The sequence below is a fragment of the Panthera pardus genome, unplaced genomic scaffold (genome assembly GCF_024362965.1).
Source record: "Panthera pardus isolate Hobbes unplaced genomic scaffold, ASM2436296v1 HiC_scaffold_17, whole genome shotgun sequence".
NCBI lineage: Eukaryota > Metazoa > Chordata > Mammalia > Carnivora > Felidae > Panthera > Panthera pardus.
Window position 1 is genome coordinate 103540493 of NW_026526732.1, and position 72089 is coordinate 103612581.

The window sequence follows — 72089 nt, forward strand, 5'->3', positions numbered from 1 at the left end:
AGTGACCTGAGTATTATGTGTACTACCCTTCTAAATGTAAGCGAAACTGATTTTGTGAGTACTGAATGTGATACTTTGTAGGAGAGCTACTTCTTAGTAACATTTTTTAATCTAAGAGATATACCTCCAAATTGGTTGTGTTATCAGACATGCCTCTCCTGAACTGTTTAAGTACTGTACATAAATAAAAGTGTTTAAGTAATTTTTTACTTGAATTTTTTATTGTGATTCATGATTTATACTTCTTAATATGTGCCCTAATATACCACCACTTCCTTGAAAATTCTCTGGTATATGTTCAATAAATAGCTGTTAAATGAGTATTTCCGGAGAAGCACTGATTTTTCTGTCAAATGATCCTGAATTCTGTCTTTTTTTTTTTTTTTTACCAGTAACAATATGTAACTGATTCAAGTTCCTTAGGTAAGTTTTCTCATCATGTTGAATCTCATTTTCCTAACCTGTAGTGGGGAGGGTTTCCTCTCTAAGCATCCTCTTATGTTCACCTATTTATGATTCTGTGATTTGTTTTTAATGTTATCCTTAATTGTGTCCATAGTTTTGTCTTTTTCAGATTTGTGATTCCATTTAAAAAATCACTTCTAAGGAAACAACTACACTTTTTTTTCTAAATTATGTAGTTCAGATAGAAAACCTAGAAATGGACACACAACTATATGGCCAACTACTCTTTGACCAAGCAGGAAAGAATATCCATTGGATATTCAACAAATAGTGATGGGAAAACTGGACACTGACATGCAGAAGAATGAAACTGGACCACTTTCTTACATTTTTATACACAAAAATATATTCAAAATGGATGAAATACCTAGAAGTGAGACAGGAAACTATCAAAATCCTAGAGGAACAGTGGCAGTAACCTCCTTGACCTCGGTCATAGTGACTTCTTACTAGACACTTTATCAGAGGCAAGGGAAACAAAAGCAAACATGAATTATTGAGACCTCATCAAGATAAAAGCTTCTGCACAGCAAAAGAAACAACCAATAAAACTAAAAGGCAACTGACAGAATGGGAGAAAATATTTGCAAATGACATGTCTGATAAAGGGTTAGGTCCCAAAATCTATAAAGAAATTATGAAACTCAACACCGCACCCCCCCCAAAAAAAAAAAAACAAAACAAATAATCTAGTTAAGAAATGGGCAGAAGACATGAATAAACATTTTTCCAAAGAAGGCATCCAGATGTCTCACAGACACATGTAAAGATGCTCAACATCACTCATCCTCAGGGAAATGCAAATCAAAACCATGATGAAATATCACATCACACTTGTCAGAATGGCTAAAATTAACAACAGAGGAAACAACAGGTATTGGTGAGGATGCAGAGAAAGAGGAGCCCTCTTGCACTTTTGGCGGAGATGCAAACTGGTGCAGCTACTCTGGAAAACAGTATGGAGATTCCTCAAAAAGTTAAAACCAGAACTACCCTATGATCCAGCAACTACACTAGTAGGTGTTGATCCAAAGGATACAAAAATACTGATTTGAAGTGACACATGCACACTGATATTTATAGTAGTGTTAACAATAGTCAAATTATGGGAAGATCCCAAATGTCTATTGACTGGTGGATGGAAAAACTGTGGTACATATACACAATGGAATATTACCTAGCCATCAAAAAGAATGAAATCTTGACATTTGCAACAACGTGAATGGAGCTAAAGTGTATTATGCTGAGTGCAATAAGCCAGTCAGAGAAAGACAAATACCATATGTGGAATTTAAGAAATGAAACAGATAAACAGAGGGCAAAAAAAAGAGAGAGAGAGAGAGAGAGAGAGAGAGAGAGGCAAACCATAAAACGGACAACTAAAGCGAAAAAACTGAGGGTTGCTGGAGGGAGGTGGGTGGGGGATGAGTTAATTGGGTGATGGGCATTAAGGAGGGCACTTGTGATAAACACTGGGTGTTATATGTAAGTGATGAATCACTAAATTCTACACCAGAAACTAGTGACACTATGTGTTAACTAACTAGAATTTAAATAAAAACTTGAAACTGAAATGAATAAATAAATATAAATTATATAGTTCAGGATTTGGGAGTCTAATCTAAATCTAAGCTAATCTAAAAAGAGTAGCTATGTAACGAAAAGGAGGGATTCAGTGCTCTAAAGGATGCAGCACCAACAACTGTGGGTCTTATATACATACACATATATATACACACACATATAAGAATGGTATAGGGTGATAAAAAAAAAACATATGCTTTGATTCTCTACCCTCACACACACATACACAGATGTAAATACACAAGCCTGCCTAGATTCAGGTCACATTTTGGCAACTATGAATTTTTTTTTAATGTTGTATAAGAAAACCAGTATCTCTTTCTTCCTGATAGCAATTCAGTGGGCATGACTCTCAAAAACTCTATATTTTCATTTCCTCTACTTGCTGATTTTTCCAAATAATGGCCTAGAGAGACTGCACGGTGATCAAAAGTCCTTCACTGCCACAGAAAGCAAAGCATTTTAGTAACTCTCTACCTTTGGCTGCCAGGCTGGGGCTGGTGTCATGCAGGGTGCTTTCACAGAGATCTTCAAAACCAACCATTATACCTTGCACAGTTTCACCATGGTTCTCTTTGAACTTCTGCTTTACCGCAAAGTATTTCTTCACTGCCGTAATGTATATATCAGCCTTAGGATACTCACTGGCAATTTGAGCCTAAATTATTTATTATGAGATGCCAATGTTGTAACATATAATAAGAAATTATATTCTTGGGCATATTAATCATTTTTCTTGGCCTGACAAGTTCTCATTTACATGGGAAGCCAAGCTGTAAGGAATTTTCCTTTGATAAGAAAAGTCCAAAGTTAGACCCCTTTTCTTATCTTTTTCGGGAACGTTTCATGTAAAGGTCCTGGCTTTTAAATAGATCGCCTTTCCACATTCATGCTTGAGACTTCACATCATTGGGCAAAACAATACTTCGAATATTAAAAAAGAAAAAAACCCTCAGAGATTTCTGGTTCTGGTACAAGGGCAGCCAGAGAGGGAATTCAGAACCCTTACTGAATAGCCATAAGTTTTAGACAAAGTGCAATTTTAAAATTGTTATTACTTGTGTTCATCAGAATGAGCTAACTCGATATACCAGACAAAAGAGGAAACCAAAAGCTAAAGCGACAAAGGCCAGAGGTGAGGCAGCCCAATGTAGGGTGGAGGCAGGGAAAGTCCAAGGAACCCAGCAAAGGTCTTGCTCTTCTACAACTAGGTTATGAGAGACATGGTCACAGTTCTATGCAAGGCAGAGAATTGGAAAAAAAACACTGTTTATGATAGTGACATGAAATGTTATAGTTGTCACACTGAGGATGTGTAGGAAATGAAGAATGTATAGATACCCCATTTGGGGAATTTGAAAAATGAGTCATTAAGCTGGTCAGGAGAAGAAGAGCCTAGACTTTAGCCGGAGCAGCAGTGGTAGCAATAGAAGCAGTGGGGACAGGTGATCCCCTGATCTGAGAAGATGACAGGTACAAAATCACTGAAACAGCAATGACTGTCAGGGCCATGAACACACAGCAGAGTAGTAAGTCAACTCACAACGTGGTGAAGATTGATGAGCCACTTCAAAGGAGAACATAATTGGACATCAAACAGAATGCAAAAGCCACAGAAGGACCCTGTGGAGGACAGAGGAGACCTGGGGGCTGATGTCCCAAAGTAGAATGTCTATGACTCAGAGACAGGTTATCCAACAAATATCACCCACGTAGTTCCAATTTCCACAAGTAACTATGCTAGCTGGGAAGATAGTTTAAAAAACAAGGGAAATTAAGTTTTTTCAATGAAAACTGGAGATTCAGAGATCAAACACTTAAAACCACTACCCAGCAGACTTCCAGGGAATCAATAACAAACTTAACATCCTTGAAAACCACTAAGCTTTGGATGACACAATGAAGGTTCTCTTTAGTTTTTCTGAAGTATGTTGGGGGAGTTTTCCAGCTGTCGTCCTCCTTGGTAAGCCACAGATTTGATAATCTTCTAAGATTCAGTAAACGAAACTGTGAGCCACATGGATGAACTATAAATATGGATATGTCTCTTTTCCCAAACTCTAGAGAGCTTCATATATATATATATATATATATATATATATATATATATATATATATATAAAATTTTATTATATATATATAATTATATATATATATAATAAAAAATATATATATATATATAATCTCATTGTTTCTTGCTTTAAGAAACCACACCTTCCATGGGAATTTATTTCTAACATTTTCTTCTTTTTGGCACATATTTCTGCATATAAAAATAACAACCAAAAAAAGGGCGTTCTTGAAGTTCTATCCAGGTGACTATATATGAACCGAGTAATAGGGCTGATAAAGAATCCAGGATTAATTCAGAAGGACAGGGCTAAATTTGTGACTGAGAACATTAGGATTGAAAGAGTTGGGAGCTAGCTCTAAGATTATTGTCAAACAGTAATCCTTTAACTTTTAATATCTTTAACCTTCACCTGATATAGAAACTTAAATTTAAATGACTATTTTATTTTCACTGGTAATATCTCTCCTCCACTACCAACTCTTGTTAAAGGTTTTCCTTTGCATATTATAAGAAAAAAATCTGAAGAAATCTGTACCCTTCTCTAATTGATTTTTTTTCCCCGCTCTGAACTGCTACTCACCTCACTGACTGGAGGGGAGAGAGTAACTGGAGAATTTCATTTTCCTAAAAACTGTGTAACCAAAGCCCATGTTTATATTTCTGCACCTGTTTCAACTTCCACTACAATAAAACATACACTGATGATGGATGAAACAATTGTCATTGCACCAGTGTACCTCTGCTCTCCCATTATCACTGCACCCTGCGGAGCTCTCTTCACAGGACACCTGTGTGAGAGAGGACCTGAAGCACAATCCTGCTGAGTGAGTGCCTGCTTAGACATGTGCACAAGGGCCTCCTTACTCAGGGTGCTCCACAGACCAAGGGCATTTATAGCATGAGAGAGCTTGTAAGTAATGGAACATCTCTGCCCTGTCCCATATCTGCTGACATAGAACCTACTTTCCCATGAGAACCCAGGGTATTCACATGCACATTTGAGTTCAAGAGACACAATCCTAACAGCACGCTAGAATTGCATCCATCTACCAGTTAAGCTCTATGTTATTCCTCCCCCTCTCTTCCTCCTTTTTCTTCTCCCTCCCTTGCCCCTGAAGCATTTATTCTCATCTCTCAACTAACCTGCAATTTCTCTGTGGTGGAATCTTTGTTTTTTTGGTTTGTTTTTTTTTTTCCAGCGTGTTAGATGGCAACATTGTTGGAGGATATCCGTGTCCCCTCAAGTGTACAGGTATCATGAGATAAAAGGAACACTTTCTGCTCTAAACTCCCACATGGCTCTGTATAACATGTGGTCGGATTGTTCCTTAAGGAAGCACAGGGAGTTCAACCCAAGGCAACCAGAAGCGAGGAGGAGAGGACAGACATTTACCAATGATCAGTGATCTGGCAAGAGGTTAAAATGCCAGGCACAGGCTCTCCTTATCTGTGGTCAGATCTTAGAGGTAGGAGTTTCAGCAGGTTCCCAGAGAGGATAACTGAGTAAAACCGTGGGAGGAGTAAAGTGCAGGGAGAACAGTGGACAGGCAGCTGATGAGACCTTCATCTAAGCCACCATCTTTTCCCTCACAGACCACTGAAGTAGTCTCCAAACTTACTTCCCTCCCTACCCTCACTCCTGCTCCCTTCCAAACAGTTCTATGAGCCAAAGTGAACTCATAAACTCTTAAATGGCTTCCATCAAACATATAATAAAATCCACCATTTCACTGTGGCCTAAAAAAGCCGGATGAGACTGATCGCCTCCCACTCCCTGACCTCCCCTGCTACTGGTCACGCCATCCCTCACCAAGCGCTAGGTCATTGGCCTGCATTTTGTTCCTTACCCACCTTATGCTGTCAGGAATATCTAACTTCGTGTCTCTGCAAGGGACCCCCTTTGTAGGCCACCCTCTTTTCAGGGCAGTAGAATTCATCGTTGACCATTTATTACAGTGTCTCTCTTGATAGTCTCTCTCTCTTAACACTCTTAAATTTGAGAAGAGCAATTCAATCTGAAAATTAAGTCCCAGGTATGGCTGTGACCAGGCTTATCTTGCCTAGTGATTTCTTTGAGTCTTGAGTTGTACCAATGAATAGTAAAAACTCAGTAACTTTTTTTTTAATATACCTTATTGTCAAATTGGCTAACATACAGGGTTTAAAGTGTGTTCTTGGTTTTTGGAGTAGATTCATCACTTACATACAATACCCATCCCAACAAAAGCCCTCCTCAGTGCCCAGTGTTCATCCCAACAAGTGCCCTTCTCAATGCCCACCACCCATTTTCCCCCCTCCCTTGCCCTTTCTCCCATCAACCCTCAGTTTATTCTCTGTATTTAAGAGTCTCTTACAGTTTGCCTTCCTCCCTCTCTGTTTGTAACTATTTTTCCCCTTTCCTTCCCCCACAGTCTTCTGTTAAGTTTCTCCAGATCCACATATGAGTGAAAACATATGATATCTGTCCTTCTCTGACTTATTTCACTCAGGATAATACCTTCCAGTTCCATCCACATTGCTGCAAATGGCATGATTTCATTCTTTCTCATTGCCAAGTAGTATTCCATTGTACATATAAACCACATCTTTATCCATTCATCAGTTGGTAGACATTTAGGCTCTTTCCATAATTTGGCTATTGTTGAAAGTATTGTTATAAACATTGGAGTACACGTGCCCCTATGCATCAGCATTCTTGTATCCCTTGGATAAATTCCTAGTAGTGCTATTGCTGGGTCATAGGGTAGTTCTATTTTTAATTTTTTGAGGGACCTTCACACTATTTTCCAGAGTGGCTGCACCAGTTTGCAGTCCCACCAACAGTGCGAGAGGGTTCCCATTTCCTCACATCCTTGCCAGCATTTGTAGTTTCCTGAGTTGTTAATTTTAGCCACTCTGACCAGTGTGAAGTGGTTTTGATTTGTATTTCCCTGATTATGAGAACTTTGTAACTTTTAAAGTTATTAATAAGTATCTTCTTTGTCAGGTTTGTGCATTATGTCATTTAACATGCAGTAGAAGTCAATAAGTTTGACTTATACTTGATATTAAAACACCATCTTATAGATAAGGAAACTGGATCTCAAAAAAGATCACTTAATAAAAGCATGCTTGAGGTTCAACTCCAGGTTTTGCTAATGTCAGAGAATAGGATCGTTCTACTCTGAAGATCAGTCAGTCTAGTCCAGGGGTCCTGATGGAGGTGATTTGTCAGGGGTATGGATGACCAGAAGTAGAGAACTGTATACCAGAGAAATACTTTATAAATCTTATTTCTTAATTTCTGAGAGTCTGTGGACCACTTTCCAAGGGATGTGAGCATATGGATGACAGCTTTCTATATTCTTCAGTTTGGTTTCAGCTCCTAAAATGCATTCTTGCTGTGTGACCTCATATTAGTTTGCTGTGGAGCACAGTAAAACATAGAGGGTCAGAGAGCAAAGGGAAGAGGCATTAATTTAGGTCAGATCAAGTACTCATATTTGTCATTTATCCTCACTTTACCTATACAGGTGACTATTTTTATTCCAATACCCCTAATAAAGTTGGACTCAGAATGGAAACACCCCTTTGCACAAGGGCCGCATGGCCAGAAAGTAGTAAAGTGTCATCCTCACTGAGGTCTGTCCACAGTATTACGCAGCCTCAACAGAGGGTTTGGACATGCCCACTGAAGGGTCTTCATGTTTTCCTGGGCTTGGTGGGGAGAGAACCATGCTTCATTCTGCATTCCAGAAAGGACGTAAGTAGAGCGAAGGCCATGATGAGACTGATTGTACAAAGGGAAGAGATGATATAGATGAGTTTACTGTGACAAGAGGTGAGTGTGGCAAAATCAGGGGTATGATGGGGCACCTACGTGGCTCAGTTGGTTAAGCGTCCAACTCTTAGTTTTGGCTCAGGTCAGGATTTCACGTTTTCATGAGTTCAAGCCCCACATTAGGATCTGCACTGGCAGCACAGAGCTGCTTGATATTTTCTCTCTCCCTTGTTCTCTGCCCTTCCTCCAGTTGCACTAAACTTAAAAAAATTTTAAGAAATAATAAATCGGTAGCATCAGACCTGCCTAAGCATAGGAAAGGTTTGAGGGGATTCATTTAAAAGTACAAATTTCTGAACTATACCCCTGAATAACAGAATGAGACTATTCAGGAGTGGTGCCCAAGAATGTGTGTTTTTTTTGTTGTTGTTGTTTGTTTTGCTTTGTTTTGTTTTTTGTTTTGTTTTAAATAAGGAGGCCTTGGAGCACCTGGGTGGCTCTGTCGGGTAAGTGTCCGACTTCAGCTCAGGTCATGATCTCACGGTCCCTGAGTTCGAGCCCCGCGTTGGGCTCTGTGCGGACAGCTCAGAGCCTGGAGCCTGCTTTGGATTCTGTGCCTCCCTCTCTCTCTGACCCTCCCCTGTTCATGCTATGTCTCTCTCTGTCTCAAAAATAAATAAACCTTAAAAATTAAAAAAAATAAATAAATAAGGAGGCCTTTATATATATATATATATATATATATATATATATATATATATATATAATTTATTTATCTAATGTTTTATTTATTTAATTTTGACAGAGAGAGAGAGAGATGGGTAAGGGACAGAGAGAGAGGGGGACAGAGGATTGGAAGCGGGCTCTGTGCTGACAGCAGCGAGACTGATGTGGGTCTCACGAACTGTGAGATCATGACTTGAGCCAAAGTTGGATGCTTAACCAACTGAGCCACCCAGGTGCCCCTTTTCTTTCTTTCCTGTTATTATTGCAATGATTCTAAAAATTATGATGTTCAGAGAACCACTGATTCAGCTAATTCTTCTGCTCTTCCTGGTCATGAATTCACCATTTATTTTTAGTCAGTCAACTACCATTTACTAAAGGTTAATAGCTTTAGTTCCATGCTATAAAAGGAGACATAAAGAAATTAAAGAAACTCAGTATTGCCTTTTCAGAGATTTGTTCATTCACAAATTCATTGATTCTAGTGTAGCAGGTAAGAAGACCTTGGGTTCAAGAATCAGACTGCTTTAGAGTCTAATGTCACCAATGGTTAATTATTAGCGCAGGGACTTTAACAGGATACTAAATGAATGCCTCTGAGCCTCGTTTGCCTCATTGTGCAATGATGATAACACAACTACTTCATAAGGTTGTTGTTGTGTTTAACTGAGATAATAAATGTAAAACATTCAGGTATTATATTTAGCAAGTGTTCAACACATATTCACTATTACTTATTGGGCATCTATTAAGAAAGAAACCTTTTGTTAAATGTAAATCATAGAATAGAAAGTGGAGTTGTAAAGGATACCCTTTGTGTATAGTCTACCATTTTTTCCAGAAAATCTCTCTCATGGCTCTCCTTTATACAAGCTGTATGTGGAAGGGTAAATCACAATTAATTTTTCAAGCTTAGGAAGACAGAACATTAGTTTATTTTCCCCTCATCATCTTCCATACCCACAAAAAGGGAAAGAGATGGATAAAAACTCTGTGAATTGGTTTCTCATCTCTTAGGATTAGAAACTGAACTGTGAGGGTGCCTGGATGGCTCAGTCAGCTAAACATCCGACTTCGGATTAGGTCATGATCTCACAGTTTGTGGGTTCGAGCCCCGCATCGGACTCTGGGCTGACAGCTCAGAGCCTGGAGCCTGCTTCAGATTCTGTGCCTCCTTCTCTCTGCCCCTCCCCTGCTCATACACTCTCTCTCTCTCTCTCAAAAATAAACATTAAAAACAATTTTTTAAAAGAAACTGAACTGTGTATTCTGACATTAACTTTCTCAGAAGTGCCATTTTCTAATTTTTTTTAGATAAATGATAGACATTGCAATAGCTACTATAATTGTATCTCAATCTCCATTCAGCCAGTATGTATTAAATGACTCTTCTATCCTAAACTTCACTGTATAGCTGTCAAAATCCCTACGCTCATGAAATTTACATTCCAGTGTGAAGTAGCAGTTAATAATAATAAGAGCAGTAATAGTAATAATACTCATACCATACTATAGGAGTAAATAATTAGAAAAGCCATTAATGAACCAAGCTAATTTCAAATAAAGGCAAATGAGGAACACCAAAAAAATTTGGAATAAAGTAAGGGTCACTATTATTAGATTAGACACCAAAAAAGCTTTCAAAATCTCTGATAAGATGACATGAGCAGCAGAGACAAGAATAAGACAAATCAACTGTGATTCTGGGTAAAAGGGCGAAGGACTTGAAAGATGTGATGGAAATGCTTGATAATGAGTCCTGAATATCACATATCAATACATAAAATACACAAACACGCACACACACACACACACACACACACACACACACACACACATCAAAAATCCTTCTGAAGAAAGAATAGTACAGTTGAGTGAGTTTAAAGTAACATGTATTCAGTGAGGAGATAAGTCTTCATCTGAGTAAAATTAGAATTGACACAGAGAAGTGGATCATATGCAAAACATGTGAAATGAATATTAATGACTCTTGAATTTATAACCCATAACTTAAAATTCACTCAGATGTAAGAAGATGAGGCAAATAATAACATGTATCACAGTAGATAATCAATACTCTATTTTCAAAATTAAAATGTAAAACTTTGATCACTACACTAATTTCCTTGTAGCAGGATTCTCTCACAGAGAGTCATGACACTGAGGCTTTTCTTTCCAGGAAGCAACTTTATTCCTGCTGGCACTGCTCAGTTGGATTCGCACCCAAAAAACAGAGCTGAATGCCACGTGGTGTAGTTTTTATATGTATTTTCTACTTCTTTGTCTCTCATATATGGTAACACACACAAACATGTAGTCTGATTAAGTGGTCTCATGTTATAAGCTCATGAAGGATGTTGTCATGTATGTGCATAGCCAGGTTATCTTGAGGTTTTTTTTTTTTTCTTTTTTTTTTTTCTTTTTTTTCCCCTGGGGTGGAGACCCTACCACATCCTTAGTGTGAGATAGCTCACTGATATATAATACCAGAAAGTAATAAGCACATTCTGACAGTTACAGAATGCCGTTGGTCTATAACCATTAAATTCAGTGATGGTCTAATAAACACATATTAAGAGGAGGCATCACTAACAATAAGAAATATATTTTCATTAAGCAAGTATTGCTTAAACACCTTAAGCATTGTTTAAGCAATGGTTACTGGAAACAGTTTCAGGTTAATATTTCTAAATCATATATGTGGTCATTTTTTTGAAAGATGATTCTTGAGTAATGGGTTAGTACAAAAAATGTTTGGTAAACTATAAATTTGTCCTCCAGATCAAGACAGAGCATACAAGCCAACAGATACTGGATAGCATTATCTCATGGGACCATATATTCTAATAGTTATCTTTAAGGTTGACTGAAAATTTAAAGTTTAAGACTCTTAACAATAGAGAACAAACTGATGGTTACCAGAGGAGGGGGGGATGGCTATATAGGCAATGGGGATTAAGGAGTGCACTGGTTGTGATGAACACTAGGTGATATATGCAAGTAATGAATCACTACATTGTACACCTGAAACTATTATTGCACTGTATGTTAACTAACTGGAATTTGAATAAAAACGTAAAAATGAATAAATAAATAAAATTTATACCGTTGCCTTTCACAGCCATTTATGGCTTACTATAGAACAATAGCTGCAAGTTGCACCAGAGTTCTGCATGAGAACTTGTTTTTGACTCATCCTCGGTGAGAATTCATAACAGGCCATGGTCTCCTCTACTCCTTAAAATGTCAAGGGAGACTCGGATTTGGTTGGAAAGATAGTTGCTGGGATGAAAGGAAAGACCAGTTTCTGCTATTCTCCAACGTTTCTCTAGATTCTCCTAAAAATAATCTCCCATGAGTGTTTTCTCTACAAAGTTCCTGCATAATAATAATGGTTTAGAGTGTGGGCTCTAAAAGTAGACCATTTTCAATTTCATTCTGACAACTTTACTAGTTAGTGGTTGACTTTGGATAAGTTCCTTAAGTCTCTATGTGCCAGTTTCCTTGTATCTGAAAATGGGGCTAAAGATTATTCCTACTTTCTAGGGCTTTCATGATATTTAAACACACTCTGCTTATCAATTACACAGAAAAGTGCCTTGCACATAATAAGCATTTAATAGATGTTTTCAAAGTGCAGCAGGATCAGACAGGACAGAGAGGCTAAGCTTCTGGGACTCATGGCTTCTCAATGTATGAACCATCAGTAATTAATACAGCTGGCATAAGAGCTTTTTATAGTGGAAAGATGTAGAAAATGTAGCAGAAGATCCAGCCACTGACTAAGCAATCTTTTGGTTTTTAGTAATTTAATTCTCCTTGTCCTCATCTGTAAAGAGGTTTTATGATTCTTACCAATTTGAAAATTTCCAAAAGTGCCAATCAATCTGCCCACTAGTGTATAAAATTAAGCTTTGAAGCCATCAGTGAAATGAAATATAGAATTTTGGGGGTTGGTGGCAAAATAATTCATGGTGTCTGGTAGTGAAGAACCAAGAATGGAAATGGCATCATAGTTTTCCAATGAAAGAGACCTTAGTGCTGTTGTAGGCTCTTATTTCCTGGAATGTGAAAGCTAAGCCTCAGTGCCAGAGCAACAAATCAAGGCTTTATGCAGAGTGGTATAAAGTGCCAAGTTTTTATGGCAAACTCCTGTAGGAAAATAGCATTTCATTTTTATTTTCTCTTGACCTGCTCTCTTCTTAACATCATACACTTTTCTAGCATTCTCAACACATAGGCCTTGGCCTGGAAATGCTCCTTTGGTGAGCGCATATCAACATCAAATCCCTAAAGCCTAGCCACATGCTTTTCACCAAGAACCTACAACTTCAAGGGTCCTGATCTGTGGCTTTGAAACATATAATTATTAGCTTTAATCATCTAACCTTGTAAAAAAAAAAAAAAAAAAAGTAAAGACATTTTCTCATCTAAGAATCCAAAATTCTTACTTAAGAGAAAGTATGTTGGAGTTACTCATCTTACCGTTTGGTTCATATACCTCAGGTCAATTCTCTCCCCCTTAAAAAAATAAAATAAAATAAAAATAATAAAATAAAAAAATCATAACCCGTCTGTTATCTTCTCTTTTTCTTAATCACTACTTGCAATCCCATTTTTGTCTTTTTCTCCATACTTTGTCTCTGTCTTTCTCCCTAAAAACAATTTTTTTTTATTAGTAGAAATCTAGAATCTGGATCTGTCTCAAATAAAGACCTACAACATTTATTTTAAGCAATAAATCAATATGTTCTCTCCTATGCATCTAGTTTGGTTCTACTTCTATTACTTCCTTGCTAGAATTGAGACAAGAATCATTCAGATTCTTGTCTTTGTTTTGTGTGATTCACATGTCATTAGGTACAATGGCACATTTCAACAAAGAGAGAAAAGAAGACTATCCAATCTATAAGAGTTTGGCTGATGTCCAGCCTGATAGGAGTGGCTTACTTTAGACGGATGGAATGGACACAGCTATAATGTATGAGCTAGGTCATCTTCTTATTCATGCCATCACTATGCTAATGTGTTTTCATATTTCATTATTTTTTTATTCTATTTTTCACATCTGTTAGTTAGTTCTGCTTATATACAATAGGTCCTAGTAAATCTCCGGCAGTTTAAAGTGTCCTTTTTTGAGAAGGAAATCTTGCCATTTGCAACTACATGGATGGAACTGGAGGGTTTTAGGCTAAGTGAAATTAGTCAGAGAAAGACAAATATCATATGACTTCACTCATATGATTACTTTAATAAAAACAGATGAACATAAGGGAAGGGAAGCAAAAATAATACAAAAACAGGGAGGGGGACAAAATATGAGACTCTTAATTATGTAGAACAAACAGTGTTGCTGGAGGAGTTATGGGAGGGGGGATGGGCTAAATGGGTAAGGGGCATTAAGGAATCTGCTCCTGAAATCATTGTTACACTATTGTTGTACTAACTTGGATGTAAATTAAAAAAATAAATGAATTATTAAAAAATAGAAAAACACTAATTGAAGAAAAATAAATAAATAAATAAGTAAATAAATAAATAAATAAATAAATAAATAAGGTGTCTTTTTTGGTGTGTTTAGTAAGAAGATATTAAGAAAATAGATTTTCCATGATGTATCCGTAAATATATAAGCACCTTTTGGTAAGAAATGAAGCAGAGAATTAACAAACTAGATTACTTTTAAAACCCAGATTATAGACTATCCTTATAATTTGTTTTTCCCCAATGACAGAGAGAGTTAGAACATAAATCATTAAGTTGTAAGGATATATCTTTTTGGATTTTCACATCCAGCCAAAGTATTTATATGTATATGTAACTTATCTTATAAAGGTCATATTTAATTCTTACCTTAAACCTCTAAATATAACTGGTTTTACCAATCCAGGCTTCAAAGAGAGAATCTTGGGGTTCAGTTAGTGAATATTGGTCTCAAATCTATAGCTAGTAAACAGAAGAGCCAGGAGCCAGGATTATTTCTGTCTCTAAATCCAGGGCTCTTTCAACTTTTAGCACACTGCTTTCCCCTATGAATGACGAAGCCCTATGAATAAGTTACCACATGTAAGGAATTATTATTCTTATAGAATCACTATGGTAATTTTTAATGTAATAGTGCTAAAACTATGTTATAGAACTATCTTCTTTTTATAGAAAAATTGCATCCCAGAAACTGTCTGGGGTAGGCCATGTATACAGAGAATAACTTCACATGATAAACACCCTTTTACTTACTCAGTTATGAGAGTGGAAAAAGTGAGTATAGACGCTGGCATCACATTAGCTTGGAGTCCACCTGTGCTTTACCAGCCACTACGTGTCTGATTTGAAGCACTTACATAACCCCTTTGTGCCTTAACTGGAAAACAAGAAGTTCCTGTGTCATAGAATTTGTCATGAAGATTAAGCTACTTACTTAATCTATATAAAATGCTAGAACACTGTATGCCTGGCACATAATAGACACTCAAAAAAGCATGGGACTGAAAATATAGGTAAGGTTGATTATATACTTTCAAATAAAAAATTTAGGGGCACCTCGGTGACTCAGTCAGTTAAGTAGCCAACTCTTGATTTCAGTTCAGGTCATGATCTCACGGTTGTGAGATTGAGCTCCATGTCAGGCTTTGCACTGACAGCACAAAGCCTGCTTGGGATTTTCTCCCTTCCTGTCTCTCTGCCCCTCCCCTGCTCTCTCTGTGTCTCTCAAAATAAAAAAAAATAAACATTTAAAAAAATTAAAATGACTTTCACCCTACTATTTCTTGTATAACTGAAAATGAGTTCACATTTGGCTCGTTGAGGTCATAACAGATCTAAGTCCACTATTCTGTTTGTTGCTATTACACAATACATGAATATGTGCTCAATCTTGAAAGGCAGCATTAATCAGAATGGTAATCACTCTGAGAAGGCTATAAAAACAAGAGTTCATCTATCTTTTATCAAAGAATAGCACAACCCTCAGACATTTTGACGTCTACCTCAACTTCACCGAAGTAACAATCAACAATGAAGATACTTTGTATTTTCCTGACCTTTGTCTTCACTGTGTCCTGTGGTCCATCAGGTAATATTTGCTAATAGGGAAAAGGAGGGAAGAACAAAATGCTTTTTTATAAATGCTTTACTCTGGCAAGAAAAGAAAAAAAAAACAAGTAAATTGTTAGGAGATTCTACATGAACTTAAAATGCAATTGACTCTCTTTTGCATGAAAGAAGAAATGAGTGGAACTGACAGTTGAGAGGATAAAGGCAAAAAAAAAAAAAAAAAGAAAGAAAAGAAAGAAAAGAAAAGAAAAGAAAAAGAAAAAAGAAAAAAGAAAAATTCCCAAGATGTAGAATTAAGAATTAAATGTTTGTTATTTTGTTTGATGAGACTATGACTTCTTACACACTTCCTACTGCCTTCTCTTTTTAAATGTAATTTAATGAACTAATACTATAGCTGTTGTCAAATTAAGCTTTCTACAACTGGTCCAGTAACTTGTGGGAGAGAGGGGATGTTGGAGGTGGATGGCTATTTAGAACACAAAACAGGTAGACTATTTTTTCCACATCCTTTTCACTTTACTCTTGAGGAAGCATGCGCAGATTAGATATTTAATGATATTCTATTTTTTTAAAAGCTAGGCAAAAGAAATATTGTTGGATAAATATTCATATTGTAAAAATGTGTAGGGGATAAAATCTATCTTTTTAATACAGTTGTCTGGACATGATTTTAGAAACAAGATGGTTTCATTCTATACTTGAAACAGCTTTATTTATCTATCCAGCTATCTATGCAAGGGGATTAAATTTGTATTTATGATCATAGATACTTTTTCTTAGTTTCACAGAAAAAAACAGAAGAAGATGTAGACAGAAAAAGAGAATGTTACCTTGTCCGTGGTGCCTGCAAGACTTCATGCAACAGTTGGGAATACATATATAATTACTGCAATACTGAGCCCTGCTGTGTTGTACGGGACTACCAAAAGCCAGTCACTAAACACATCACTACTAGTTCATACAGAGTAAATGATAAGTCCACTATACCACACAAAATTAAATTGTAACACCACTATTAATAAAAATGAACTTTCTTACTTTTTTGAATCTATTTTCACGTGAGTGTCTTTTGGCTTTCTGGATTACACAACTATATCATGGCAGCTAGTAAGTTCAATGTTAGGTTAGTACAAGAGGAATAAAGAGGGTTAGCCTGTTTTTTAAAACTGGCTGAAGTTCTTCTCTATCCACATGACAAATGCCTTGCATCTTTCATACTTCTATTTATCTCTGGCGTGTTTATTTACCCTGTGCAGTAGCCTAGTTATTTCCCATGATCTTTTAGGTGTCAGTCATCAGTCATGATTTATGCTACTTTTTCATAATTGCAGCAAAAATGTGCTTGAGTCTCTAGACACAAAGTCATAAATACCTTAACACATAAAAAGGAAGTATTAGTAGTATAATTATGAGTAAGAACAATCAAACAAAACTCAATAGGGAGTAAAATGTGATGAGAATAAAAGGAAGTTAAAAACATTGTTTAAAGCATTTTTTTTTCTTACCATAAAGTGTTAAAAAAAATTTGGAAGAATACAAAAATGTCTGAAGAAAACAAAGAAAAACCGTTTATAATTCTAGAGCTAACCTTGTATCATAATTAATTCTGAACATAGGCAGCCATTTCAAGGTCTTCTCTTCTGGTTCTTAAGAATTTTCTCTAACTTCTGCATCTTATAATTCAGTATTTAATACTTCTATCCTGTCCCCATCTTCAGTGAACTCATTGTATTTCTGGTTTTCCACTTCCCACATTAATTCTACCATAATATTGAATTAATGTTGACATGACTTTCTTATGAATTGTAAAGATTTCCATCAACAAATACTTGATGTGTAGAATTTAAAGTCTCCACTGAGTGTATTTTTTTATCCATAGCTATAGCACATACCTGGAAAAATATAAAAATTTAGGTGAGAATTCTGATTTAAAGAAAATGAAAGAAGTCCAATGAACTTGGGGATTAAGACGAGAGGATAATTCCGAGTTTTCTTACTTGGAGAAACTGCCGAACAATGTGATCATTCATTAGGAAACAGAGCTAAAGACATAGATTTGGAAAGGAACATTTATGACATGTTGAGCTTAGACTTTTTGGCCATATACAGGTGTGAAGTTTGGGAAAGAAAAATGTGCTTCAAATATAGATTTCAGGAGCCATTAACTGAAGCAATGAGATAAAATCACCCAAAAGACGATTACAGATTGATAAGAAGAAAAAAAGCCAAAATCCTAAAGAATAGCATTTAAAGGAATTGCATAAAATCCAATAAACATTAAATTGGATTGGATGGAGTTGGATTCCATAAGAGAGTAAGAAGGAGAAGCTAGCCAATGAGAACTCACTCCCAGCCTTCATATCTTCCCAGATGAGGTCTCAGATAGAGAAGAAAAGAGGTCACACATACCTACTATGCTCTGTGTTAACTTTTGATCCACAGAATCAATGAACATAATAAAATGGTTTCTGTTTTAAACCACAAAGTTTCAGGGTAGCACAGTAATACTAACTAAAAGTGTGTATAACTTCTAAACTATAAACGTTTTTAAAAAAGAAAAAAGAAAAAATACATAATGAAGCATAGACAAGATTTCTGAAATGATGAGATAAAAAGATTCAGAATTCTTTCCCTTCATAAAGCAGCAAAACAGTGACAAGAAATCAATTTTTCGAGAGCTATCCAAATTAACCACAGATTTGCAAAAATCCAAGAAGCATTTATTTATTTAAAAAAACAAAAACCAAACCAAACCAAACCAAAACAAAAACCACCACAGGGGCACCTGGGTGGCTCAGTTGGCTAAGCAGCCAACTTCGGCTCAGGTCATGATCTTGCAGTTCTTGGGTTCGAGCCCTGTGTTGGGCTCTGTGCTGACAGCTCAGAGCCTGGAGCCTGCTTCAGATTCTGTGTCTCCTTCTCTCTCTACTCTTCCCCCGCTCATGCTCTGTAACTTTCTGTCTCTTAAACATCAATAAACGTTAAAAAACTTAAAAAGAAACCAACCCAAACCAAACCAAACCAAACCAAAACAAAACAAAACAAAACATTCTGAATCTCAATAAAAACAGCTAACTTTGTGGCAGTTAAACTGTCCCATTCATTACTTTCCAACTTTCCTCAGCTCCACAAGTAGCCTTGACAATCTGCAGCCTTCTTATCAAACGTAGCTGTGAATATATAGAGTATCTACAACTCAATAATAAAAACACTCTAATCCAATTATAAAATGGACAGCGGAGTTGAATAGACATTTCTCCAAAGTATATCCAAAGAGGATATACAAATGTTCAACAGGCATATGGAAAGGTGTTTAACCTTAATAGCCATCAAGGAAATGGAAATCAGCACCACAATGAGTTACCACTTCCCACCGGTTAAAAGAGGTATAAGGAACATAAAACACATAAACAAATGTTGGGTATGATATGAAGAAATTGGAACTCTCATACACTGCTAGTGCGGATGTAAATTGGCACAAACAGTTGGGAAAATATTCCGCCAGTTCCTGAAACAGTTAAGGCTGGAGTTTACATTTGATTCTGCAATCCTACTCTCAGATATATATGCAAGAGAAATTAAAAATGTCAATAGAAAAACTTGCACACAAATGTTCATGGCAGCATTATTCATAACAGCCAAAGGTGAAAACAACCCAAATATTTATAAACTGATAGATAGATAAACTTGTGTAGAAAACCCATACAATGGAATATTATTTTGGCAAAAAATGGAATGAAGTATGAAGTCGTGCTATAACATGATAAAGGTCAGAAGACCTTTCCTGAGAAATATACAACATTCTTTCAGTAACAGTAGTGTATGCAAGACAGAAATTTGGATCTACAAAAAGGAATAAACTGACCATGGAATTTGTACATTTGTGGGTAAATGTAAAATATTCTTTCCCTCAGTATTTAATCTCTATTAAAGATAATTTACTGCTTAAAAGAAAAGTAATAATATATTGTGCAGTTGATTGCATTGCACAAAGAATGAGAATAGCCCACATTATGAATTATGGGAAAGAGGAAATATTAGTATAGAATTGTAAGACTTACATTATAATGAAAGTTAGAAAGCTATATTATAAACTTTGAAGAAGAACAAAAATATATGTAACCAATGGGGTAGATAAAATGTAATCATAAAAAATATACAGATAAAGAAAGGGAAAGGGAACAAAGTCAGGGAGAAAAAACAGAAAACAAATAACAAGGTGGCAGTTTTTTGTTTGTTTGCCTTAAAATTTATTTTTGAGAGGGAAGAGAAGGGAAGAGAGAGAAGGGGAGAAAGAAAATCCCTGGCAGTCTCTGTGCTTAGAGTAGGGTTGTTTGAGCAGTGTTCATACTCATGAAATGTGAGATCATGACCTGAGCTGAAATCAAGAGCTGGACACTCAAGTGACTGAGTCACCCAGGTGCCCCAACAATGTGGCAATTTTAAACAAAACCATATTATAATTTCAATAAGTGTGCACATTAAATGTAAACATGACAATTAAAGGACAGAGAATATAAGACAGGATATTACATTGATTTTTTTCTGCATAACAAATTACTGCAAGAGGTAAAACCTTAAAACCTTTATTATCTCATAGACTCTATGAGTAGGATTCCAGAAACAGCTTAGCATGGTGCTGCTGTCCCAAGATCTTTGTTGAGATTGCACTGAAGCAGATAACTATAGCTATAGACATCTCAATACTTCGTGGGGGTCAAAGGATCTGCTTTGTGAAATCATTATTTCACAAGATGCAAACAAATAAATGTCATAACCATTTATGATAAAAAGTCTTGGCAACCATAAATAGAAGGGAACAGTCCCAACCTGAAAAAGACATCTATGAAACACCTACAGCTATCATCATTCTTATGGTCAAAGATGGGATTGAATGCATTTCCTCTAAAATCAAGGACAAGGTAAGAATAATCACTTTCACCACCTGAATTCCAAGTTGTAAGAGAATCTTAGAAAGTACAACAGGAAAAATAAACAAAGGCATGTAGATTATAAATTAAAAACAAACAAACTTATTTTCACTTGACATGATTCTATACAGTAAATGTCTATACAGTAAATCTAAGGAATCTAAAAATGAAGGTAAACTAATAAGTAATACCTTTGATACAGAAAAATATAAAAATTACATTGCTGTAAACTAGAAATACATACGTGACCTAAAGACACCTGCAGATTGAAAGTAAGGAGATGCAGAACCATTTATCATGCTAATGGATGTCAAAAGAAAGCTGGAGTAGCCATATCTATGTCTACATTTTAAAACAAAGACTGTAACAAAAGAGGAAGAAGGGCATTATATCATAATTAAGGAATCAATCCACCAAGAAGATCTAATCACTGTAAATATTTATTCCTTCAATTTGGAGCACCCAAATATATAAATCAATTACTCACAAACATAAAGAAACTCATTAATAATAATACCGTAATAGTAGGGGACTTTAACACCCCACTTATAACAATGGGACAGATCCTCTAAACAGAAAATCAACAAGGAAACAAAGGCTTTAAATAACACACTGGACAGGATGAACTTAACAGATATATTCAGAATACTTCATCTTCAAGCAGAAGAATACACATTCTTCTCAAGTGCACATGAAACAATCTCCAGAATAGATCACATCCTGGGTCACAAGTCAGCCCTAAACAAGTACAAAAAGATTGATATTTTCATACCATGCATATTTTCAGACCACAACACTATGAAACTTGAAACAAACCACAAGAAAAGTTTGGAAAAACCATATGTATTTGTAGATTAAAGACATCCTACTAAAAAATGAATGGGTTTTGAACTTGCTTGCACTGTGCAAACACCCAAAGCTCTGCTTCTGTGGATCCATCCCTCTGACGGGTCTGCCTCCCTCCTGGTGCTTCAGGGCCCCTCCCACAGGGGATCACGATAGCAAAGAGAGCTAAGCCTACCCCTCCTGCCCCTGTGCACCTTGCGGATCCACCCCGTCTAATACATACATGGCCAGATCCCATCAAAGCAGCACCACAAGCCTGGCAGTGTGCAAGCAGCTCAGACAGGGGCCACACCACTCCACAGTGAGTCCTGCCCCTGGGAGAGGGGAAGATAAGGTACACACCAGTCTGACTGTCGCCCCAGTGGTGGGCTGGGGGCAGACATCGGGTCTGACTGCAGCCTTGCCCACCAACACAAGTTACTCCGGACAGCACAGGGGAAGTGCCCTGCAGTTTGGAGCCACCGCAGGAACTACCCAAGTTGACGAAATGGAAGAATTCTCCTCAAAAGAAACTCCAGGAAGTAGTGACAGCTAACGAATTGACCAAAAACGATTTAAGCAATATAATGGAACAAGAATTTAGAATAATAGTCATAAAATTAATCGCTGGGCTTGAGAAAAGCATTGAGGACCTTAGAGAATATATTGCTACAGAGATCAAGGGACCAAGAAATAGTCAAGAGGAGCTAAAAAAATGCTATAAATGAGGTGCAAAATAAAATGGAGGCAGCCATAGCACAGATTGAAGAGGCAGAGGAGAGAATAGGTGAATTAGAAGATAAAATTATGGAAAAAGAGGAAGCTGAGAAAAAGAGAGATAAAAAAAATCCAGGAGTATTAGGGGAGAATTAGAGAACTAAGTGATGCACTCAAACAGAACAATATCCATTTCATAGGAATTCCAGAAGAAGAAGAGAGAGAAAGGGGCTGAAGGTGTACTTGAACAAATCATAGCTGAGAACTTCCCTGATCTGTGGAAGGAAAAAGGCATTGAAATCCAAGAGGCACAGAGAACTCCCTTCAGACGTAACATGAATCTATCTTCTGCACAACGTAACACAGTGAAACTGGCAAAATACAAGGATAAAGAGAAAATTCTGAAAGCAGCTAGGGATAAACATGCTCTAACATATAAAGGGAGACTGATAAGACTCATGACGGATCTGTCTACTGAAACTTGGCAGGCCAGAAAGGAATGGCAGGAAATCCTCAATGTGATGAACAGAAAAAATATGCAGCCGAGAATCCTTTATCCAGCATCTGTCATTCAGAATAGAAGGAGAGATAAAGGTCTTCCCAAACAAACAAAAACTGAAGGAATTCATCACCACTAAACCAGCTCTACAAGAGATCCTAAGGGGAATTCTGTGAGTGAAATGTTGCAAGGACAAAAAAGTACCAGAGACATTACTATAAGCATGAAATCTACAGACATCACAATGACTCTAAAATCATATCTTTCAATAATAACACTGAATGTAAATGGACTAAATGCTCCAACCAACAGACATAGGGTATCAGAATGGATAAAAAAACAAGACCCATCTATTTGCTGTCTACAAGAGACTCGTTTTAGACCTGAGGATACTTTCAGATTGAAAGTGAGGGGATGGAAAGCTATCTATCATGCTACTGGAAGTCGAAAGAGAGTTGGAGTAGCCATACTTATATCAGACAAACTAGACTTTAAATTAAAGGCTATAACAAGAGATGAATAAGGGCATTATATAATAATTACAGCGTCTATGCATCAGGAAGAGATAACAATTATAAATGTCTATGCACCAAATACGGAAGCTCCCAAATATACAAAACAATTAATCACAAACATAAACAACCTTATTGATAAGAATGTGATAATTGCAGGGGACTTTAATACCCCACTTACAACAATGGATAGATCATCTACACACAGGATCAATAAAGAAACAAGGGTCCTGAATGATACATTGGATCAGATGGACTTGACAGATATATTTAGAACTCTGCATCCCAAAGCAACAGAATATACTTTCTTCTCAAGTGCATATGGAACATTCTCCAAGATAGATCACATACTGGGTCACAAAACAGCCCTTCATAAGTATAAAAGAATTTAGATCATACCATACACACTTCCAGACCACAATGCCATGAAACTTGAAATCAACCACAGAAAAAAGTCTGGAAAACCCTCCAAAAGCATGGAGATTAAAGAACACTCTACTAAAGAATGAATGGGTCAACCAGGCAATTAGGGAAGAAATTAAAAAATATATGGAAACAAATGAAAATACAACAATCCAAACGCTTTGAGATGCAGCAAAGGCAGTCCTGTGAGGAAAATACATTGCAATCAATGAAACAAGAAACAAGAAACAAGAAACAAGAAAAATCCCAAATACAAAATCTAACAGCATACCTAAAGGAAATAGAAGCAGAACAGCAAAGACACCCCAAACCGAGCAGAAGAAGAGAAATAATAAAGATCAGAGCAGAAATAAACAACATAGAATCTAAAAAAAAAAACAAAAAAAACAAAACAAAACAAAAAACAAAACAAAACAACAAAAAAAACTGTAGAGCAGATCAATGAAACCAAGAGTTAGTTTTTTTGAAAAAATAAACAAAATTGATAAACCTCTAGCCAGGCTTCTCAAAAAGAAAAGGGAGAGGGCCCAAATAGATAAAATCATGAATGAAAACAGGGTTATTACAACCAATCCCTCAGAAATACAAGCAATTATCAGGGAATACTATGAAAAATTATATGCCAACAAACTGGACAACCTGGAAGAAATGGACAAATTCCTGAGCACCCTCACAGTTCCAAAGCTCAAACAGGAAGAAATAGAAAACTTGAACAGACCCATAACCAGCAAAGAAATTGAATCAGTTAGCAAAAATCTTCCAACAAATGAGTCCAGGACCAGATGGCTTCCCTAGGAAATTCTACCGGACATTTAAAGCAGAGATAATACCTATCCTTCTCAAGCTGTTCCAAAAAATAGAAGGGAAGGAAAACTTCCAGACTCATTCTATGAAGCCAGCATTACTTTGATTCCCAAACCTGAGAGAGATACAGCAAAAAAAAAAAAAAAAAAGAGAACTACAGGCCAATATCTCTGATGAATATGGATGCAAAAATTCTCTACAAGATACTAGCAGGTCGAATTCAACACCATATAAAAAGAATTATTCACCATGGTCAAGTGGGATTCATTCCTGGGCTTCAGGGCTGGTTCAACATTCGCAAATCAATCAATGTGACACATCACACTAAGAAAAGAAAAGAAAAGAAAAGAAAAGAAAAGAAAAGAAAAGAAAAGAAAAGAAAAGAAAAGAAAAGAAAAGAAAAGAAAAGAAAAGAAAAGAAAAGAAAGAAAAGAAAAGAAAAGAAAAAAGAACAATATGATCCTGTCAATTGATGCATAAAAAGCATTTGACAAAATTCAACATACTTTCTTAGTAAAAACCCTCGAGAAAGTCGGGATAGAAGAAATACACTTAAGCATCATAAAAGCCATTTATGAAAAGCTCACAGCTAATATCATCTTCAATGGGGAAAAACTGAGAGCTTTCCCCCTGAGATCAGGAACACCACAGGGATATCCACTCTTACTGCTATTGTTTAACATAGTGTTGGAAGTTCTAGCATCAGCAATCAGACAACAAAAGGAAATCAAAGGCATCAAAATTGGCAAAGATGAAGTCAAGCTTTCACTTTTTGCAGATGACATATTATACATGGAAAACCTGATAGACTCCACCAAAAGTCTGCTAGAACTGATACATGAATTCAGCAAAGTCGCAGGATACAAAATTAATGTACAGAAATTAGTTGCATTCTTATACACTAACAATGAAGCAACAGAAAGACAAATAAAGAAACTGATCCCATTCACAACTGCACCAAGAATCATAAAATACCTAGGAATAAACCTAACCAAAGATGTAAAAGATCTGTATGCTGAAAACTATAGAAAGCTTATGAAGGAAATTGAAGAAGATATAAAGAAATGGAAAAACATTCCATGCTCATGGATTGGAAGAATAAATATTGTTAAAATGTCAATACTACCCAAAGCTATCTACACATTCAATGCAATCCCAATCAAAATTGCACCAGCATTTTTCTCGAAGCTAGAACAAGCAAACCTAAAATTTGTATGGAATCACAAAAGACCCCAAATAGCCAAAGTAATGTTGAAAAAGAACCAAAGCGGAAGGCAATACAATCCCAGACTTTAGCCTCTTCTACAAAGCTGTAATCATCAAGACAGCATGGTATTGGCACAAAAACAGACACCTAGACCAATAGAATAGAATAGAGACTCTAGAATTGGACCCACAAACATATGGCCAACTAATCTTTGACAAAGCAGGGAAGAACACCCAAAGGAAAAAAGACAGTCCCTTTAACAAATGGTGCTGGGAGAACGGGCCAGCAACATGCAAAAAGAATGAAACTAGACCACTTTCTTACACCACTCACAAAAATAAACTCAAAATGGATAAAGGACCTGAATGTGAGACAGGAAACCATTAAAACCCTAGAGGAGAAAGCAGGAAAAAACCTCTCTGAGCTCACCCACAACAATTTCTTACTTGACACATCTCCAAAGGCAAGGGAATTAAAAGGGAATTTATGAAGATAAAAAGCTTCTGCACTGCAAAGGAAACAATCAACAAAATTAAAAGGCAACCGATGGAATCGGAAAAGATATTTGCAAATGACATATCAAAGGGCTAGTATCCAAAATCTATAAAGAACTCACCAAACTCCACACCTGAAAAACAAATAATCTAGTGAAGAAATGGGCAGAAAACATGAATAGACACTTCTCTAAAGAAGACATCCAGATAGATGGCCAGCCAACAGACACATGAAAAGATGCTCAACGTCACTCTTCATCAGGGAAATACAAATCAAAACCACACTGAAATACCACCTCACACCAGTCAGAGTGGCGAAAATGAACAAATCAGGAGACTATAGATGCTGGAGAGGATGTGGAGAAATGGGAACCCTCTTGCACTGTTGGTGGGAATGCAAACTGGCACAGAACTCTGGAAAACAGTGTGGAGGTTCCTCAAAAAATGAAAAATAGATCTACCCTATGACCCAGTAATAGCACTGCTAGGAATTTACCCAAGGGATACAGGAGTGCTTATGCATAAGGGCACTTGTACCCCAACATTTATAGCAGCATTTTCAACAATAGTCAAATTGGGAAGAGCCAAATGTCCATCAACTGATGAATGGATAAAGAAATTGTGGTTTATATACACAATGGAATACTACTTGGCAATGAGAAAGAATGAAATATGGCCTTTTCTAGTAACCTGGATGGAACTGGAGAGTGTTATGCTAGGTGAAATAAATCTTACAGAGAAAGACAGATACCACATGTTTTCACTCTTATGTAGATCCTGAGAAACTTAATAGAAGACCATGGGGGAGGGGAAGGAAAAAAAAAGTTAGAGAGGGAGAGAGCCAAACCATAAGAGACTCTTGAAAACTGAGAATAAACTAAGGGTTGATGGGGTGGGGGGCGCTGGGAAGGAGGGGTGAGTGGGTGATGGGTATTGAGGAGGGCACCTGTTGGGATGAGCACTGGGTGTTGTATGGAAACCAATTTGACAATAAATTTCATATTAAAAAAAAAGAATGAATGGGTTAACCAAGATTTTAAAGAGGAAATTAAAAAGTACATGGAAACCAATGAAAATGAAAACACGACAGTCCAAAATCTTTGGGATGCAGCAAAGTGATCATAAGAGGGATCATAAGTAGCAATCCAAGCCTTCCTAAAGAAGGAAGAAAGGTCTCAAATACACAAGCTAGGCTTACACCTAAAGGAGCTGGAAATTGAACAGAAAATAAAGCCCCAAAACAACTAAAAAAGGGAAATAATAAACATTAGAGCAGAAATCAATGATAGCATAAAAGAAAAAAAAAAGAATAGATCAATGAAACAAGGACAAGGAGTAGGTTCTTTGAAAGAATTAACAAAACTGATAGCCCCTAACCAGAATAATCAAAAAGAGAAAGGAAAAGACCCAAATAAATAAAATCATGAAGGAAAGAGTAGAAATCACAGCCAACACCACAGAAATACAAAACAATAATAAGAGAATATTATGAACAATTATATGCCCAAAAATTGGGCAATCTGGAAGAAATGGATACATTCCTAGAAACACATAAACTACCAAAACTGAAACAAGAAGAAATAGAAAATTTGAACAGATCCATAACCAGTAAAGAAATGGAATCAGTAATGAAAATTCTCCCAGCCAACAAGAGTCTAGGGCTAGCTGGCTTCCCAGGGGAATTCTTCCAAACATGGAAGAGTTAATATCCGTTCTTTTTAAGCTGTTCCAAAACATAGAAATGGAAGGAAAACTTCCATACTCATTCTATGAGGCCAGCATTACCAGACAAAGAACCCACTAAAAAGGAGAATTACAGACCAGTTTCCCTGATGAACATGGATGCAAAAATCCTCAACAAGATAATAGCAAATTGAATCCAAAAATACATTAAATGAATTATTCACCAGTATCAAATGGGATGTATTCCTGGGCTGCAGGGGTGGTTCAATATCCGCAAATCAATCAATGTGATACATCACATTAATAAAAGAAAGGATAAGAACCACATGACCCTCTCAATAGAAGCAGGAAAAGCATTTGACAAAATACAGCATCCTTTCTTGATAAAAACGCTCAAGAAAGTAAGGATAGAAGGAGTATACCTCAACATCATAAAGGTTATATACAAAAGACTCAACAGCTAATATCACCCTCAATGGGGAAAAACTGACAGCTTGCCTCCTAAAGTCAGGAACATGACAGGGATGTCCACTCTCACCACTATTGTTCAACATAGTACTGGAAGTCCTAGCCTCAGCAATCAGAAAACAAAAGTAAATAAAAGATATCAGAATCTGAAAGGAAGAAGTCAAACTTTCATTCTTCCCAGACAACATGATACTCTATGTGGAAAACCTGAAAGAGCCCACCAAAAAACTGCTAGAACTCATACATGAATTTAGGAAAGTCACCGGATATAAAATCCACATATAGAAATCAGTTGCATTTGTATATACCAGTAAAGAAGCAACAGAAAGAGAAATCAAGGAATCAATCCCATTTACAATTGCACCAAAACCTGTAAAATACCTGGGAATAACCTAACCAAAGAGGTAAAATATCTGTATGTTGAAAACTATAGAAAGCTTATGAATGAAATTGAAGAAGATACAAAGAAATGGAAAAACATTCCATGCTCACAAATTGAAAGAATAAATATTGTTAAAATGTTGATACTGCCCAAAGCAATCTGCACGTTCAGTGTAATTCCTATCAAAATAACACCAGCATTCTTCACATAGCCAAACAAACAATTCCAACATTTTTATGGAACCACAAAAGACCCTGAATAGCTAAAGCAATGTTGAAAAAGAAAACCACAGCTGGAGGCATCACAATCCCATCCTGTAATCCTGCATTACAAAGCCATAATCATTAAGACAGTGTGGTATTGGCACAAAAACAGACACATAGACCAATGGAACAGAATAGAGAACCCAGAAATGGACTGACAAATGTATGGCCAACTCATCTTTGACAAAGCAGTAAAGAATATCCAATGGAAAAAGACAGTCTTTTTCAGCAAATGGTGTTAGGAAAACTGGACAGCAACACACAGAAGAACGAGCCTGGGCTACTTTCTTACACCATATACAAAAACAAACTCAAAATGGATGAAAGACCTAAATGTAAGAAAAGAAACCATCAAAATCCTAGAAGAGAAAACAGGCAACAACCTCGTTGACCTTGGCTACAGCAACTTCCTACTAGACATGTCTCTTGAGCCAAGGGACATAAAAGCAAAAATGAACTATTGGGACCTTATCAAGATAAAAAACCTTCTGCACTATAAAGGAAACAATCAACAAAACTAAAAGGCAACTGACAGGATGGGAGAAGATATTTCCAACTTACGTATCAGATAAAGGGTTAGTATCAAAAATCTATAGAGAACTTGTCAAACTCAACACCCAAAAAACAAATGATCTAGTGAAGAAATGGGCAAAAGACATGAATAGACACATTTACAAAGAAGACATCCAGATGGCTAACAGACACAAGAAAAGATGCTCAATATCACTCATCATCAGGGAAATACAAATCAAAACCTTAATGAACTACCACCTCACACTTGTCAGAACGGCTAAAAATAACAACTCAGAAAAGAACAGATATTGGCAAGGATGCAGAAAAAGACGAACATTTTTGCACTGTTGGTGGGAATGCAAACTGGTATGGCCACTCTGGAAAACAGTACAGAGGTTACTCAGAAAATAAACAATAGAGCTAATCTATGACCCAGCAATTATACTACTAGGTATTTATCCAAAGATTACAAAAATGCTGATTTGAAGGGGAACCTTGCACCCCAATGTTTACAGCAGCACTATCAACAGTAGCCAAAATATGGAAAGAGGCCAAATGTCCATTAACTGATGAATGGATAAGGAAGATGTGAGATAAATATAATGGAATATTACTAGGCAATCAAAAAGAATGGAATCTTGCCATTTACAACAATGTGGATGGAACTAGAATGTATTATGCTAAGTGAACTAAGTCTGTTGGAGAAAGACAACTATATGATTTCACTCATGTGGAATTTAAGAAACACAATGGATGAACATAGGGGAAGAGAAGGAAAATTAAGATAAAAACATAGAGAAAAGCAAACCATAAGTGACTATTAACTATAGAGAACAAACTGAGGGTTGCTGGAAGGATGTGGGTGGGAGATAGGCTACATGAGTGATGTCATTAAAGAGGGCACTTGTTGGGATGAACACTGGGTATCATATGTAAGTGATTAATACAAAATTCTTCTCCTGAAACCATTATTACACTATATATTAACTAACTTGGATTTGAATAATAAAAAAAAAAACTAACCCAAATATTTTAAGAAAAAAAAGAAAGGATTCGAAAATACTACATATGAAAGTATTCAAAACAAAGAGAGAATATATGCATTACTTCCCTATACATTGACAAATACATTGTTGAGAGGAATTGAAGAAGTAAACAATGAAAGGTGGGAATACAAACTGGTGCAGCCACTCTGAAAAACAGTATGGAGTTTCTTCAAAAAGTTACAAATAGAACTACCCTACAACCCAGCAATTATACTACTAGGTATTCAACCAAAGCATACAAAAATATAGATTCTAAAGGATACATGCACCCTGATGTTTATAACCACATTATCAACAATAGCCAATCTGTCCATCAACTGTTGAATGGATAAAGATGTGGAATGTGCATGTGTGTGTATATATGTGTGTATATATGTATATATGTGTGGAATGGAATATTGGAATGGAATATTACCCAGTCATCAGAAAGAATGAAATCTTGTCATTTGCAATGATTTGAATGGAGCTAGAGTGTATTATGCTAAATGAAATAGGTCAGTCAGAGTAGACAAATACCATATGATTTTACTCATATGTGGAATTTAAGAAACAGTACAGATGAACCTTAGGGTTTGGGAAAAGAAGAAGAGAGGGAGGCAAACCATAAGTGACTCTTCACTATAGAGAACAAACTGAGGATTGCTGGAGGGAGGTTGGTGGGGGGATGGGCTAAATGGGTGATGGGTATTAATGAGGGAATTTGTTATGATGAGCCCTGGGTGTTATATGTAAGTGATGAATCACTAAATTCTACTCCTGAAACTGATATTATACTAGTTAACTAACTAGTTAAATGTTTAAATGAAAACTTAAGAAAAAAGAGAGAAGTAAATAATGAAGAGATATATATTGATCAGGCATTGGAAATGTTAAAATGCCAAATTTCATCATATGGGACTACAGATTCAATAAAATCTCAACCAAAATACCAGCTGGCTTTTAAAATAGGTATTGACAATCTTACTTAAAAATTTGCGTGAAAATTTACCAGACCAAAAATAACCAGGAATTGAAGATTGAGAACTAAGTTGTAGAGATGACACTACTTGATTTCAAGTTTTACTATAAAGATTCAAAAAGAGAATTTGGTATTGACATAGAGGAGAGAATGAATCAGAATGAATCAGAATGTAAAATGTTGAAACAAACTCAATATATGTAATCAACTGATTTTTTACAAAGATGCCAAAGAAATTCATCTGGATTATATCTACTCTAATAAAAAGATTCCTACATATTGGAGATTCAGTGTCAAACAAGAGAAATACAGTTCTTCCCTAATGGAGTTTTTAGTTTTGTTTAAATAAAACCATGACCAATAAAGAAATCATGTGGAGAAATCTAAGATTTTTAGTATAGGAATTTGTGTCCCAGTAAAAAGGAACTTTTTCCCCCCAAGACATTGAGAGTTCTAACCCCTTCTGCTCACTTTAAAGGAACCTTTCCAATCTATATCCACAAGGTATTGTATTTCTTCATCCTAGAACTGGTTTTACAACAATATGTAAAAGCTATGGCATGAGTAACTAAGATAACAACACCAAACAGACCTCTAGATACTGAGAAAATGTTCAAGGAAAAAAGAATAACACAAATAAAAAAACTCTTTTAAATATATTTGGAGAGGTATTTAAAAAGATCTTACATCAACAAAACAAAAATACAGCTTCTATGGCAAAAGAACAGAGAAACAGATAAGGGCACTTACATCTTAAATATGATTGCTAAAAAAAAAAAATAGTAACACCAAAAAGTGAAAGGTATTTAAATCATAAAATGACAACATAAGTAGACATAAAAATAAGATAGTAAAGACAAAACTAGAGAGGGATATTTCAACATTTGACCAAAAGAAATCCCCTAAAGCGAGAAAATAAATATACAAATAAGGAGAGAAAGTGTTCATCAGAGGAAAAAAATATAAAAAGAGAAGAGAACAATTCCTAGATTTGAAGATACAGGCTCACTGGTTTTAGATCTAACTCATAAAAAAAGAAGTTCACACCAGGAAATGTGTGACTATAAAATCTGGGTTACAAATTATAAAGATAATGTCCTAAAAAGTGTCATGAAAGAACAAAAAATCAAACCATTTAAAAGGAGCTAACCTAATTTTGGATTTCTCATCAGGGAGACTGTATAATAGAAGTGGCTAATGACTTCACATGATTTTGAACATAGATTTTACATCCAAATAATCAGATATGAGGGCAGAATAAAAATATTTCCTTGCATGGAAATTCCTGCATTTCCTATCTTTTTTTTTTTTAAAAGAACATTTCTGGATGGAGAAAAAAACAAAAAAGAATACAGGAGATGCAAATAACAGTAGATTCAGTGCAGTTAAACAGGTTCAGAAACTCTTAGAACAAAGAAGGCACAGGAAGAGCCTATCATACTGGGACAAACTTGAGGATGAGGACTGATCATTATTTATATCTTTTATTCACATCTAAAAGAAAACTATAGGAAAAAAAATTTTTTCCAAAGTGTCAGAACCAAAAGTTAAACAATGAAAACTAAAATATGTGAAAACATTTGAGAAATAAAATGAAAAAGAGAGATAATAATAAAAGAAAACAAGAAGAAAAATAGTAAAATAATGGTAATAATTCACTTAACTTTGAAACCAACAACATTTGTCTTTGGTTAGCACAGTGTTGCCACATTAGGTGCATTAAAAAGGCAATAAAATCCATACTACTTATTGTAACACAGTATTTCAATATAAAGCTTAAGTGCCTCTATTCAGAGTGCAAACATTATCCCAGACAAAGGTAAAAGGCAATGTATAACAACAGATGAATGAGATGTGCAAAGTAGGGAGGAAGGTTGGAGGAAATGGCAAGGGAACTAATATCCTTATTTTAAATAGAGAAAGTTGAATGTTGTGGCTAACGTTGGTGGGAAAAAAGTGTTTAAATATTTGAAGATAAACTAAAGAACTTTCAAAAATTAATATAACTTTCAAATATTTGAGGAACAGAACAGCACAGGAGTGTAAGTGATCTGAATCCACATTTTTCTTGGGGGAAACCAAAAGATACATTCTGTAGTTGGCAGGCAAGGACAAAGTATTAAGCTGGGTCCTAATTCTTATGTTAATAAGAAGATCTAAAATAAGGAGATTGAATAGGAAATTATTTCTATTCATTACAAGATCTTTTTTTTTTCAATCCTTATTGTGTACCTATATTACTATGATAAAAAAAAAACTTAAAATGAATGGAGACTAATTGGGCTTTTCTAGGAAAAAGCAGAGCTCCCTAAATATTCAAGTTGCATCTGAAAAGAATATAGTGAAAATTAATGACAAAAGTGAGGCCTCCTATCTGTTATTTGGTAAATTAATAGTTTAGGGAAATCAATGGGATAACTGAATATAAGTCAGAATTTGGGATATATGGACATATTGATGATATTGTATACCGAATTAGAGACTAGAATGTATTTTGAAAAGTAATCAGGAGTTTAACCAACATGGTAATGTTCAGTTGTTTACATCTGAAATGGTAGATATTTCTCTTAAACCCACTCCATGCATGCCCTTTATGTTGATGTTTAACTGATCACCATCGATACAAGGATGTCATGTGTACAGGCTGCTTCCACATAGAGATTCCTCTCTAAAGATCAATAATCTCAAGTATTCTCAATTTGGGTAATTCTACCCACAGCCCTAGTCAATGGTGCAAAGACAAGTACACCAAATTAAAACAATTTCCGGATAAAGAGTCTTTCTTCCGTTAGAAAACTATAAATAGTAAATGTCTTTTGGCTTTTTGGAAAGCTAGTCTCTAGATTTTGTTACCAAATCTTTCAGCAACTTCTTTCTGCAGAATGAAGATCTTTTACTATTTCCTCCATTTACTGTGTTATGTGACCTTCATTCTACCAGGTAAAATAGATGTTTGTTTATATGTAACATAGAGCTTACAGCTAAAAATAGAAACACCAGATTATGAAATAGAAAATGCAGTTTCTTAACAATCTTGTCAATTCAAGAAGTCTCTTGATTATGTTGAATTTCAGTTTACTCATATAGAATAGTGTTATACTAATGTACTCAACTCAATTTGAAAATTAATATGTAGATAAAATGAAATGATTCTGGTAGATCCTTTGGCCTTGATTTCTTTTAGATATTATCATTATTTTTTTAAATATAATTTTAAAAATGTATTTGCAAACTTCAGAAGTGAAGGCTTCATAATAAATTGGGCCCAGGGAAGGTGAATGATTGAGAATAACAGAATATATCTCTTGTGGTATTAATAACAGAATCTACAAATTGATCCAGGATCCAGTCTCAGAATACTCTGGGTAATGAAGCACAGCAGGAATAAAATGTCAAATAAAGGCATAGTACTGCAAAAAAATCCTTGTTGGTTAGTTAATGCATTAGTAAAGAAATTAAGCAATGGCTTTATTTTTTTAAATGTTTATTTATTTATTTTGAGGGAGAGAGAGAGAGAGAGAGAGAGAGAGAGAGAGAGAGCAAGCATGAGTGGGAAAGGGACTGAAAGAGAAGGAGAGAGATAATATCCCAAGCAGCTTTGCACTGTCAGTGCAGAGCCTGATGCAGGACTTTAACTCACCAACAATGAGATCCTGACCTGAACTGAAAACAAGAGTCAGCTGCTCAACTGACTGAGCTACCCAGGCACTCCAGCATTGGCTTAATGGATCAATTAAAAATAAATAATCAAAATACGTAGTGCAATAAAGTGCTTCATGGTGATTATATGATTTTCTTGAGAGGTGTATCCTCTGAGGTAATCCAGGCTCTCTAACAACGAAGATGTAAATTGATATGCAGAAGTATTTGTATTTGGACCTAGAAAGTTGGAACTTCAAGGTACAACACATAACAGAAAGAGAATTTAATTCAAACTTAGAAGATTTTTTATATTTGAAAGTTTATTTATTTATTTTGAGAGAGAGAGCTGGGAAGGGGCAGAGACAGGAGAGGGGGAGAAAGAATCCCAAGCAGTCTCCACACTGTCAGCACAGAGCCCAATGAGGGGCTTGAACCCACAAACCAAGGGATCATGACCTGAGCCCAAATCAAGAGTCAGATGCTTAACTGACTGAGCCATCCCAGTGCCCCAAACTTAGAAGATTTAGATTTTATTATTAGCTTCCTACTTAATAGCTTGTGAACCTTGCCACTCAGAGAATTTAAGTGATTTACCAAAGTTTTTAACAATAAAACAGAAAATGTAAGCAGAATCAATAACAATCACAATTTTTTTTAGAATAAAATGTCTGCTGTAAAATGTACTTGTTAATTGTATGTACCTCAAAAGACTGCAGTTAGGATTTAGTGCAATAATGCACCAGTAACTAGTCCTACAAACTGAAAATTAGTCTATCAATTTGGGTACTATTATAATTATTATGGCTGTTGCTATTATACTTATTATTGGTAATGAAAGGGGACTGAGGAAGTAAGGACCTCAAATATGATTAGGGAGGATGTTGAGGTGCATGGGGCTAGCGTGTCAAGCAATAACCACGTAACAATGAGTGGCTAGTAATCTGAGCACAGTGCTGGACACTAAGGAAACAGAAATAAAAGAAAGACTCAGTAATTCTCTAGGCATACTTAAAAATATAGTTGATTAAATTCAGATAAGTCAATAAATTGCTTGATTTAGAAGATTTATATAAGTATGCTTTAAATAGCAAGAATGGTGGGATTATGGCCTAGCAATTGTAGAGGTTTGGGAAAATGTCCTGAATTCTCTGATGAAGAGCTTTGAAATTAGGGATAAGACTCTTGCATTTAGACTCTGGAAGATGAGAGAAAAAAAGGGCAGAAAATTAAATACGAGTGTCTAGAATGTGCCAAACCCCATTTCATAACTTCTCATGTAGATATCTAATCTGACCTTCCAGATAACATTGTCAGATACCTATTATTGCCTCTTTTTAAGAAGAGGAAAATTACATCAGAGGTTTTCAAGGTCACACTTATTATACTATATGTGGTAAGTAGAATATAAATACTGGAGTGCAAGATCCTAGCATATTTGTTCCTTATATTTCATCAGGTTTTCTATAGAAGGCACTGAGGATAATGTAAAAGCTGAATAGATTATTTGGTGAAAAGCAGTGAGGTCACATGGGAATTTAGCTGGACTTCAGATGTAAAGGGTTTGGATGTACAGGATCTATACCATCAAACTCAACATTTGCTGAGCTTTGCAGAAAGCTTTAAATAATGCAATGAAGACCTTGTGGTCTAGGAATATGACCACAAACTTTCCTTTACTTTTTGATCATTCAAACAGATACTAAATTATAACGTCTACTGAAATGGACAGAATGCTATATATTTGGCCCTTGCTAAACTAAAAAATAGGGAAAGTAATACAAGGTTTCAGAGAGAGTGGCTTTGAAAGAGTTCATAGAGTAATAGTACCAATTGCACAATGGTGTGGTTTGGCTATTGGTAAAACCTTCAAGTCTCTAAAGAAGCTGTAAAAAGTGTTCAATCTAAGTGGATACTTTGTGAAGATGTAAGATGAGTGTTTGATCCAAGCAGAGTGATACCATGCTGGAAAGTGAATTACAGAAAATTGATAGAGAACAATGCTGACGATGGTTAAAACAGAATGAACAGTATTTTAAGCAGTGTTTTAGTACAAGAGTAATATAATCCACAGAGATAGTGAAAACAGCGTACTATAGTGATTTATAGAGTGAGTTTGCCATCAAATAGATCAGAGTTTATATTAAGGACCTGAGGCTCCTTTGTGATTGCGGAGAAGCTTTAATTCTTTTAACTGTACAATGGATGGTAAGATCATTAATTTTATAAGGTTTTGCAAAGATTCAGAAATAATGTAAGAAAAATATTTACCACTTTGAATATCATATTGCAGTATTTTGAGAAATGGAAAAAAAAGAAGTAAAAAACAAAAAAGGGGGAGAGGAAATAGTTGAGGAGAAGAAATACAAGATGGTTTCCCTGTATAGCCAGTTGTTAAGATGTTTCAAAATGGATCTTGAATGGCAGAAACATGGTGGCCTTGGAAACTTTATGATATATTGCATGGTGAATGGGAAGCTGAGTCTAAAATAGTGGAGGAGAGACATTCACCTGTGTTGAAATGTTTGTGAGAAGACAGTATCAGTCCCAGTGCTCTAGAGTATATTACAATTATTATTATTTTTTATTTTTTAAATGCTAACGATTATTTATTTTTGAGAGAGAGACAGAGAGACAGAATGTAAGCAAGGGAGGGGGAGAGAGAGGGGGAGTCACAGAATCTGAAGCAGGCTCCAGGCTCTGAGCTGACAGCACAGAGCCTGACTTGGGGCTCAAACTCACGTGAAACTGCAAGATCATGACCTGAGCTGAAGTCAGATGCTTAACCAACTGAGCCACCCAGTTGCCCCTAGAGTTTATTAAATTTAAAATCAAGTTGATTTGGTTACTTGAGAATTATGATAAAATGTTGGAAGAAAAGTGGAGCTCGTTAAAATAAATAACCTTCTTCAATTGGCTAGGATTTCACAGATAACTAAATATCTTCCCCACTAATCCAGAAAGCTGATGTGTGACAAATACCATGTTAATGCTTCCTTTGTGGCAATGATTAGTTTAATTAATTAATTTACATTAGTTAAGGTAATTTGCAAATTAGTCATAATTTCTTTCTATATTTTTACCCACCTGACTTAAAGAATTATACTTTCTTGAATAAGCCAAGGAACAAATCAAACACAAATATTAATACATTAGAACGTTTATGACTTTCATATGAGGGTACTATTAACTGATATGAAGTCTCTTCAATAGTAGAGATCCAGGCAATAACCATAAGAAAAGATTTAAGTAACTCTTGCCAAACTAACAATATTTGAGGAATACAAAAGAAAACAAGGATTTAATTCTAAGACCTGAATACAGCTGGGTAAGAGATGGGGAACAGAAAGTGATATAAAATACCCACTTACCTAACTTTGAGTTAAGACATCAAAGTCCAGGGAATTGACAAATAATTCAACATAAAGAGGCTAAAATTATTTTATTTAAATTTGTCTAAGGTAAAATTTTTCCTACATTCAGGTGAAGTCTGGAAACCCATTTGTTAAACATATGTACAGTATATTAACAAGTATTTATTACTAATGATTATTTGTATGTGTACACATATTCATCTTAATAGAATTCCATTTTGTCATTCTGTAGTCAACCTCCAATATTCACATCTTCAGGTTCCTCTACAATCATAAAATAATTAAGGGTCCTAGAGGCAGCCAAGTCTACCATGAGTATCTAGTTTGAGACAATATCCGGTATGTCAGTTTCCAACTTTTTTTTTAATGTTTATTTATTTTTGACAGAGAGAGAGAGAGAGAGCACGAGTTGGGGAGGGGCAGAGACAGGGAGACACAGAATCTGAAGCAGGCTCCAGGCTCTGTGCTGACAGCTCAGATGCAGGGCTAGAACTCACAGATAGCAAGATCATGACCTGAGCCAAAGTCAGACATGCAACTGACTGAGCCACCCAGGAGCCCCAGTTTCCAACTTTTTTTGTAGAGGCCATGGATTAAATATTTAAAATGTTGAAAGCTGGGTTAAGCATGTATTAGTTTTGCAGCAAACGTCGGCAATTTATTTGGTCACTGAAAGCCTGAGGTTGTTTGTTTGTTTGTTTGTTTTTTATTTGAGAGAGAGAGAGCAGGGTAAGAGGGGCATGTTCTGGAGCCAGACAGGGTCTCGATCTCATGACCCTGGGATCATGACTTGAGCCTAAATCAAGAGTTGGACGCTCAGCCAACTGAGCCATCCAGGTGACCCAAAAGCCTCAGGTTTCGTATCTGAACAGCATCTACCTCAAAGTTTTAGAGTAATTAAATGAGATCACATGTAAAACATACTTAAAAAAATACCTGACACATAGTAGGTTTCAATGAATGAAAACTATTTGTGTTATTATTAGTTTTTGAACCTAAACATATCATATTCTCTTTCAACTCTAGGATGAGAATCATACTACTTTGTCTGTCTGTTTCATGTCCTTTTTATACTGCTTGTGTTCATTTGAATAACCCTTACTAATTTTTTAGGGTCTACATTTTCATATCACTTTTTTATGATACAACAACCATGACAAAAGCAAACACTTAACCTGTTCACACATTGGACCCAATATATTTCTCTATTATGGTACTTAATTAACCTCTCTCTCTCTTCTTCTCTCTCTCTCTCTCTCTCTCTCTCTCTCTCTCTTTTTTTTCATGCCTGTGTATTTGTCTCTTTGCCTCAGTGTTTTGCTTTACCTCCAGAAAGAGCACACTGCCTGGTTTAAAAGTTGTAGTTAACAATGATTTAGCTTCAACTATAGTCTTTTGTTCACCATTAATTAATAACAGTTCTTAATCTGTGAGAAACTATTATGTTCCAAGCACTGTTGTAAACTTGTTTACATGTTAACTCATCATGTTTCACAAAGACTCTGTGAATGAGGTACCTTTGTCTCCATTTTAGAGATGATGCAACTAAGGCTCTTAGAGCTTACCCAAAGTTACACAGCTAACAAATACCAGCATTCAAATTCAAGCTTACAGTCCATGGCAGCCAACTCATCTTCACCCCGCAGTTATAAAGAACTATCCATATGCACCATACAAAGATTTTGAAAAACAAGAATAGTGGTTTGTTTGCTCTACCTGTTGTTATAACACACTATAAAATTATAGTCTGTTTCACATAGCAACTTGATGTTAAAGCACACTATAAAATTATAACAATTTTTTCATATAACCTCTCCTATGTACTGAGGGGGATAGATGGACAAAAAGAAAAAATACCATAAAACAATTGGTTAAAGGCATTACAGAGTAAACTGGTCAATTAAAAGTTACAGTGAAGAGACTGTGTTGAGATCAACCTCTGAAACAGCTCTTCTCCCTAGAAGCATCTATCTATTCTTAAAAAGGCAAGAAAGAAGTTGAAGAGCAGAAATCTGATAGCCTTGTGCTACCTTTGGGGCAAAAATTATAACTCAGTCTGTGAAGGAAGGAGAACTATAGAAATGCTGGTATGTTTTGGCTGAGGAACGCAAAAAACTACAAGCTAGGTCTAAGTTAACAGGATATTAGTCCAACTGTCCAGTCATCCCAGGAACGAATGCCCAGTTTTACACTATCTTAAGTTCCATAAATGGTTTAAGATTATCCAGGAAGGTTGGCTGGTAGCCATGGAACAATACGAAATGGAACAATAATAAGTCATTTCTGGAGAAAGATAATATTCTAGACCTCAAGGTATTTTCTTGATTTTTCATTAAAAATGTATGGCACCCAGGGGTGCCTGGGTGGGTCAGTTGGTTAAACAGCCAGCTCTTGATTTTGGCTCAGGTCATGATTTCACAGTTCGTGGGTTCAATCTCCATGTCCGACTCTATGCTGACAGGGCAGAGCCTGCTTGGGATTCTCTCTCTCCCTCTCTCTCTGACCCCGCTGCTTGCTCTCTCTCTCTCTGTCTCTCTCTCTCTCTCTCTCTCTCTCTCTCTCAAAATAAATAAATAAACTTAAAAACAATGTATGTGACAAAAGTAATCAGGAACAAGTGAAAACAGGACTATCCTATCAAAAATCAGTTCTGATGCTTCATCAGTACAAGAGAACAGATGAACAAGGGATCCAGATGATGAAGTTACCAGACCCAGACTTTAAAATAACTGTGTTTTTGTTTAAATAAATAAAAACAAAGTAAAAACTTGGCATAGAAGTGAACACTATAACAAAGAATAAAAATAAAATTCCCGAACTGAGAAATATAAAGCAAAATGAAATATGTAATGAATGTGTTGAATAGTAGTTTATACATAATTGGAGAGATATTTAATGATGATGAAAGATGAACCAGAAGAAAATATCCTAAATGAAACAAGAGGTTGAAAATAGGGGGAAAAAAAGTGAGGGAGGGGGGGAAAGATGAAGGAAAGTAGGAAGGAAGGCAGGGAGAAAATAAAGAAGGAAGGTTGGAAGGAAGAAAGAAAAAGCATAGTTAACTGCAAAAACAAAAACAAAACCCTAAAACAATAAAGTAAAGCAAAATTTGAAGAAAACAACAGATCACTTTCAAAGGATCATATGTTAAATTGGAAGCTGACTTCTCAAAAAAGACAATAGGGAAAGAAGTCAAAAGACAATGCAGTGAAGTCTTCAGAGTCCTGAAAGAAAATAACTGCAATCTAGAATCCTGTATCAAATGAAAATACTGTTCAGGAGTGAAGGTAACATAAGGTTATTTTCAGTCCAATAAAAACAGATTTCAAAATCAGAACTCCTATATTAAGGGAATTCTTAAAAGCACTATTTTGCCAGAAAGAGAATGATTTTCTGTATGGAACTTAGAAACACAGAAAAACAAATTTTTTTTTAATAAGACTTTGATAATTTGAAACTTCTAGCATAAACAGTAAAATAATAATAAAAGATAATATAACTACACATAGTAAATGAGAAGATGGAATTATAAAAAGTAACCAATAAATACAAAAGACAGAAAAAATAGCAGAATATATTTTACCCATTATATTACTATTATAAATATTAATGTGCAGTTAAAAAATAAAAGTGAATCTTTTGAATATAGTGAGTATAGTTTTAAATATAGTGAATAGTTTACATGAGAAATAGCTAATATATGAGAAAATAGAAATTATAAAAATCTAGGGGCACCTGGGTGGCTCAGTGACTAAGGTCCGACTCTCCATTTTGGCTCAGGTCATGATTTCACAGTTTTGTGAGTTCGAGCCCCATGTTGAGCTCTGTGCTGGCAGTGCAGAACCTGCTTGGGATTCTCTTTCTCTCCCTTTCTCTTTGACCCTCCCCTGCTCACACTGTCTCTGTCTCCAAAAAAATAAATAAATAAAATTATAAAATCTAAAGGATAGGAAAAGATGTAAAAACCCAACAAAAGCATGGTGAAGTAGCTATATTAATATTATATAAAGTAGACAGTAAGAAAAAAATGCATTCCTAGAGACATTCATGGTAATAAAAGATTCAATTCAACAGGATAATATTGCAACCATAAATTTAATGCAACAAATGACTTCGGCTTGAAATATGTAAGAAAAAAGATAGAAATACAAAAAACAGAGAACATTAGAACAATGGGCGATAATAACACACTTTCCTCAGTTACACGGAACAAAGGGAAAAATGGGGTCATCTGGGTGACTCAATCTGTTAAGTGTCCCGCTTCAGCTCAGGTCATGATCTCATGGTTCGTGGGTTCCAGCCCCACATCAGGCTCTGTGCTGACAGCTCAGAGCTTGGAGCCTGCTTGGGATTCTGTGTCTCCCTCTCTCTCTCCCCCTCCCCTGTTCATGCTCTGTCTATGTCTTCAAAAAATGAATGGACATTAAAAAAAATTGTTTAAGAGAAAAGCAACAACATAAATGTAAGAATAAAGAAGATATAAACATGAAGACTAACAAAACTTGACCTAATTCAAATAAGAAATATCAATGAGTACTAGAGATATTTTGTCTAATGGTAATAAAAATGAGATAACACAAAGCTCATGGAATAAAGCAACAGTAGTGTTTACAGGAAATTTATACCATTATATTCATATATCTAAAAAGAATTAATTTTAAAAATGGAAATGAAATTTAATTCAAGAAGTTAGAAACAGAAAATCAAATTAAACCCAAAGTTATGAGGATATAATAAGACATCAGCAGACACTAGACAAAATCATAAAAGCTAACTTTTGTTTTCGGAAAGACTAGTAAAATTAATAAAGCTTTAAAAATGAATAAGTCATAAGACTGTACAGCAAGGTGAGACCGTAGTTATAGTATTGTATATTTCAAAGTTGTTAAGAAAAAAAAGAAAGTTGCTAAGAGAGTAGAACTTAAAAATTCTCTTAAAAAGAAATCAATAAAGCTTTACCAAAACTGAAAAAAAAAGAAAGGAGGCAAAAATGAACTTTATCAGAGATATTAATGCATTGCTACAGGTAACAAAATTATATTGTAACGATATTATGGACAACTCTATGATAATGCATTCAAAAATTTATTTGTAATGGCTAATTTCTGAAGAATACAACAAAATTAATCTGACCAAAAAAAGAAAAAGAAAATATAAATACTTCTAAACTCATTAATGGAATAGAGCCCATAATAATTAAACTTCCTACAAAGAAAATATTTGATACAGATGGCTTCACCGTTGAATTCTACCAAACTTTAAAAAAGAAATGTAACTGATTATACACGAACTATTTCAGAGAATATAAAATGAAGGGATTCTTCTAACTCATTTTGTGGGATACACATTACCTGGTGTAAAACTGATAAGGACATCCTGAGAAAGAAAATTAAAGGCCAACTTCACTCATGAATATGGATGCAGAAATCTTTTAAAAAATAACTAGAATCAAAACCCAGCAATATCAGAAAAGTTGCTTGAAATTCATGGATTGCAAGATTAGTATAGAATTCTAAAATCAATGTCACCACATGAACAGATTACAGGAGAAAATATATGATCAGGTCAATAAATACAGATAATTATACAAAATAATATACAAAAACCACTACATTATAATAAATTTGAAACAACTAATTACATAAAACATAGATGAATCTCAAAAACAAATCTTCAGCAAAGGAAATCAGACATGAAGATGTATATACTATGCCATTGCATTCACATAAAGTTTTAAAATCGTCAAACTTAGACAAAATATTATGTCAAGATAATGGTTTATTTTGAAAATGAAAGAGTAGAATGGAATATGATTGACAGGAAGCACAAAGTGATGACACCAATGTTCTACTTTCTGATCTGGATGATGTTTACATAAGGGCTTAATTTTCAATAACACTCTTCATTGAGTATTTGTGTTTGGGCACTGTTCTGCAAGTTTTATTTTACTTTTTTCTTAATTTATATATAAAGAAATAAAATACAATAAATCACGTTTTTTCTATATATATCTTGATTAGCTTATTTGTTTTTGTTCCAAGTATCGACATCTGCTTACCAAATAGAATAAATAGTTCAAAATAGGCCTAGAGTTTGTGAGAATTTAGAGTACAGCAGCACTAAGAATATCATGAAAATCATCTCAAGGCATGAAGAGAATATTTCAAAAAACAATAGGGGATAATTATTAATGATTTAGGAGAAACGAAGTTAACTACATTTCTGATAATTATTATTGATTTAAAGAGAAAATACTATAATAAATAAAATAGAAAAATGAAAAGATTTCATGCAAGAATATCTTATAGTGAAGGTGGAATACTACATTAACTGCTCTGTATATTTCTGTACGTTTAATTATAAGAGTCTTACATTTTAAAAAATGAGCATGCATTGTCTTATAATAAAACTGTTGTTATCTAAAAACACAATTAACAAAATAAAAACAACGATAGAAAAAAATTGTTTTGCAAATAATGGGTAAAAATTATTACCCTTAAAATATAAAGAGCTCTTGGTAATTCTTCAAAAAGACAAAACAATTCTTAATGAGTGTGTGACTAATAACAGAGAATAAAGTTATGAAGCAAAAATTGATAGAACTAATAAATGATTATAGTAAGATTATAGGATACAAGGTTAACATATAAAGTCAATTGCTTTCCTATACACAACAATGAACACGTGGAATTTGAAATTAAAAACAATACCATTTATTAACACCCCCGCCAAAATGAAATACTTAGGTATAAGTCTAATAAAATATGTAATGATCTACATGAGGAAAATTATAAAACTATAATAAATGGAATCAAAGAATTAGATGAATAGAGGAAAAAAATCATGTTTATGGATAGGAAGACTCAACACTTTCAAGACATCAGTTCTTTCCAACTTGAAAGTTTCCAACTTTCCAGTGTAGGTTCATCCTTGCTAAAAAATGTACCCTTCTGGTGAACGATGTTGATAATGGGGAAGATTATGCATATATGGGGGCAGGGAGTACATAGGAAATCTCTGTGCCTTCCTCTCAATTTTGTTATAAATCTAAAACTGCTTTAAAAAATAAAGTCTTTAAAATTTTTTAAAAAGAACTCATATGAATTCTTTTTAAAAAAATTATATAACAACATAACAAGAAAAGTATATGAACAATTAAAAAAGAAAAAGTGTTCAAAACAAATACCAGTAGCATAAAAACTAAAATTGCAGTGGATACCATTTTATTTGGGGGAAAATTTTACATATATTGTTGGTGTGGATCTAACTCTTCCACAATTATCTTAAATATGTCTCATGTGAATATTAAAATATGTACTAAAATTTTGCTTCTTATCATAATCCTAAAATATTAAAAATTTAAATATGACCTAATTGAAAAAAATTGGATGAATTGTCATATGTTTCCACGGAATATTATGTTGTTCTAAAAATTTTAAATCTTGTTGAGGAGAATAATATATAACATAAAAATGTAATATAGATTAATTTAAAACATATTTAAGTATTATATATATATGTGAATGTATAAAAATTTAGGGTTTTCTTATTTTTTGACATTTTTCTTTTGTTGCAGTGTACACATAGTACTTCTTTGTAATCAGAAATAATATGTTCTTAAATAAGAGATCAGTAATTTCAGTTACTCTTCTTTTACTATAGCCACATGTACCTTGGTGGATCCTAATCGTTGCTCACAAAATTTTGGTTACTGTAGAAGACGCTGCTTTAAATATGAAAAGCAAATTGATATATGTCTCTCACCAAGTAAAATTTGCTGCATTGAGAGGTTGTTTGAAGAAGACTAATCTTGAAGATGTACCTGTGACCAAAGAAGTTCATACACCAGTGCAGAGAGGTATAGGAATATAATTAGAATTTCTGTAATAAATAAACACATAAGCCAATATTGATATCTTCCTCTCTAGATGTTAATTACATATTCCGTGGAATGAGGTAGGACCTTTCTTATTTTCTCTAAGCTAAAGGTTTATGATAGAGATATATCTGGTGTTAATTTTCTAACAAATATGGATACAAGTTTTATACAACCACTTTTGATCTGTCACGAGTCACCTAAACTTATACAATTGAACATTTACCAACTTAACCATGACCTTAGTAGAAATCTGATTCATGAAAATTAATACCCATAGACTTATCAATTGTCTAAACGTCATCATCATGTTATTGACATTGAGGAACAGAAAACCTAAGCACAAAATGAATGCTTAAGCCACAGTAGAGTACGGTGATACTCATTGGCCATTCCTTTATTCTCTCCAAGTTCTGGTCATTCACAAAGGCATATTCATTGAATACTATGTAATACTAATACTATTTAACCGCGTTCCAATACAATGTGAACTTTGGCTAGAATCTAGACTTATAAAACCTTAACTGGGCATTTTTGTACTTAGTCCTGAATGGGGTGGGAAAATGCATAAAATCTGTTATTTCATCCACAATGTAATTACTAGACAGCACAAATAGTCTCTGTAATGATAAAAGTTGGGGATAAAAACATGTCAACCCTTTATCAATATTTTACCAAGTTCCCAGACATATTTAGGGGACAACTAGGTAATAGAGTGTCTTAAAATGCCTCTTTTTTTTTTTTTAATTTTTTTTTCAACGTTTTTTATTTATTTTTGGGACAGAGAGAGACAGAGCATGAACGGGGGAGGGGCAGAGAGAGAGGGAGACACAGAATCGGAAACAGGCTCCAGGCTCCGAGCCATCAGCCCAGAGCCTGACGCGGGGCTCGAACTCACGGACCGCGAGATCGTGACCTGGCTGAAGTCGGAGGCTTAACCGACTGCGCCACCCAGGCGCCCCTTAAAATGCCTCTTAAAGCATGAATCAACTATCTCTAAAAAGCCAACTAAAATAAAGACAAAGTAATATCCAAATAATTGAGCACGTGGAAGTCTTTGAAAACCATTGCTAGAGCAATCACAGGAGAGTGCAAGAGGCAAAAACCTGGTTCAAGAGAGAATGAGAAGATGGAAATTTAAGAGAAAATATAGAAAATTATTTTAAAGAGTTTGGAAATAAATTGAACAAAGGAAAAGAACTGATAGCTAGAGACCAAAATGGGGTCAGGAGTTTTTTTTTTCTCAATATTTATAATTGGAAAAAAATTTTCAACAATACAGAAGACTCTAGTGGAGATCAACAAAATGAAGAGAAAATTTATAGAATGAGAGAAAATATTTGCAAACCATCTATATCAGGGGTTAATATGCAAAATATTTAAGAAATTATGCAGCTCAATTTCAAAAAACAACTTGATTTAAAAATGGGCAGAAGCAATGAATAGATCGTCTCTCAAAGAAGACATGCAAATGGCCAACAGATACATGAAAACTTGCTCAACATCATTCATCTTCAGGGAAATTCAAATAAAAACCACAATGAGAAATCTCTCACCTTACACCCTTTGAAGTGACTAGTATTAAAAAGGCAAGTGACAACAAGTCCTGGCAAGGGGAAAAGAGAGCCCTGTGCACTGCTAATGGATATGGAAATTGGTATAGATACCATGAAAAACAATGCAAAGGTTCTCCAAGAAATTAAAAGTAGAACTACCATATGACCCAGCAATTCCACTCCTGGGTCTATATCCAAAGTGAATAAAAATAGGATCTCAAAGAGGTATCTGCACTCCCATGTTCATTGCAACATTATTCACAATAGCTAAGATATAGAAACAACTTATGTATTTATCTATGAATAAAAGGATAAAGAAGATGGATAAAGACTGTGTGTGTGTGTGTGTGTGTGTGTGTGTGTGTGTGTGTGTGTGTATGTCAGACCTTTGCTGGGGGCTGAGGATCCTGTGTGATCCTTATACCATAGCAGGGAGTGAAGGCATTGAACACTAACATGTAGCAGAAGCAGGAAAGCTAGGGACTGAGAAACTGGAGAAGGAAGTTGGTGAATCATGGGGTTCCTACCTGAGTAGGAGATCGAGTGGGGACAAAGATAGTCTCTGGGACAAAAGGAAGCCTGAAAGATGAAGAGAAGTGAGCCCAATGTTGTGGCTGCACAAGAGAAAGTGGCAAGGAGAGGGGAAAGGCACATTCAATGCCACAGAGTTGAGGAAGTACACAAGAACCTGAAAATTACAGCAAATCTGGAATAAGAAAAGCAACTGGAAGTGGCTTGAGGCTAGACTGGGAGGACTTGAGGACCGCGAGAAAGAAGCTAGGTGTTCTCTAAAGGGCAATAGAAAACCATGGAGGGCTGATCATGCCATATACATACATATATATATATATATATATATATATATATATATATATATACACACACACACACACGCGCACACACACACACACACACACACACAATGCAATATTATTCAGCCATGAGAAAGAAGGAAATCTAGACATTTGCAACAACATGGATGGATCATGAGGGCATTGTGCTAAGTGAGATAAGTCAGACAGAGAAAGACAAACACTGTATCATCTCACTTGTATGTAGAATCTAAAAAATCCAAACTAATAGAAACAGAATCGTGGTTGTCAGGGGCTGGGAGGTGGGAGAAATGGGAGATGTTTGTCAAAATGTACAAACTTCCAGCTATAAGATGAATAAATTCTGGGTTCCAGTGTACAGTATGGTGACTACAGTTAACAAAACTGTATTATATACTTGCAAGTTGCTAAAACAGTAGTAGATACTGAATGGTCTCACCACCAAAAAAAAATAAATAAATAAGACAAACAGTAACTATAATGGATAGAGGTCTAACCTAATCACTTCACAATATATATGTGTATCAAATCATCACATTTTATACCTTCGCTTGTACACTATTATTTTTCAAACATATCTCAGTAAATCTGGGAAAAGAAATATCAAGTTGATGTGAGATGGAAGCAATACTGGCTGAATATGTTCCTGCTACTATTAAGCCTAGACATCTAGATGGCCGGTTCTATGCTTTCACACCTTTTATTTTTCTTTTGATGTTTACATATTATTATGATGGAGAGACAGACAGAGTGTGAGCGGGGGAGGGGCAGAGAGAGGGAGACAGAATCTGAAGCAGGCTCCAGGCTCCAAGCTGCCAGCTTGCTTGGGGCTTGAATCTACAAACTGCAAGATCATGACCTGGGCAGAAGTCAGATGTCTAACTGACTGAAACACTCAGGCACCCCTATGCTTTCACATCTTTTATCTTCTTGGTGTCTTGTCAATTCTTCCATGTGCAAAAGAAGGTTTCTTCCATGGTCCCATATCACTGTTTTACCTGTATAGTCTATATGAAATCTGTACAATAGAAATATGATATGAGCCACATACACAAGCCATATATGTAACTAAATTTTCCAGTGATTACATTGGAAAAAAACTAGTGAAATTACTTTTATCCCAATATATCTAAAATATCTTTAAATTTTTTTAACGTTTATTTATTTTTGAGATAGAGAGACAGAGCATGATTGGGGGAGGGGCAGAGAGAGAGAGGGAAACACAGAATCCAAAGCAGCTCCAGGGTCTGAGCTGTCAGCACAGAGCCCAATGCGGGGCTCAAACTCATCAACTGCAAGATCATGACCTGAGCCGAAGTCGGAGGCTTAACCGACTGAGCCACCCAGGCGCCCCTAAAATATCTTTAAAGATATAATCAATATAGGGCGCCTGGGTGGCTCAGACAGTTGAGTGTCTGACTCTTGATTTCGGCTTAGGTCATAATGCCGAGGTAGTGGAATCAAGCCCCATGCATGGAGCCTACTTAAGACTCTCTCTCCCTCAGCTGCTCTCCCCCACTTGTGCGTTCTCTCTATCCATCTCTGTAAAATAAACAAATAATAAAAATAAATAAAAAGATAATAAATATGAAAAATAATGAAATATTTTATTTTTTTTTTGTATTAAGAACTCAAAATCCAGTGTCCATTTTTACACTGATCGCACATTTAAGTTGGAACTAATTACATTTTAAATTCTCCCTGGCCTCATTGTGGGAAGTGGCTACTCTATGGGCAGTGTAGTTCTCAATCTCCTCCCTTGCTGATTTCTACTGAACTTGCTAGGTTGCTTTTTTCTTTCATTCACTCAACAGAAGTGTTGGACACTAATTGTGTTTTAGAGTGACAGCTCCTTTTGATTTTTCTCAATGGAGTCTTCATAGTGGTGTAACAGAAGGAAGACACAAATGGCTTTGAAAGTGTAGAGATTTCAATTTGCCACTCAAGAGCTGTGCTAAATTGGATAAGCTATTTGGTTTCCAAGGACTTCAGCTTTGTTAGCTGTAAAAATATGAAAAACCATATTCTCTGCTGAGTTCTGTAGAAAGGGGAATTATAAATGTACTACATTCTAAGTTTGTTAAAAAGTCCTCTGCAGATGCTCTGACATGTAACATTGCTCAAAAGTACGAGTCTCCCCTCTGTACTTTTAAACATGAATTTGTATTCACTGTTCAGAACCCCACATAAAAATCCTTCCAGTTTTACAACATTTAATTCATCTTAGGTTGGAAAATTCCTTTATAGTTGAAACCTACAATTCCTTGTCCCACATTCTTTACCAGTGTAACCACATCCCTTTAACATCATGCATCATAGCTGTTACTCTTGATATGATTTTTCAAAGTATTTAGAAAAAAAATTTGTTATATTCAATTGTATTTTATATGTCATTATTTTCATATTATATGTGATTCATTTGAGATTTCCTAAATCTTTGTGACTTAAAGATCTCCTTTTTGGTTTGTGTGAATTATTTCTTCATATAGTTTGACAGGACATTTTCCTCCATCATTGTTGTAATTTTCCTTCATCATCCAGCACTCTATCCATAGATGTTCTCCAAGGTTTAGTTTTTGGTTCTCTGTGCTTTCTTTAGTTCGGTTCATAACCCCCCACCCCAATCCTACTTCCTCTAATGCTCTCCACGATCTTTTTGTAGCTTCCTTTGGAAAATTTCTACTTGAAAATTCTGCTTTCAATCCAAACTCAAAATATCTAAAAGAATTTTGAGAATATAGGAGAATGAGCAGGAGTCTTTTAGTATTTATCTAATGCCATGCAATCACCCCAAACTTAGTGGCTTAAAAACAAATAATCATCAATTATATCATGTGGATCAGCAGAATCAATCTGCCTGTCAAGACCTTTTGCTTAACCAGAACCTCACATGGGGGACCTAGGATGACTTTTAGGTCTGAAACCCAGAGCTCCCTAAGACATCTGTTCAATACTAGACATTGTGGGGGAACCTGGAGAGTCAAGAGACTGCCTAAAGAAAGAAACAGAACCAGAGCCAACTCAGGTCCAGCCAGGGTGTAGGGGCTCTCATTCAGATGGCTCTGCCAGCTTTGAATGGTCAGGGAACACAGAGAAATTCTAGGAAGCTACTCCAAAGTACAGACATAGTGAGGCAGTGTGCCCTGTATAGCAGGGTCCAGGGAAAGGTCTTTCCTTGATGGAGTATCAGTGTGATACTACATGCTAATGCAATGGAATGTGATAGAAAAAACTTGTTATCTGTTATGTTTATACCTATCTTCACCATATTTGGTATCACCATTAAATACATTTTCTTATTCTTTCTTTACATTCTGTACAATCGCTACTTACTTGCAGGGGAGCATCTGAGACCTTAAGAAAAGCAAGGAGCATCTTTTTGAAACCTGCTTTCCCCTCTCACCCCACATCACTTTTAAACTGCCTAGAAAGACTGGAAACACAAAGTAGTCAAGAGGTAGTCTAAATATCCCCTGGTGCATGTGGTGGACATGTTATGGATACATAGATATTCATAGAAATTTATAAAAGGCTTCGATTTATCTTGATATGCCCAAGTTCACAAACTACTGGAGATATTACAAATGATTCTCTTTCTACAGACATTCATTTCCTTGTAATGACTTCATAGTTCATCATGGCATGAAACTGTCATGAGTTTATTTTTAATAATTTCCCTAGTTATGCTCAATTATTCCAATTTCTCATTGTTGCATTGGACACCTGTGCACAATTTCATGCACAATTTTATGCACACTATAAGCAGAAGGAATGGGAAGTTTTGGAATTCATGGGCCAAAGTGTATGTGAATTTTTAATATTTATACACAGCCAGGCTTTCCTACCTGTTTTTCCACAATGGGCCCACAACTCACGATTGCTCTTTAAAAAACAACAAAAACAAAAAAGCAGTATGCAATGGTCTACAAATATTCATAACTGTCTTCATTTATATCTTCTTAAATCCTAAGGAGTTAACTTTTTTGGAAATATTTATCATATTTATATTATTCTCCTGTGACGTCCTTTTTCATAACCATATCTCAGTTTTCTTTAAATTTTTTTAATGTTTATTTATTTTTGAGAGAAGGAGACAAAGCGTGAGCAGGGGAGGGGCAGAGAGAGAGGGAGACACAGAATCCAAAGCAGGCTCCAGACTCTGAGCTGGCACACAGTCCGACACGGGGTTCGAACTCACAAACCGTAGGATCATGACCTAAGACGAAGTCGGATGCTTAACTGACTGAGTCACCCAGGCGCCCCCCCAATCTCTTAGTTTTCTTTAGTGCTATTCATATTTTTTAAATAATTTTGCAGCTGTTATTAATGTCCATATTTATATCAAACCTTTGGCTATAATATGTGGCAAATATTTTTTTCAAAATTTGCTTGTTTTTCATTCATAAAGAAATCATAAATTTGTATATGGCTTGATTTTATTAGAGTTTGTGTAGCTAAGTTTTTTCTTGCTTAGAAAAGCCTTCTCTGCAACCAGATTATAAAATGTTTCTATATATATTTTGATATATTTTAAATACATTTATAGGTATACATACATGTACACACAGAAACAGATATATTTCACATTTGATTATTTTTGCTTTAAGTAAAATAAAGTAAATAAATTATAAGTAAAATAATTGCACTAGAAGTATATAATTTTTTTCTAATAGTTTGCTAATATCATTTGTGAATATGCCATATTTTCTACATTGATTCGAGATGCTATATTTATGAAAAACTAAACTTTTGAATATATATATGGGCCTATTGATCAATTCGCCTATATTTTTAAGAAACACCATCTTATTTTTATTGCTGTAACTTTATAGTATAAAGTACATCCTTCTTTATACTCCTTTTTAGGTTACTTTATCTTTATAAGATCCCCTTGATCTTATCTGTTCTACTATCAGAAATCAATGCTACAACTCTGATATCACACAGAGTCTCACTTCCCCGGGTTCTTAAAAAATTTCTTCTTTTGAAGAACAAAGAGACTTTGTTATTGCAGTTTTATTCAGCACATTTGATGGACTAGTAATTAAATTATTAGATGAGCACAATGTTTTACATTATGAATACCAGCTTAAGTGATATGTGATCTGATTGCTTAAGATAGTCAATGATCTCTACAGATTTATTCTAGAAATTATAAAATTATTTATTGGAAACCATATTAGCAGGATTATCTATTTTGATGACTTCATCATAATAACATCACATATAGTTTTCTAGTATTTTACATTTATAAGCATTTTTTATCAATGTCTTATGTCATAAGCAATGAAATATATCAGAGCAAAAGAACATTTCTCCTGGGAAGATTTCAAGAAAATTTTGTCACACACATCTTTCATTAAACAGTGTATAAAGTGGTCAAGAGATGGGACTCTGGTATTCAACATCCTCAGTTCAATTCTCCTCTCTACCATTTATTAACTGTACTTAACTGGGAAAATTACATGATCTCCTTATGTCTGAGTTTCCACATCTATTAGTTGGAAATATTTTTACCTACATCCTCATAGAATGCTATAAGGATTTAACGAGTTGATGTGTACAAAGTGTTCAAAACAGAGAGTACATGGTAAATAATCACAAATGTTAGTCCTTATTATTCAGTGAAAATGGATGTGAAGCCCAGATAGGTGAATTGATCAAAATGTTTCTTAGGAAGTCAGCTGCATATAGAAAAGAACTAAGCTATTCTAACTTCTAGACAAGTACACTTTCCAGATGCAAAAGAGGCTACGGTCCAGGAAAGGAGACTGAAATAGGGGGAGCTATCAAAAAAGGCAGGGCTTTTAACTTTCAAGCTAGTTTCTCATTTTTTCTGTTTCTGTAATCCCTAGAGCAATGTGGGTAGCCTTCTTAATAACTAACTAATACGCTGAGAATGAGGAATATGTCCTAAAAACACGAGGCTTGAACGAGCACCAAAACTTTAATAGCATTCTTTGGACTAAAAGTCACATAAGATCTGAAACCATCCACTTCCATTTTGAATAATTATTAAGGCTTTGAATCTACCCTAATAGTAAGGATAGTTCAGAGGACCTGGTTTCATTTTTGCAAATTTGTTGCAAACAGAGACTGGTCTTGGGAATTCAACAGTTTCCTATATCCTATATAATAGCCACTAAATAATCTTGCAGAGTTCCAAGTTCTTTGGTTCAGCAATTAAGCATAAGGAGGTTTATTACATTTTTTATCGTTTATAGAGAAACTTTCCTTAGCCTTTAAGAGTAGATAAATCAAATGCCTTAAATTAGGCATTTTGTTATCACTCCTCTTTAATGGTTCATTGTAACCACATTTCCAATAATCCTATTGCTTCCAGATCTTAGAAAAAAGAACGCTCAAAGCAAAGTAAAGCAAATTTTGACTTGTATCTTTTGCTAAACATCTCCTTTATATAACCATAATATCTTCTTAGAGACATCATCCAAATAATGTATTCTCATTAAAATGACTTACTATTTATTAGTGGTGTCATTATATGGCACCTTGCATATTTACACACACTATTTGGCTGTGTGTGTGTGTGTGTGTGTGTGTGTGGGTGGGTGGATGTATTCACTATCAAATTCTCTTATAGTTATTGTGTCTCCAAGACCTACATTGCATATCATATACAGCAAAGGTTTGTTTTAGTAATGATGAAAAGGGTTTTAATAATGACCATAGATCTCAGGGGAAAAGGGAAAAGTAATAAATTAGGAGACAGTAATTTACTTTACATAGCTTTTTAAGAAACAGAAACAGAAAAGCAAAGATTAAATTCTCACACTTATTCTTGTCAGTTCCCTTGTAGGAAATTCCTGGTGGTAAGGAATTTCTTAGATAACTAGTTATTCAAAAGTCATAATAATCTGCTGCGAATGTCATAAGCCCTTTACATTCCCAAGCTAAAAGCAAAGCAATGTCCAGCACTTTTGTCCCAGGCACCACTAAACAAGAGTGTTAACTTTTGATGAACAGAAATGAGTAGATTCATATCTCTACAGGGAAAGAAATATAAAAAGATACACTCTCTAGCCGCCTCTTACTGAAAGACTCCAGAGCTATTGATTTGAATGATTCTCTTCAGTCTTGAAGATTCCTGTCCTCTTGATTTTATTTTTCCTTCTGGTCTTATTGCCACTAGGTAAAATAGAAGTGTTAATTGAGGGGGTGAAATATCTTTCTGGAGAGGGAAGTCTTGGTTGATGTCAACTAGAGATAAAGAAGTGACTGCTAAGAGAGTGGTGTGTGATGGTCCTGGGAGTGAATCACAAAGAAAGAACTTGTGATCTTACTAAAAAGTAAGGCTCCTGGTGAGTCATATTATTGTGGGAGACAGTTTAAGGACTTGATCAAACGCTTTGTTCTCAGTGTGAGCTGGCTGTCCAGAAAGCCAAGTTAGATAGGATATTAAATTATAATCATCTGGATCCTTGAGAAATAATGGGATGCTGTATATAGTATAGTAACAACAGGTTTTCCACTAACTTACACCAAATGATAGATTTGGCTATATCATGTTGCATGGCTTATTTGAGAATTCTCATTTTAAAACATTTTGTGTTTTTAAATGACTTAGAGTCAAAAACAATTTAATGGCTCTATTACCACAGGTCCAATTAGATAACAACTAATATTAATCAGGTGATGAAATGAACATAGCCCTTTGGAGTTATTGATACCTGGGGTCAGATTTGGTTTCTGCCACCAAAATGGTTACATGAATCTATCAGTTTGTTTAAACTCCTTCAGCCTCAGTTTCTGCATCTGTGAATTAAGTATAGCAATTAAGCTTCCTCATAGCATTATCATGAGAATTAATAATATATAAATATGCAAAGTACCTAATGTAGACTATGGTATATATTATGTTTTTCTTACATATTATAATTACTTTTACATTGTATTGAAACATCTCAGAAGGAAAGTAGGCTCTTGGTGTCTCATTTTGGGAGAAGAAATTTTTCTCTGACAAGTATTGTAAAAGACAATGGGGGCAACATCTACCCTGTTGGATTTCATGTGCTTAGGTTATGTACCCTCATTTGTAAACCATTGCCCTCATCACCCAGGTTACATTAGCAGCCAAATGGATGTGTCTTGATATAGATCATTGAAAGAGTTTCTTTGTCACATTTCAGACTACTCAAGATAGGAAAGTTATTTAACACTATAAAAACACACATCCCTTAAAAAATAATTCCACTCAAAAACAAAACAAACCTCTAGAAACTTCTGATTTAGGAGTGGCCTAGACCTTCAATAGATTACTATTTGAACTCCAACTCCATCACACAGAACACAGATGAAACCAAGTGTTCTAGCAATAAGTCAGCCTAGCTTGGAGGAAATTTAAAAACTCAAATACCTAAGTATTTTGGATAAAAGATTCAAATCATTTGAATTCTCTTATAATTAAAATAAATTTTCTCAGATAAAAATCATGAGGATTATTGTTGTATCACAACTTCCTAAACTCAGGACTTAAAACAAGGTTTTAATTTTACTAACACCAAACTAAGATTTTCTTAAAATAGAGAAGACTAGTATATAGGGCAACCGACCACATTTGGATAATAAAATATTACCTCCAGTTATGTTATCTTGATTTACATGTGTCCCACATGCCACTTGCTTTTGAAAAAAAATGTGAAAACCTTCATGACATTTTCAGTATCTTCAGAAACCAAAGAGACTTGCATGTGTGCATGGTTTCATCAAAAAGTTGAAACATTTGCAATTCCTTCTTGTACATAAATATGAATTTTAGATGATGAAATAGCTATTATCTAGTGAGAAGCTATTTGTTGTTTTTGTTACTAGTGGGGAAATGCTAATTTATAATTCCCACTTAAATAATGCCATTCTTTTTCTCATACTGATGCTTGACAGCTGTCATATTCTGTTATTTGTAAATTCCAATTAAGTCGACATACATGTTTCACACCCCTCATATAGGACAGTGTAATTTGAGGATGCATTTTCAAACTGGTGAGATAATGTCTTTTCCCTCTGGCATCAAAGGCAATAAATAACATCTCTCTAGACAATACAAATAAGAAGACATCATTAATTTATACGGTGGAACAGTGATATCACATGGGCTCAAATATGGGGAAAAAATCAATATAATATGGTTTCAACTTTTTCACCCAAAGCATAATTACCCCAAGTAACAGAGGGAAGTTAATATAACTTCACTGATATCAGAGGGAGTAAATATATTGGGTTATCACTACCACCAAGCCTATCATAGATGGGTCCTATATATGATAGGATTTTAGGGAAAGATGAAGAACAGTGTTCACATACCTTCTCTGCTGATGGCAGATAATTCACCATTATATTTAATGCTTTTACTTTGAGAATCTCCTTCGCTTAGGGACCCATTTTAAAATACAAACATTTCTTGAAAAGGTGAAATATTGTCTTCTGCCCATGATTTCAATAGGTTCATTAGTTGGGATATGTTGCGATAGTGCTGGCCTGAGTACTTTATAGAGAAGGGGACTCTGAGTAAAGGAAACATGAGGAGACGCTGGCCAGTTTCACTCCCTTCACTGCATGTCTAAGTCTGGTTGTGATATGGTACCACTAGTGCTCTCAGCACCCCCTGACTAACCTCAGATCTTTGTGTGTGTTTTCAAAGAATCCTTATCTCGACGTCTTCATTCTCCCCATAAAAAAGAGCCCTAAATATAAAAGCAAAACAGCAATTTAAATATGAGTTGATGAAGCCAAGAATACAGTGTATGTTAACTAACGTGAGTTTAAATAAATAATAATAATTTAAAAAGATACCACACGCATGACATGCGTGCTGGGAAGCATTTGGTAGCTGGATGGGGGTAAACAATAACATCAACAACAACAACAACAACAACAACAACAACATGAATTGGTGTTCCCATTGTTTAATCCTAAAGTCAAAAATAATTTACATGCTTATTTCATTTGAATCAGAGGGGAAAAAAAAACAAAAAACAAGTAGGTGGGTAGATAGCCATAGGGATATATGATATTTGTTCCAAAGCTGTTCTGCTTCCAACAATATCTATTTAGAATTCTTATGGAAAACTAAGCTTTAGCCACCAGTGGATCAAGTCAAAAGTTGGAGCGAGAACTGAATGAAGCAGAATCCACAAAACCGTCATCACCAGAAAAATAGTAAAATAAATGACTTCTTAAATGCCTACTCCAGGGTGAAAACTTAGCATATGCAGACGCTTTAATGATTTTCATGTCAACAATTGATTTATACCAAGTTTGGGTCCCTAAAACATATACAATGACTCAATGGTTTCTGTGCCTTTTTCTTCCCCCTTTTAACAGTGAAATGTCCCGTGAAAGACACCTATAGTTGCTTTGTCAAGAGAGGCAAATGTAGACAGGAATGCCATGATTTTGAAAAACTAGTTGGTTTCTGCAGAAAACTAAATGCCAAATGTTGTATGTAGAAGTCTGAAATAAAAATCAGCATTCCTGAAAATAAAGCACAGTGGGTGTAAAGATTAGTAATAAATGAAACTGAATTACTAACCACTCTTGTACAGTGTGTGTTGCTTTCTTGGTCACATGGCATCATCTGAAGAGCTAGTTTTTCTCCTGAAGATCTGACAATAGCGGGAGATATAGGTGTATAGGGTGGTTCTATAGAAATGGGTCATCATTTGTTTTTTTTAATTTTTCTTGCATTTATTTTTAAGAGACAGAGAGACAGCACACAAATGGGGGAGGGGGGGGAGAGAGAGAGAGAGAGAGAGAGAGAGAATCCAAAGCCAGTTCAAGGCTCCGAGCTGTCAGCACAGAGCCCAACAGAGGGCTCGAACCCACCAACTGTGAGATCATGACCTGAGCCGAAGTCAGACACTTAATTGACTGAGCCACCCAGGCGCCCCAAAACAGGTGATCATTTTGGATATCAATTCTCTATTAATTGGTGGAAGAATGCTAAATAACAAAAATAATATTATCAGGAATCTTCAATTCAAAGATATCCAAGCTGATAGGAACAATTCTACAAATGAGAGAGGAGTTGGAAGAGATCAAAGAAATGGAATAAATAGGACCTCCATCAGGTCATGGATTAAGGGACCTGATTCACTGCAAGCAAAGAGTCCTAGCATCAGCTCAATCCTTCAATTAAGCCTTTGCTTTCTTAATATGGGATAGGGTTTTATTAATTCCACGGGATGGAAAATGCTTAGAAAGTATAGACACAGGGAAAGGTGATGAAAGACTGTTGAAATGATCCAGGTGTAAGAGAAATAAAGACTTGCTCTAACAGGGGTAGTAGATCAGGCTTGAGACACTCTAGCAAATGTTTAATTTCCAAATTATAGTACAGATATCAAATAAAACAAATACTAATAAGATTGCAAGAGAAACTCTCATGGTGTATTATTAGACTATGTTTGTACTTTTCAGTGTTAACTTATAAGTACATAAGTAAGAAGACATCCTCTTTATATTGTGAAAGAGAAAAGAGCTTATTGTTCTGCTTCTTTTTGTCTCTTCTAGTTTACCAGGGTACAGCCACAGGATATTTGCTTTTTGTGTGGACTTGGCCAATTTGAGAGCTAACATGATATAAGACAAGTGCTAAAATCTTACTTGAAACCTTGCACAAGTTCTCCATCACCTTTTCTCACAGGAAGAAGGTTCATACTCCTTAACCAGCCAGGGTATGAACAGACTGAAGTATCTAATGAAGATATGAATATTATTGTCTTATCCTGGCATATCTTCTCTGTATAAAAAGTGCAACCATGTCTGGAAATAAACATACTTATTATGAAAAGTAGAAAAAAATTAGCTTGATAATAAAAGCACAGTTTCTTCTGATATTCTTCTGATCCTAATTTATTCTCAGTATTTTATTTTATATTACTTTATTTTATTTTTTAACTTTAGACATAGAGAAAGGGAGAGCATGAGTGAGGGAGAGGGGAAGAGAGAGAGGGAGAGAAAGAATCTCAAGCAGGCCTCACGTCCAGCATGGAGTCTGACGCAGGGCTCCATCCCAATACTCTGGGATCATGACCTGAGCCAAAATCAAGGGTAGGACACACTGAACTGACTGAGCCACCCAGGTATCCCCATTCTCAGCATTTTAATGAATAAAATTGCACAATGAGTGAAACTGCTGTCCCTGTATATATCTGCTAATGACTTAAACATTGAATGAGGAAATAATACTTTCATTTTGTTTCCAAAATGGTGGAAAATAGTGGTTAATAAGCAAGAGGTTCCTCTAAGATTAAGAAATTTAGGTCAGGGAGGAAGGTGGGAGAAGAGTGTATCATAATGATGAGGTCTTTTTTTTTTAAGTTTATTTATTTTAAGAGAGAGAAAGAGAAGACGAAGAAGGAGGAGGAGGGGGAGAAGGAGAAGGAGAGAGTGAGCAGAGGAGGGGCAGAGAGAAAGGGGGAGAGAGAATCCTAAGCAGGTTCTGTGCTGTCAGCATGGAGCCCAATGCAGGACTTGATCCCACACACTGTCAGATCATGACCTGAGCCAAAATTAACAGTCAGGCACTTAATTGACTGAGCTACACAGGCACTCTGAAGTCTTCATGTTTTGAAGTTAGATTGCCTGAGTTTTGAGTTCCAGTTTCACTATGTTTTTAGCTATATTATTTGAACAAAAATCATTACCAACTCTCTCAGCCCCAATGTCCTTATCTATAAAATAATAATAGCATCCACTGAATTAAGTTTGACGTGAGGGTTAAATGAGATAATCCAAGTAAAACTCAAAATTATAATGCTAAAAATAATGGTAATCATTACAACCTTAATCATTTCAACAATACTATAATTGTTTAATGCTCCAAACTTGCCCTTGCATAAATGGTGATTATGTGTACAGAGATCACATTGTAGTCATCAGAAACCTATCCACATGTAAAAACATAAAAGAGAGAAATGTGGGTGGGTTTGAGAAGTCTCAAGAAACAATTCCTAAGGCAAGGAGACAACACTGGGATAATTCAACATTTCAGTTTCTGTTTTGTTTCTCATCTATGATCTGGGTAAGGGAGGAAGCTTGGTCTAGTTCATATGTTCTGTTGACCCAGACTGTTCATATGACCCAGAAGCATGAGACAACCTGACAAGGTAATACAAATTTTATGGGTTCTACAGTAATACCAGGATAACTTAGTGATAAAACTCAAAGGCACATGAAGAATGAAGAAAGATCAGTAAGCCTAAAAGATGAACTACTACAGTAGCTATATTTATATTTTCAAATTTTTAAAGTCAAAATGTTTTTGCAAACCGAAGCCTTTAGATAAATATGATAATAATTATAAAGATCATTAAAAAGTTTCAAAAATAAGTCTCTTCTTATTTCCTATCATTTTATTCCCAAATATAATTAAATTCTTTAGGCCTGATGTGTCACAACAGAAAATACTTCTAAGGTTCCTAGAAGTACATGCTCAGTCCCCTTTTTCTAAATAATCTCTGGAGCAATCGTACTTACAACCACTATTTCAACCACCTGAAATGATTCCCAAAATTTATATTTCTAACTCTCATTTTTTTCTTTAGCTCAAGGCACACATATGCCTATTGGATATCTCTTAGGGAAATTCTACAGATTCCTTAAACTCAACTCTATCAAAATAATTACCTCTTCTCTCTTTCCTTGTCTCCCATCAACTGACTTCTCCTATATTTTTTATGATCATTTGTTAACTAAAGGACAGGGCTACTTCTTTACCTTCTCCCTTTGTAAGTACATTTATTCTAGGTCATTAATATTTTGGGAAAATGAGCTTTTAATTCTTGCCCACATAGGCTTGGGCAAGCCCTTACTGTTAGCTTTGCCTGCCCAAAGTTCATGACTTGATTACTGGGATGTTTGCCTTTCAGGTAGTCCCTACTCAAGTTACAGAAAGGCTCAATAGGAATCAAATCAGTCACTGTGTGCTAGGCACTAGGGGTGTAATGATGAATGTAAGGAATAATAAAGTTTCATGAGATCTCTAATCAGTAAATATGCATTTATTAGTGCAAAACTCTAGGTTCTAAACTTGCCTTGAAGTAAGGAATTCTGGGAAGCCTCTATTAAGAAAATGGAATTTAAACTAGGATCTAAGGGGGCACCAGGGTGGCTCAGTCAGTTAAGGATCCAACTTGGGCTCAAGTCATGATCTCATGGTTCATGAGTTTGAGCCACACGTTGGGTTCTGTGCAGACAGCTCAGAGCCTGCTTTTGATTCTGTGTCTCCCCCTTTCTCTGCCCTTCCCCATTCATACTCTGTCTCTCTATCCCTCAAAAATAAAAAAAAAAAAAAAACATTGGGGCACCTGGGTGGCTCAGTTGGTTGAGCATCCGACTTCGGCTCAGGTCACGATTTCACGGTTCGTGGGTTTGAGCCCTGCATCAGGCTCTCTGCTGACTGCTTGCTCAGAGCCTGGAGACTGCTTCAAATTCTGTGTCTCCTTCTCTCTCTGACCCTCCCCCGCTCATGCTTTGTCTCACTCTGTTTCTCAAAAAAAAAAAGAAAGAAATGTAAAAATAAATAAAGAAATACATAAACATTAAAAAATAATTAAAAAAAAAATAAGCATCTGAGACATGAGGAAAAGATAGGGAGGTTGGAGAGGGTAATTGTGGATGTTTCTGGTAAATGTAGCAGGTAAATGTGTAAAGGCAGAAAAGAATGAAGACATAAGTAACAGAGAAACTCAATATGGTTGGAAGGGAAAAGAAGAGTAGTAGAAGTAGCTGAAGGTGGAAGTTTGGGTGAGCCAAACTCATGAATGGTCATGCTAAGTGTATAGGACTTTTTTAAAAATTTTTTTTAATGTTAATTTATTTTTGAGAGAGAGACAGAGCATGAGCAGGGGAAGGGAAGAGAGAGATGGAGACACAGAATCCAAATCAGGCTCCAGGCTCCAAGCTATCAGCACAGAGCCAGATGCAGGTCTCGAACTCAAATACTGCAAGATCATGACCTGAGCTGAAGTCGGGGGCTTAACCAACTGAGCCACCCAGGCAACCCTAAGCATATGGGACTTTAAATAAAAAAAATGGAAAGCCAAACAAAAGGGAACTCTGTAACTACTGTATGGAGAATGGAAGATCAAGGATGTGAAACTTCTAGATAAATCAAAAGGCCGTTATAGCAATATCAATGAGAAATGATGCTAACTCAGAGAAGATTCTTTCAATGGAGATGAGAACTGAATGAAGTTTGCTGCACATGGGTGGTAGAATCTATAGGAGCTGAGGATTGATGTTATGTGTACATTAACAGCCAGTAGTCCAGAAGTAGTCACAGGAAGTATAATAATCTCTCCTACTCTCTACCAGATGAAAGCCTAGCTGGCTCATACCAGGTTTTTAGTGTTGCTCAGCAATCTATTCAGGATTCTAGAAAGCCATGAAGGTATCCGATTGAAAGTTGACTGTCAAACTCAACTCTGTGTGGAAAGTTTATTTAAAGTGACCTTATGGTAAAGTCATGAACACCAATCTTAACCCCAGTCCCAAGAAATAATTTCTAATTTCAGCCTCAGCCTTCTACCCTCACACTATTCCTGCCAGAACTGTTGTTGGTTAGGGTTGGGCCTTCTTTTTTGCTCTTTCTTTTTCTTTTTTTAATGTTTATTTTTATTTTGAGAGACAGAGAGAATGCTTGCAGTGGAGAGGAAGAGAGAAAGGGAGAGAAAGAATCCCAAGCAGGCTCCATGCAGTGTGGAGCCTGATGTGGGACTTGATCTCCCCACTGCAAGATCAAGTTCACAACCTGAACTGATATCAATAGTCAGACTGAATTTAAGAGCCTCTTACGGTTTGCCTCCCTCTCTCTCTGTAACTACTTTTTCCCCTTTTCTTCCCCCATGGTCTTCTGTTAAGTTTCTCAAAATCCACATATGAACACTGGGTGTTGTATGTAAGTGATGAACCACAGGAATCGACCCCAAAAACCAAGAGCACACTTTACACACTGTATGTTAGCCAATTTGACAATAAATTGTATTTTAAAAAATAAATAAACAAAAATAAAGACCATCAATGTCTAAAAAAAAAAAGATTCAGTCTGAGCCACCAAGCGCCCCCTTTTTTGCTCTTTCTAAAATCACCTTATGTAATAAGCCTTGGTAAGTAATAATCAACCCTTATCTATTTCCTAAAATTAAAGTTAAATTATAGTTTTCACATTCTGGAATTTTAGCACAATATTCCTTCCCTTCATGAAAACTTTGGAATCAGACAGACCCTGGATTTATCATACTTTTTAGTTTTTAAGTTTGGACCATAGAGGTCTGTATGCTCTAACTGCCAAGGTGAATTGTCTGAAGCCCCCTTTCTTTTAGTGTCATTTGGCCAACGGTACAGAATTTAACATTTGTCATCCCTGATTGGCTATATTGTAATAGCCTGTTATTTGCTTCTTCTAGCTTGAATAGTTTCCTGCAAAAATATAATCACTTCACAACTTTACCAGGCTAACCTTAGGAAAGAAAATTTCTAAAGCCATTCTCATTTTTCATCATGTAATTATTTCTCACTTCTATAGAACACTTATCCCTGTCAGTTATTCTTCCTAATCTTATTGCCAACCCCTGCCTCTAGTGACATTCATAACTCCAAGACTGAGACTGGTGAGTTATACTTTTAAAACTATCCTTCTTTGTTTTCAGTCTGTAAAATTCCTCATTCTTCAAAACCCATGATGATTATTATGTCCTTCATGAAGTTTTTCCTACTTCTGTATCTTTGGGTTACAAGGTCCAAAACAGATAATAAAATACTTTTAAATCAGTTTTTCCCCCTGGATTAAATAATGCTTATGTTATGGTCTCTATAGTTACAACATGGAAAAATACTTGAATTATGTCTTGCATCCAAAAATTAAAACTTTCTGATTGGGGCATCAAAAATAGTACACCCACATAAGAAATTTTTAAACAGAGGTGCCTGTTAAGCTCAGGCGTCTAAGCAACCAGCTTTGGCTTGGGTCATGATACCATGGGTTGTGAGTTTGAGCCCTGCATCAGGCTCTCTGCTGTTAGCACAGAGCCCGCTTCAGATCCTCTGTCCCCTTTTCTCTGCCCCTTGCCCCCACACACATGCGTGCAAACACATGCATACTCTCTTTCTCAAAAAAAAAAAGAAATCTTTAAACAAAAGGATTTAATGATTAAAAATTTGTTACATTTTATTGTATCGTATACCTGGAACTAATATAATGGCATATGTTAATTACACTTCAATAAAAAATTAAAAAATAATTAAAAATGAATAATAAAATACCATGTTCCTAAGCTAAAAAAATCTTTATGTTTATGGGATCCTTGGAAAATCTTGAGTAACTAGGACTCTGTTATACAAAACTTTAGTAAAACCATATATGTATATATTTATTTTGAAGCAGAGTTATATACTGCTTCCTATGTCCCACCTTAGAAACATGTTCATACATTGTTTTTGACCAGGAATAAAAATTATTTTCAGAGTAATTTCTTTACATGTCTAACTCTGGTACATACTACAAGCTCCTTTGGAATAGAGATCATGTCTAAATAATTTTACTATTCCTCCATATTTTGCTATTAAGTGGCTGTTAAATAAATTAATAAAACCACTGCAATGTTCATCATAAGACTGTAATCTAAACAAAAAAAAAAGCATTGTATATACCTATAACTTTGATTTATAAGATCTCTTTGGTTAGTATACTCCTGATAAGTATGTTAGGCTGTATATTTATATCAAACTTTGAAAAATTGTCTCTGCAAGAGTCTAGTACAGACATGTTTGAGATATATCATCTTTCCCATATTTGGTTTAGGGAAAAGGTTTGTAGGAAAAAGGGTGACACCTCTAGAACATATATTTTATTCAACTAACAAATTTTACCATTTTGATAGAAAAGGAGCCATTTTTAATCTATCATTTTAGAATCTCATCTAAAGCCATTCCATGGCTTGACTTTAAGTTCCCAGTCCACCAACATAGGTTAAAAAAAAAAAAGGTTATAGTTACCAGCTTTCCTATATCCCACCATCACTTATAAACTATAGCTAAGTCCACAGTCATTGGAATTTCCTCTCTAGACAAGAACTGAGAAAAATCATGATGACTCAATCAAAACATTATTATTTTGCCTCATTATAATGTGGTGTTGTTTGTATTCCAAGAATTGCATCCTCTATACTTCTTTTCCAATATTTCACTTACTTTTACTTATAAGTGAGGTATGGATTCAATAAAAACAATTAGAGAGGCACCTGGGTGGTTCAGTCGGTTAAGCATCCGACTTCAGCTCATGGTTCGTGAGTTCGAGCCCCGCGCTGGGCTCTGTGCTGACAGCGAGGAGCCTGGAGCCTACCTCAGATTCTGTGTTTCCCTCTTTCTCTGCCCCTCCCTTGCTCATTCCCTCTCAATCTCTCTCTCTCTCTTTCTCTTTTTCTCTTTCAAAAATAAATACAGTAAAAAATTTTAAAACAAAAAAACAATTAGAACTTTATCATATCATAGATATGTTTGTGGACATATGACCATTAATTCCTGAATATCACTGGCTCACACCTCTCACTGGCTTTACAATAAAACTTTAGTACTCACTTCCAAGGCTCCACAGGAGTCTTGGAATGATACAAGACTTACCCATGAAACCAGTACTCTCCTATTCTTCCAAGTCAATCTGTCACTGTTCCTCTTTACATCTTTGTTTCCCATGCTCTCCAAAGATGCTGACCATCAATCATGTCCATCCCCTGCTAGAGGCTTTCTTGAGCCCTCAGGGAACTGAGCCTGCTATCTCTCCTGTGGGGAAGTAATCTGAATCTCTCCCTCTCTCATTCATTTGTACCTTCTCCCCTATACACTTTCTTGTATGTTGGTCTGAAGTAGTGCTGATTTAGTCCCCAGGTAGCATAGTTGAACATTAGTCTTGAATCAATATATTTTCACAGCAACTTGACCGACTTTTCTCATAGGGTCTTAAAAACAGTCCATCATGCTGACTGGCAAATGAAAGTCACCAAGCCATTCCTTCCTAGTAATATAATAGTATTCTTACTTAAACCTAAACACAAAGTTGTGTATAAAATTTATCCTAAGAGATATGCCCTCAAGAATATAGTCTACTAGTCCTTCATTTGGCCAAAGTCAAACTTGAAAATTTACCTAGTTGGGACATCCTTCTTTAATACTTCTTAGGAAATAGAGTGTCATCTCTATTGTTTAAGATTGCCTTTTCCCATCTATTCAAGTACCCCTTGAATTTTATCAACTCTGTGCACCCAGGGTTAAAAACCTTTAGGTGATATACACTACTCACCAGAAAATCTCAAAGGATCAACCAGTATTCCAAAGAATCTGAGAAGTCCAGGGGCAATGCAGAAGTGCACAGGCTGGTGTTAAATTCAAGCTGTCCAAAGTAGTGGCAAGGAGAAGTGGGGAAATTCATTGAAGGTAATACCAGCCTCAATTTGTGGAATAACTTGAGGCCATCAACAGTGAAACAATTAATAAGTTGAGTTATGTACACACAATAGAATCCTATACAGCAACAAGAATGATCTTCAAGTACATATAATAACAATACTGTTTACTATTTACATTGTCTCTTTTGATATGTTTAATGATAAATCTCACAATAGTGTTGCATGAAAGAAGTTTGATACAAAGGAATTCATGATATATAAAAAAATGTTTATCATATCATCAATAATAAATACTTCAATCATTATCATTAATTAAAATGAATATCTACATCATTAGATCGTTGGGTTAAGTAATTAGCATAATATATGCTATACCAGTTATGTAAATTACAAAAGCAGTCAAAGCTGATCTATGTTGTTAGAAATCAGAATAATGGTTATCCCTGGGTCTTGGGTAATAATGACTGCCAAAGATATGAGTGGTGCTGATAATTTCTGTTTCTGAGTAGTGGTTATACAGGTGTGTTCTATTTGTGAAAACTTAACTATACATTTGCTATATATCTACTTTTTATGTATATACTATACTTCAAAAATGTTTTTGAAAGATATAAAATTATACTGAATAAAATGGAAAAGTCCCCTTTCATGAAACATATCTTAAACTCACTCTTCTTTCAAACCAAATTGATACAATATTTTTGCACATTCTTCCAGGCCCTTTTTATATGTATACATATATAAATATGCCTATACCTATATTAAATATACACATATCCATGTGATATGCACATGACAGTTTGTGCTAGGCTTACAAAAGACAAATGTGCATATCTTTTTTCAATTTTGCAGTCAACAGATTCATGTTGATAGCTTGAAATTGGCCATGGTGGAGTACTTACACTACAGAAAACTAGCAAATGCTACCAACCAGAACTTTTTTTTTTTTTTCTGAAAGCTGGATGATTATTTCTAAATTTTTGTTCTTACCAAGCATGTTGCATCAAAAATAAATCACATACAGATTGAATATATTGCTCCAATGTCTCTTGTTATTCAAAGTTGCCAGAGAAAAGCTAGGTTCAAGCAATCCTTGACATCTGTAGAAAATTCTTTTGCTCACTCTCTCTCTGACATTAAAATTTTCTCTGTATTCGTGGATCTTGGGAATTTTACCACTATCTGTCTAGGTGATATCAAAATTCTTGTAGAATAATCTCAGGGGTAAGCGCCCTAGTAAGGATTTCTTTAAATTGGACTTCCTAGTGCCCAGAAATTACAACAGGTGACAGCCTACATAGTTAATTTCTATATCCAGCTTTTCTCCTGAAGGCAAATATATTATAAAAATCTTGAACATCCCTGGGAGAAGAGGCCTTATTTGCCTGGGAGGACTAAAATTATAGAATTGCCAAGTTTGAGAAGCGTGAGTATTGCCATAAAAGCAGCAAAGTAGAACAGATTTTAGTCACAGAAACATGGGTTAATATTGTGGCACCCCCACTTATTAACTGTGTATTTAACTTTTACCGAATAATATACTTTCTTTGAGCCTCAGTTTTCTCAATTTAAAAATGCAGAAAAAGTGTGTTCATGCATTTTTGCTTTGTTATTGAGGATTACATAGCATAAATATAAAGAAACTTAGTGCTTAGCACATAATAAGTACTAAAAATGTTTGCTTCTTCATTAATTTATTCCTTCTTTAATACCCAAAACATTGTCCTACTTTCCACTGAGGCTATAGGTCAAACTGTTCTTCCTTTATTCTGCATAGTCCTACTCACAACTGTTTGGAACTGGGGATATGGGCTACTCTATTGTACAGGAGCACTTTACTCTGCTATTAACATGCCCCTATCAACTAATTGCTCTGTTATCTTAAAAAGGTCAGACCCTGTTTTTGGTATCTCAGCTTCCTCATTTCTCAAATGAGTGGGTTGACTGGATAACCTCTACTATTTTCCAGACCTAAACTTATATGACATTATAAATAAAATTGCCCATCACTCTACGTAAACGCAAAAAGTAAGAGTAGGGGTATGTATGCGGAGAGGTTTTAAGTGAAGTAGGAAGCCTGTTTTCAAAACAAAGTAGGATAGGGGCGCTTGAGTGGCTCAGTTGGTTGAGCATCTGACTTCGGCTCAGGTCATGATCTCACAGCTTGTGAGTTCGAGCCCCGCATCAGGCTCTGTGCTGACAGCTCAGAGCCTGGAGCCTGCTTCGGATTCTGTGTCTCCCTCTCTCTCTGCCCCTAACCCACTCACATTCTGTCTCTCTCTCTCAAAAATAAACATTAAAAAAAGTTTTAAAAACAAAGTAGGATAATCACAAACAAAACAACAGAATGGTTGGACGCAGTATGGTGGAGATTAGTGTTGAGTGGGGGCAGTTCTGAATGGCCAGAGTAAGAATAATTTAATGAGAGAATATAAGGGTAGATGTGACAGTGAGTTTGAACCATAATATAATAACTAGTGGTGAATGAACAAACACATACAATATGCTAAGAGCTATGTACATATCTCACTTAGTCCTCACTGTGAATTTGGTTCTATTATTATCTTCCACAAATATGGAAACTAAAACTTAAAGTAATAACTTGACTAAGATAAAACAGTTAATAGATGACAATGCTCGGTTTAAAATCGTTGTCCAGTGTGAAGTTAAGATGTTTGGAGCGTAGAGAGAAAAGGGGGAAAAGCCAAAAAAGAAAGAGGAATAAGGTAAACCCTTTGAGTTAAGAAACTGCATCTGTAAAGCTCTGTGTACTCGAAATACCCAGTAAAATGTGCTCTAGCTCAGGCACTCCAGAAATAGTTGTTAGTTAGCTGTTTTTAACAACACGTACACGCGTGCATGCGCGCGCACACACACACACACACACACACACACACGAGCTCAGAAAGAAGAGCCAAATAATGTTTAAATTTATTCGTAACTAATGACTCTAATACTAACCACAGAATTCATTCCAGAGATCCAAGTGTTCCAGTATGCTTAGTTCAATGACTGTACAAAATGCATCTTTCATGTTCTTTGGGCTTTGAATAGACTACTCAGGCACAAACTGTTCTTTGTGTGGGGTAATAGTCCGGTTTCATGATCATTAATTTTCTAAACAGTATGTAAGATTAAAAGATAAACAATATCATCCTGTGTTTTTAGTCCATCTTCTATCTGATGCTTGAATTCTTTCTAGCATGTTCCCACCAAGTAGTTACCCAACTTGTTTTTGAATAACCTCAAGACACTACATTTCCAACTTCCCAGAGTAACTGATTCTACTTTTTGATCGCTGACCTAAAAGATCAAAAAACCATCTTCTCCATGATCAGCCTCAATCGCCTTCCCTGTAACATTCATACAAACCTGTACACTTTGAGATCATTTTTAACAAATTTAGTCATCTTCTCATGTCCATCTTTCAAATATCTGAAGATATCTTGATAGTCTCCTTTTGGATTTTGTATTTTTTTGCGAAACCTCCCCTTTTTTCTCATATAATGTGGTTTCACATCCTCATACCATTCTGACACTGCTATCTAGAAACTGCTCCAGGATATCTATTGTATACCATTTTCTTTCCTAGAATCAAATGCAAGATTCTAGATAGTGTTCGACTAGTGATTAAACACCTCCCCTGTTTGGAATTAAAACCCTTGAGCAATGCAGGTATTAGGAGCCCTTCCACCCCATGCCCACACCCGCACTATGGAACATCTGCATATAATTTTTGACTTTCCTGAAAATTAAACTACTAATAGCCCACTGTTGACTGGAAGCCTCATTGACAACGTAACCAGTTGAGTAACACATATTTTTATGTTATATGTATTATATGCTGCATTCTTACAATAAAGTAAGCTGGAGAAAAGAAAATGTTTAAGAAAATCATAAAGAGAGAATACATTTATATTACTCTACTGTATTTATCAAGAAAAATCCACATATAAGTGCACCTGCCCACATCAACCCCGTGTTGTTCAAGGGCGGCTATATT

At 35.5% G+C, this 72089-nt stretch overlaps 2 protein-coding genes across 2 annotated transcripts; both read left to right on the top strand.

Moving 5' to 3' along the window:
• Positions 1-15623: 15623 nt before the first annotated feature.
• Positions 15624-16672, top strand: DEFB113 (defensin beta 113). The gene is made up of 2 exons (XM_053905312.1): positions 15624-15681; positions 16446-16672. The coding sequence occupies exons 1-2, from the start codon at positions 15624-15626 to the stop codon at positions 16670-16672; spliced, it is 285 nt and encodes a 94-aa protein (XP_053761287.1).
• A 90-nt stretch (positions 16673-16762) lies between these two features.
• On the top strand, positions 16763-46211 carry DEFB114 (defensin beta 114). Its single transcript, XM_019456688.1, has 2 exons — positions 16763-16772; positions 46030-46211. Exons 1-2 carry the CDS (start codon positions 16763-16765, stop codon positions 46209-46211), a joined length of 192 nt encoding a protein of 63 aa, XP_019312233.1.
• The last annotated feature ends 25878 nt before the right edge of the window (positions 46212-72089 follow it).

What these genes read in the sequence shown, in the direction of transcription:
- DEFB113 (XM_053905312.1), top strand. Translation starts at nt 15,624, where the DNA reads ATGAAGATACTTTGTATTTTCCTGACCTTTGTCTTCACTGTGTCCTGT. An exon ending in TGTGTCCTGTGGTCCATCAG is followed by an intron (nt 15,682 to 16,445) that starts GTAATATTTGCT and finishes ACTTTTTCTTAG; the next exon opens with TTTCACAGAAAAAAACAGAA.